General features: G+C 38.2%; 1 protein-coding gene across 1 annotated transcript; it reads right to left on the reverse strand.

The window, feature by feature from the left end:
- Positions 1 to 1340: 1340 nt before the first annotated feature.
- ENPP1 (ectonucleotide pyrophosphatase/phosphodiesterase 1) lies at positions 1341 to 54540 on the reverse strand. Its single transcript, XM_053972230.1, has 25 exons — positions 54355 to 54540; positions 39063 to 39135; positions 37444 to 37560; positions 34394 to 34519; positions 34142 to 34202; positions 29140 to 29237; positions 25462 to 25541; positions 24025 to 24144; positions 22834 to 22943; positions 21615 to 21680; positions 21235 to 21307; positions 19464 to 19572; positions 18188 to 18319; positions 16537 to 16568; positions 14772 to 14899; positions 13661 to 13730; positions 11626 to 11713; positions 10618 to 10793; positions 10058 to 10109; positions 7502 to 7656; positions 6091 to 6226; positions 5211 to 5291; positions 4645 to 4777; positions 3839 to 3995; positions 1341 to 3011 (listed from the first exon to the last, which is right to left on the reverse strand). Exons 1-25 carry the CDS (start codon positions 54538 to 54540, stop codon positions 2844 to 2846), a joined length of 2727 nt encoding a protein of 908 aa, XP_053828205.1. The 3' UTR covers positions 1341 to 2843.
- Positions 54541 to 63101: the final 8561 nt, after the last annotated feature.

Here is a 63101-nt window from a genome sequence, read left to right on the forward strand (position 1 = left end):
TTTTCACTTGCAAGAAAGCCACACACTACACAGCAAAGAAGCAGTTATATTAAGTAATACTGGCAGCCATGTCACATGTCATCTTTCAGCTTTACCTGCTGAAAATGTTTAGTGGAACTCTGTCATGGCTTATGAATGGCATTCCCCAATTTAGTGTTCCCACTGAAACACTCCAAACCATATGCCCGCTCGCTCATTCCCCGATTGCCTCCCCTTTCCCCTCATCCCTGCAGGAGGATGGAGAGGAGAATTAGAGCCACAAAAGGTAAAGATTGCAGGTTGAGATAAGAACAATTTGCTGGAAATAACAAGATAAGAAAACAAACAGTAACAACAACAATATTAGTAACAGACTGCAGAAGACAGGCCAGTGATTTGCAGGTGAGTGCTCCCCATCACCAGCCAGCAGGAAGGAACCCAACCTCCCTCCCGCCCCCTGTGTGTGGTGTGAGGTGCTATGGAATAACCTCGTGGTCCTGGCCATGCCTCTCCTGGCTACTGCAAAAATTAACCCTGTCCTGGATGGAAGCAGGACAAGCTCTGATACCATACACCAGCTGAAACAGGAAACTTTTACATCCAGGTAGATGAAGCTGTCAAGTTTTTCTGAACGGAGTTTGCTGGTGACTGTAGGATGCTCCTTGCATCCCATCAGATTTCAAAAAGACAACCTAGTGTCTGTCATCCTGGGGTAGCACTAGCCACAGGACACCAGGACTAGCACCAGCATTTATTCATATGCTCTGACACCACCATTACAAATGTCTTTAAAAATCAAAGAAGAAATTAAATCAGCAGAAATATTTACATTAACATTAAATGAGAATAACTTTCTGCATTGTCAATTTGACTTGTCAGTTTCTGGCAAGGACACATCCCAAACCCCACTTAGCTCCTGCCCTGTCTTGATGACCATAATAGCTTTCACAACTGCTCTCCATTCCAAAATCAAAGGTCAAACCAGAAGTTACATGCTTGAAGACACGCTGGTTCCATTTTTATCCAGGAGCTAGGCTGGCCCTGCCTCTTAATGGAAACTGGCATCACCTTAAGATGTCAACATATCTATTTGTATTCAGGAGACAGTACCAGTTGTAAAAAAAAAAAAAAAAAAAAAACAGTAAAAAGAACAAAAAAAAAAACACCTTAATATCTTGACTACCTTTCTCCCTACCTTCCTCTCCTAATAATAAATGTAAATAACATTACAGATGGAGAAATTATCTTCAATTCATGGAGCAAAAAATGAAGCAACTCCCATCCTCCCCCCGAAAAAGTGAAATTGTGCTCTATAACTGCACCAGTTGGTAGCATTTGGTACAGAAAGGGTCACAAACAGCTTTGTACTTCTGATGGGTTTATTGGTCACAGGCAACATTACAAAGCAGTTACACTGAATAATGCTGTCACAGTCCTATCGTAATGTGAGGTTGCTACAACACATTTAGATTTCACACAGTGAAACTACTTGAGAAAAAAAAATCATGCTTGTAACCTAAGATAAAGAAAATACATTTGGTTAAAAGAAAAAATGGTCCCAGAACTTCAGCCCACTCAACTGAAGTTAATGGAAAAGCTTCCTCTGACTTCAGCAGGCTCTGAACCCAGCCTTCAATGTCCTGGCCAAGCTGTAAGGTCAAATGCCTCTCTGCTCAGTTACAGGCTCTTCATTCTTCTGACATACTTGTGCGTGATGTATTTTCTCCTTTTTAAACGAGAAGACCATAAATGTGAAATTGGCTATGCCAAATTTTATACATAACAGAGCCAAGTTTGGTTCATCAGCTTTAGAGAGTGGGAGAATTACAAAGGTAATAATATGTGTACTGGAAAAGGAGGGAGTTCCTACACTCCTGAGTGCCTGTAGCAGCTCTTTGTGTAGCCTGAAAGCTTCCAAGAAAGGTCATTAAATGCTTCTTCAGAATTTGCATCTCTGACAGCACCTGCATTCAAAAATGGGATTTCAAAACCACAGCTGACAAGTACACCTACCAAACAGAAAAACACATCTTTACTTCAATAAAGCAAAATTTTTCATCAAATCTAAGTTTAGCTTGAAGTAAGATAATTACTTCTGGGAGCTCAGACATATTCCTGACATAATTTTTTCTCATTCACAGGTGACTTGATGCATCCTACACCCACCCGTTCCAAGAATGCATGTACAACATACCAACTGTGCATCTAATTCTCGGTCGGTGTTGGAGCCATCAGAGGGCAGCAATATACCAAGGCTTCCCAGCCCACGGAACTCCTGTAGCCAGGCGTCTCTTCCTTGTGGGGGAAGGTTTAGTTACCAATCCTACTGACCCCAGTATAGCTTCTTGCACCATAGCACTGCATTGTTTTATGACACCCAAAGCTCAGGGTGCAATTCACACTTCAAGGAAAACTGGAGTGAGAAGAGTGTTGTTTAGATTTCAAGGGTCACCAAGAATGTAGTTCTTTCCCAGAACTGTATTTGCTAATTGTCTGCATTTTTAAAGTAGAATACTGGTCATAAACCATATTTTATAAAATTCTCCCTCTCCAGTGCATATCAAAGATAACATTTGTGTTCATGTCTATGACTATGATGACCAAATGATGTTAGCATAATAATGGACATGGTTCCACCACATCCAAGTGAGAATGACAGGTGCTGGCATCCTGTGTCACAAGCATAGTCCATCAGGAGTCCCTGAGATACAAATATGGCACCCACTCTCCTCTCTACTGGCAATTTGGTCAAGAGTTCTCAATAAAAGTTCCAGCTTATTTTTTTTAAAAAAAGGTTTCGTTAATTAAAAAAAGTCTATTTACAAATGAGTTGTGACATGAATAACAACATTCCATAGGAAAAATCAGACTGTCTCAAAAGTTGGTAAATATGTTTTTAACTGTAAAATGTCAGATACTGGCTGTTTTCTGTCATGATAGAAGCTGAGTCCAGTAAGTAATTCTATATCTCTGATCCGAGCCGTATGAAACTTCATTCTCTCTTCAACCCACATGGACTCAGACTTGCCATCCTATTGAGAGAGAGAAGGAAAAAAAAAAAGGGGCTGTAAAACTTTTTTTGCATTTAATCTACTAAAAAAAGACATTTTGATGTTTTATAAAGGCAGAAATCAATAACTGTTGGCAAGCATCTAACAAACAGAATGTGCAAGGATTATACACAGTTAGAATCTTATCTGAATTTAGTTCTTGCTGTTACCTCCTCAAGTATATAAAACCTGCAGCTGCACCAGTTGTGATAATGGGGAATAGCAAGTTAGGTCCAGCATTTATCTACCATCAGTATGATAAAAATATTTCTGAGAGCTGTGTCTGACTCTAATTCCTTGCTGCAGGATTGATCTACACACTGTTCACACTTTTTTTCTGGTGTATATGGAGCGCAGTTATGTGTGTTCTCACCACAATACTGAGGTACCTGAACTAGAAGCAACCAGTGCTCTTCAGGAGCATCTGTGTCTTCTCCTCCTGGGAACGCATTTGGCCTTAGCACTGACCTTTTGTTGTGGGTGACTCCTCTTAGAAGGTCTTCATCCTTCTCAGCTGTTGACTGAATAGTTGCATTACAGAAGTCTCTGTATGAATCACATTGATGCTCCCTGCATACTCTGACCCCACTCTGCTAGCTCTAAGTTTGCTCTCTGAACAGATCTATTTTCCCATTTGATCATATTCACAGACTTTGATATAATTCTGTTTGCAAAAATATTGTCTTCTCTGAAGATGAGCATGTAGACCATACTATTTTCACAGGCTTTAACCAGTTAATCACTGATATCCAACAAAACAAGCTCCAGCCTGACTCGAGATGTTTATGGGGGCCAAACAGACTACTTACTGCACAGCTTTCACTGTTGTCTTCTCTGTGAGGTACAATGAAAGACAAGGCATCTAGAGACCCTTCACACTCTCGAGGAGTTTCAGAAGTATTTTTACAGCTAGTCAGCACAATGAAGAAGTGTGTTGGAACTGGAACTTCTGAATTACCAGGGTATCTGAAATACAAAAGATCTTTCTGTAAATCCACCAAATCATGCTTGCACAAAGATCAAATGAAACATTCAGTTATATTCAATTTTATCAATTCACCTACTTTGTCCAAAGAAAGCTTAGGTCTGGAAGGAAAATTACAGATTACTATTTTTGAACATCAAGTTTGGCTTGTAGGCTAAATAACAAGTTTGATGAGGTATAACAAACTGATTTGCCATAAAAATATGTAAAACTCCAGAGGCGATGAAGAGTTCAGCCTGAGTCCAGGAACCTCTCTGCCTGCTAGCTTGAGCCAATTTTGCTATCTGGTGTAACCCACAACTTGTAGTAGAACACTGCCAGCTCGGGAAGTATTAACCATGCCACCAGAGACAAGCCCTTGCCTTGTCCTCTCCTAGAGGCAATGGCAATGTCCTAAGTTTTCAGGCTGGTAGACATCAATCCACATGCAACAGCTTCTCTTAAACTCCACCTTCAGTTTTAAGATGACACATTTTGAAGGTGCATTTTTCTCTTCATGCTCCTTGCTGCCTTCTGAATTTACTTTTCTGCTTAGGACATATTGCATGTCTTTCTGAAGAAGGATAATAATTACTAACAGATCAGTATTGGAGGAAAGAAACAAAGGATTAGAATGTGAAAGGTTCTCACCTTTTCAACTTTTCTGGGGTATCATAGAGCCCATCAGAGTCATAATCAAACACAGGACCACTGACTACATTGACACCATTCCTGGCTGCAGCATATTCAGGCAGCAGATGTTGATGGAAGTAGTTCCATAACACTGAAACACAGTAATGGAATCAGGAAACAATCTTCCCAGTAGAAGCTGCTAATACAACTCTGCAGAGTATTCAGTGGAGTATAGACAGACATGATAAGATAGGAAAATAAATTCTACAGGTGTTTGCTGTTGATAAAGGCTGCATCCAACTGGGCAGCAGCATTCACTGCACCATGTTCTGACATATCTAACCTATATAATATTTTAAATTACAATTAAGAATTGAACAGTATTCCATTACAAAAAAGGTATCTCTTTTTTTCCAGGAGAAGCACCACAGTTATCCTTCTTTTTAACAAGGAATATTCTTATTTTCTCTCAGCCAACCATCTCATGTTCCCTCTCTCCCAGGAACCAGGGGTCATTTGCATGGTTTGGAAGCCAGCACAATACCAGTAGTCTTCTATTCAACTATGGACATAAAATAAAATACCTTTAAATGCAGGATACATTGGCACAATATTGCTGGTAAGCAAGGCATCATAGTGGGGTTTCTTTGCATCTATCATAAAATCTGAAACAAAAAAAGGGCAATTAATCACATGGATTTGTTACTTTAAACTTGCATTTTCATGCTTTTAGTGATCAGTGTAATAACATTGAGAAGGAGCTGACCTAACTTCATTTTCCAAAACCGATGTGGGTGTAAGTGCTGACTTTCAGTACCTGCCAGATTCCACCTAAAATAAATAATCTTAGTAGCAGCGGCAATTACACTTGTCAGATACACAGTTGGCAAATTTCATGAGATTTAAAAATATCAGGACAAGCTTCTGAATTGTGGGGAGAGAAATAAAATTCATGAGTGCCAGGCCAATTTTCCCTGACTGCAGAATCTAGGCTTAAATATAGAATTCTGTGTAAACTTTGCAAACTATGTTTCATGTGGATGTTTAAATAACCTGCTACTTGATATTCAAATGCAGTAGAGTCAATAAAAATACTTCCATATCAGGTCAGCAACAGCTCACAAACAATTTATCCATGTATACAGAGTGAATTTGCATTTTACCAGCTTGCTGGACTTTACTCAGTGTCTACATGTCCCTCCCAGATTCTTCTGTGAGATGCCACTTTAGAAGCATGATAAGTGTCAAAACTTCTGGGAAGTACTAAGTGATCTTGGACAACTCACCAACTGCTGAAGCATCTAGAATGTTTTCCTTTCCCATATGCTGAAGTGAACTGCAACAATTCAGCAATTACTGCTTCGTATTCTAATTAGGTATCAAAAACACCTACAAAAGACTACACCTGCTGCATTACAAATCATGTAAATTAGACATGCTATACAATGAAGACAAAGAACTTACTTGGAGGAGCAAGAAATCCATAAGTTAGGTGAGGATGATTGTTGTAAAACAAACAGGTCTGGTTATGATTCTGTGAAATACGAACATCTTTGTGTAAACAGCTGGAGGCAGCTCCTGTAGAAGAAAGCCATTTGTCCTATTGAACAAGAAGAAAGTATCCTTGTGAAAGCTGACTTACAATAATTCTCTTGGTATGAGGGACTGCAGAACTCTAAATATTTAGCTGCAACTGCCTTTAAAAGTGTGAAGGGCTTAACTATGATGCAAGAATTGTTCCTCTTATGTCAGTGGAAAACAAGCTCTCCCATCCACTTCATATACCTTGGAAATAAAGTGAACATAACTGCAGCATTTTAGTCAAGTATAACACCTTCTAAAAGAGAATCTAGAGGTCCCCATTAAAGACAACCTGATTTACTGACAGATAGACAGACTCACATAATTGACAGATAGATGTGTGGGCCACTTGTTAGAGTAACTGGTTGCTTCATGCCACTACCCTCAAAACGTTTAGGAACAAGTAAATCTTGCCAAAGTTTAATTAAATTTAACAGTCATTATTTAAAATAAATGAATCCCAGATAATCAAATTTAAAAGTATTCTCTACTATCCTAATTCCTTTTAAGTATGATCTGGCTTCTAAATTTTCTCTGAATGGGAAAGGCCAACTTGAAAAAACTTTCATTCATCAGATCAGTGCTCTACTCTGAACAGGTGTATCTTAAGCATAGGGTTCAGGACCACAATGACCAGCTTTATTTTCACTGATCTCTTTTTTTCCCCAATTAGGATTATATTCTGAGAGAAGGATCATATCAGGGCATGTACAGCTCAAGATTGTCCTGAGATTACTTTTTCAAAATGATCCTGCCACATTACAAACTGCTTTAAGACTATGAAACCCACATTGAGGCCAGTTTTTAAGGGCAGCACTGACAGACTGCTGTAGTAGACCTATGCTGTCAGTGTAGTCTCCTAGGGGTTCTATACCAATGGCGATGGACTCCTCACTTCCTGATGGATCTGCTCAATCTGGAGGCATACTGTTTCACTCTGAGAAATGGAAGAGTCAAAGCTAATCCTTATTTGCATAGCAAACCTCACATAAATTTCCACTTTATATCTTATGTGATTCAACTTGGTTCCCTGGGAGATAACATCACAGACTCATTTCAGCTGGAAAAAGACCTCTAAGATAACTGAGTCCAGTCTTTGACTGATCATCACCTTGTCAACTAGACCATGGCACTAAAGTGCCAAATCCAGTCCTTTCCTGAACACCTCTGCAGATGGTGACTCCACCACCATGGTGACTCTTATCATGAGCAGACATAAGAAGCCTTCAGGAATAACTGACACTCTAGATTTTTACTTTTCAAGGTTGCTTCTAATCTTTCTTTTTATACTTACATCTCTGCCAATAGTGTACGCACTCCACAGAGACATCCTGTAGTCCCTGCTGTACCCGCTCACGTAGCGGTAATGGTAAAGGAGGCAGTAATTATGTTTTTTCTGCAGAACCCTGGGACGTCCGTAGGGTAAATTAAGTTCCTCTGTCTTCTCAACTGCAACAGAAATAGTGCTTATTGCTTTTCAATTAATACTGGATGTTAAGTATCCTCCTCTTTTAGACACCTAAGGCTGCCTTAGTTTTCAATTGCCAAGCAAACAGAAGTCACAGAAATGGGACAAAAAATTTCATTATTATATCAAAGGCATAGTTTCTATACTAGATAATAAATTAGGTGTTGAAGCCAGTAAAAAGAAATTATTTAAACTTATACTAAAAAACATCTACAAATGTAGCTTATGTACAAATGTAGCTTATATTTGAACCAAAACCTTTTGCCTCTAGAAACAGGAGATAAATTTAAGGAGATAAATTTAAAGTCTTTGTTGACTTTGTGCTTCAATTTAAAAATGTGGGATCTGCTTTTATGTAACATTTAGATGGCAGAGAAACCAATTCTGGTGATTTGAAATTACTATTTCAGTAGAAACCACACAGTTGTATGTAAAAATGCATTTAAAAGACTAGGAAATACAGAGCTCTAAATAAACAATACAGTGAAGTATTGGATTGGATTTTCAGCTGTGCAAGGACTCACTGCTTTGCCTTTGAAAATTCAAGTATTTTCAATCATTACATGACTAAAATTATAAAGAAGGTGTCAAAGTATATCTTCCATTAAATAAGTCTTTACCTTCCACAAATAATGATACAGTTTTAAGGCAAATGTATTAAATGAGGAAAGAAATTTAGCAATGAATTTGCAGGGCTTTTTCCACAGTAATTCCACAGCATAAAAGAAAAGTGAAGTTATGACAGTTACTTCTTCACCCATGAGGGAAAAACAATTAATATTTTTTTCATAAAACTCAAGATGCAGTTATAATTTTTTGTCCTTACACACTGTCAAGTTATGACAACCAATGAGAGAACATGCAAACCGAAGTAAGTAATGAACTCTATACAGTCCTAAGGCGCTTCTAGGCCGGTTACTAGAATTCTTTCATCTGTGAAATGCTTTAATATGTAATTAGTTCTTAATCAATACGATTCATTATGAAATTATTACTGTTAAAACAGTGCTATAGGAGGTCTTACTGATAATTCAAGACAAAATCCTGCTGCTTCAAAAATGTAGGTTTAGAGCCTTAAGTTCCTATTTCTACAAAAGAGAACTGAAATATTTTATTGTGTCTGGCCTTGTCAAGTTTCTTCAAAGCCAGGTTAAGCAAAGCCCTCAGGGATATTCAGAGTTTGTTTCAGCAAAACCCCCGGCCCACTTTGGAGAAAACACATCGTATCATTCTAACTGGATTTGATTTTGCTGCTTTCATGAGCATTACAATACTGAAAGACTTTAAAAGGGTTCTGGGACATGTTTTAAAATGATGACCTGTCATTAGTGGAAAAGATTCAAGAAAGCTCTATCCACTCTTTGTTTCAGGACAAACTACAAAAATCAACAGAAGCCTTGAATTAACTCTGGATAAGCAGCAAGTACTGGACCCTGCCAGTAACTGGCATTTATGTCCAGTTCTTAACAATAGTGAGCTATAGCAGGGTGTTGCCAAATGTAGCTTATTTGCATAAAACCCCCAAGGTTTCATGAACACACACACATGGCAAGGTCTCTATCAGCCTATTTCTGACAGCCTAATCTTCTTCATATCATCCATTAAGGCATTAACATCTGGGACTAGGTTCCATTTTGACTTACAGTTTTCATTATTTACTTTACTATTTTTACCTGTTTCATGCTCAAAATAGTTTATTTTGTTTTATGACTCGTGAGCACATCTACAGCCTTGCAAACTGCAGCTTAAACATGGCACATGTATGTCCAATGAATGGAAATAAAGCATAAATAAAAGAAGTAACAACTCAAGACCACATAACAAACATGTGAAATACTCCTCATGCCTCATTAAAAGTATGCTGCCATTATGGGTATCATTATTTGCATTGATTTGTTATCAGGTATGTCCCCATACAACACTCTTGCTTCCCATTCTGGAATGCTCATTACTTCAGTACTAGAGAAGTCAAAAGTAATAGATAACACATATGCCATAAAGACACACGTATAAGGATACACATTTACCTGAGAACAAATGGTTCAAGAGGACTGTATTCAAAAACATGAGAATCACAGAATGGTATGGACTGTAAGAGACCAAAAAGACCATCTAGTTTCAACCACCCTGTCAAGAGCAGAGACATCTTCCACTAGACCAGGTAGTTCAAAGCCCCATCCAACCTGGCCTTTAACACTTCCAGGAGTGAGGCATCCACAAATTCTCCAGGCAGGACTATAGTTCCAGCAAATATTTCAAAGCATTTTCCACATAATTTACTTGAGAGTTGCTCAGAAGTTTAAAAACATAAAATGTCTGATCACTAACAATTTGTTGTTGTTGTTAGCTTTTTAATTTTATATAATTATCTGAAATTCTTACCTTCTGTTTCAGTAAGATTTAAACGCTGATGAAAATCCCTTATTGGCAAGCCCTACAATTATAAAGGAAAAGCAGTGAGATTCTCCAAAGCACCTTATGAGTTGGTACCACACTTAAATGTAACTTCGGTCTTGCAAGTCATACATACACAGAACTCACTGACATGTACTGGAGAGGAACTACAGGTAATTTCCAGTAACAAATTGGTTTTGCCACAAGCAAATCTAAAGGCTTGAAAATCACAGCACAAACACAATATTCACAGAACAGAAATTTCAACATAATTGAGGCAAGCCAAGAACTGAATGCTTTCCCCATCAAGCTTCTGTGGGGTTTTTCCAGGCTCTTCAGAGATTAATGTGACTTAACATAAGCAATCTGCAAAAAATTAATACACAAATACAGGATAGCACTCACAAATACAGGATAGCACTCAACCCCAAGCAAGAGTTGATTTTGAAACCAATAGTAAGGGACTGTAAAACTATCTGGAGAATGCAAAGTTTCACTCTTTAAATACAGCACAGACTTCTGCCTCCACTAACCATTTCAGTGCTTACCCCTGTCCTGCAGGAGCAGCCAAGGCTCACTGAAAAAGCTCTTTCTCCCACCACAGAGCATTCAGAAGGATGACTTGTTTCTTTGGGGTGGTGGGGGGTGTAAACAGGGTGCTTTAATAAATGATTTAGGAGTCCATGAGTTCCATTGTTTGGGGCTGGCTTCACACCAAGCAAATCTATGAAAAAATTCAAGTGATATTATCAGGAGAAGAAAGATTGTAATACACAGCTGTTTACATTGTGCTTACAAGTCTGGATTAGTCAAAGCTTCACTGCTTGCTGCTCATAACGTCCAAAAAGAAAAGCAATGTAACCTCTTTAAAAGGGACCACACAGGTTCTTAGCTAGTGTTCAGTATGGTACTAGTCTTCTTGTAAGGTTGAGCAAGTCGCTTGAATACAGCCACCAATCTCAAGCATTTGCAGTACTCTTAAGCATTTTCTAGATCAAAATCTTTAGTATACTTTTATTCTCACAGAAGCAGTATAGGTTCTAACCAGAGAGGGAAGTAGGCAGGAAACAATGGAAAACAGGTGAGGACCTCAAGGGGAATAAATGAACAGAAAGTGGTAGATCTTGCAACAGACTTTTGGAGAAAACAGGAAATACAGAATGAAGAACAGTCACAGGAATAAGGAGTCACAGTAACATTGTGTTTGAAAGAGGAGGGAAAAGAGGCTTCCCTTCATGATGGTAGAGAGATTGTGAAGTAGCCATTTTTAGTAGTGGTGAGTTAAAGCACCAGCTCTGGAAAAGCCAGAGCTTTTCCAGTGTGACCAGTGAAAAAGAGATATACAAGGTAGCCAGACCAGTAGATCCTAAATTGCTGTTAGTCATTTAGAGGTGGCCCTTTCACAGAAAAACAAACAGCTGATTTGTAAAAGTCAGCAGCAACTCTTAAGGATGAGTTTGTGAGGACACTTAACAATCTGTTATTACAAGATTTACAATGCCCAAAAGACATTATATTTTACTGAACAAAACTGACCCCCCATCCATTGTACTTACCACACATTAAATTATAAACTTCAATGTTTTCAAATGGATCAACTTGAGTACCAAACTTGAATCCTGGTCCAAAACCAATAAAGATAGCCTAGTATTTACAGAGAAAAATACAGTGGAATTCTGTTTAAGAAAAATTGAAATGAAAATTATCTTTATACTCAGAGGGCATTTTCTTCCAAGAACTTAATCTTGGAACCTTAATCTTTTTACCAACACAGTATGTATCAAGTCAAAAGAATGTGTTTTTCTTTTAAAAAAAAAAGTGGATGTATAAGAATAATTTTTAAAAGTAGTAGAAGAGTACTAGGAAACCCAGTTCTGCCTTATTGTTGCTTTTAGCCATTTATGACATCCCTTGCTCTTCTCTGCTTTTGAAGCAATTAAAAGGTATTTTCTTAAAAGCTTTAAAATATTTAATGGAAATGTTGATCCAAAGTAACCATCACATATCACATCCTCTAAACAATTTGGAAGCTTTTAACTTGGGGCTATAAAAACATCTGTTGGTAACTGTGCTTTAAGTGGTTTAAGCAACGGTAGGATTGTAGGCTTTCACGTCTGGTTTGCAGCTGTTCTTCCTTCTTGCACCACTTCCCGAGCGGTACTGGACCTGATCCAGGAATGCTGCCAGCTCAAAAACCTTTCTTTTTTTTTTTTTTCCTGCTAGCTCTTTTCCTTCTGGTTCAATTCCCCAACCTACTTGACACTGCAGCCACACAAATGTTACATCAGCATACTGCAAGGTTTGCTGCATGAACAAAGAGGCAAGGGCAACAAAAGGCTTAAGCTCAACTGCTGCCAAAAACATTGTTTTAAAACTTGTTCTCAGCTTATTTTTAATGAGGATAAACAGATTGCACACATCTGTGGAATCAAGATACTGAATGAGTGATGGATGTTTTACAATGTATAGCACGTCCCTGGATAAGATCTCCAACCTCTTTGCAAACAATGCAATTGTCTCAGAATTCATAGCTGTGTGGCAAAAACAGAGGCTAAAACTCAACTCTTAACTCCTTTTTTTGAGATTAAAGCATAACACAGGGCATTATTTTGCAACTGTTGATACTAGAATCTGCAGGCTAATCATGTACTCAACTAGCCTAATTTGAATCAGATGAGGCAGGGACACGCTACCTCCTTTCTGTTGTTTTTGGTTATGGAGTATGAAATACTGTTATGCTGCTACAATGATAGCCACAGAAAGGATAAATTATATCTGGTTTAAGACTTGTTAGGGGTGCTGTGAACTGACAATGCCAAGTGTGGCGAAAAAGTTTGAGTAGAGTCAATCTACTGAAAAAAATTTACACAGTCAAAATGCAGCAGAGAGAGATGGAATACATTTGGCATCACATGGCTTGCTGATTGCAACCCATTACTAGAAACGCTATCAACAGGTTTTCCATTGTCAAATCAAGGAAGAAATATAAGCCTGGAAGGGTAAATTGATCTAAGATTTAAAAAGTCAGTTTGATGCCAACATTATATAATTCTACAACACATGAAAAAAGAAAAGACTTTTAAGAGAGAAAATTATTGAAAACAAGATTTATGAGAAGACCTACAAAGGCCATGTAATACACAAGATTTCTCTTTATAAAAGTGTTTACACATATTCACTGCAATAGTTCCAAGTACCTCAAAATAGTTTGTGGATTTTAATCCTGAAAATAGCTTTTTGAAATCAGGAATATTTGCTTTCATTTTATTGAGAGCAGAAACTAAGGCAGAGGATAGGTTAAGTGGCTTCCCCAAATTAGACTAAACTGAGGATCTGATTTCATGTTTCCCTATGATCACTTCCCATTTCTCATTAAAGAGAAGTTCAAGACTCTCCTTATTTTTGTGGGTTATCCAGCACATCACAATATCAGTCCTATAAATGTTTTATCTGTTTAACCGCAGATGGAATAATATCACAGATGTTAAATCAATCAAACAAACAAACAAACAAAACCTCAGCAGCCAGCCAACACAGCATTTGGAAATAGAAGGAAGTAAAAATAAGAGCAAACATAAGCTTAAACCTCACCTGCATATTAGGGAAGCGATTATCTGAGCCATGGAATCCACCTTTGCAGCTTTTAATCTCAAGTGGTTTTCTATTAAAAATACACAGTTCATATAACTCACAAATCACATCAGCATAAAGTACATTCAGGGATGATGTATTTACTTCTCTGTTTAAAGATACTTAGAGGATTGTCCATAGGGAATGAGAAGTCTTTAGTGCTTGGGAGGAGAAAGCCTTTAAAATCAGAATGGCAATTTTCTCTGCAAATGTTATCCCTTTGGGATTTTTATGTGTCTGTCAGAGTCATTTAAAGTCAAAGCACATGACAAATGAAAAAAAATTCATTTCAGGGTAACAGATTTTTCAGTTCACTGTCACTTCAGTAAAAACTTTACAGTTCTTTATGTAAGTATATTCTCAATATTTTTTTAAAAAAAACACTTATCTAATTTAGACCATTTAGATGGGAATCTTACAGTCTAATAAAAACAAACATCCAACCTGTCCTAGGTCCATACACACCATGTAAGCACACAGTTGTATTAACCCAAACCTGATTTGCACAACTTGCACATGTCTATCTACATTGTTACACAACCGGACTTACTGAAGAAGTGCACTGAAAAACTCTTCCATGATGAAAGCCCTGAAGTATCACAGAGGTGCTCAAAATTAATACCATTACAACAGATACCACTGTTTTGGGACTTGTAAATTATTTAATCAAAACACAAAGTAATTAACTACCACAGACTCAGTAAGTTCAATGACTGACGAGACTGATTTAACCTAGAAATTATTTACCTGCTCTGCTTTCATGGACTCACTTTGGAAATTCCTACAGCATGGCAAGATGTGCTCATGTATCTGAGAGTGAGTACCTTAGTTTCTAACCTGGCACTTCCTCCATACCCAGCAGGCAGAATACCATTAGCTGCCAATTTAGAATTAACCCTCCCCAGGCCAGCAAAACCTGCAGAAAAAAGCATGCATTGTTCCTTTGCAGTGTTCCTTTGCTATGACAAACAGGAATATCACACTCTAATAGCTATCACTGAACTCTAAGCACTTGGAAGAGAAAACAATAAATTATTTGTTGTACGGTTGGGTACTGAGAACTGAAACTTACCGAGCAAGCTGCCATTGGGAGTCTAAATAAAAGTGCAGCGGTTCGATCCGGTCATTATAGGAATAATGGAAACGCTTGGGGAGCAGCTGTTTCATATAAGCTTTAAAAGGCTGGTTTGGTTTTACGCACTGAAATGTTTAAATTAAAACATAAGGAAATTTTGGTGAAATGCATATTTTATGTCATGCACAGTTCTTACAAAGCACATCAATTGCAAATGGTCTGCAGTAACTTCCACTAAGAACAATGTAACTCCACTGGGTTTGGAGTCATAAGATCTCACACATATGAATGAATACTTAAATCACAAATAATTACTGGATTTGGAGTCATAAGATCTGACACATATGAATGAATACTTAAATCACAAATACTGACTGGATTTGGACTCAATAGTTATTAAAAGATATTTAATATTGCATTATAGAGAAAACTTGCTTTATTTTTTTCCTTACAGCCTACAGTTCTATAGAATCAAATCATTCTGCATAGAATTAATAAAGAATTACACTAAGACATGAACATCATGATACTTTCACAAGTGATAAGAAATTGTCCAGTGCAAAAAGTCTACAGCTCTGTAATAGAGAAGGTAACAGACATTTCAGGATTTTTAGATTGATCACACAGGGACAAATAAACTTTTTTACGAACCAAGATCCATTAATGATTTTAAAAAGGAAAAAAAATACCCGCAAAACAAAATCTCTACTATAATGTTGGAATTTTTGAATACTGAAGTCATCTATACAAACAGCATTGTTATCACCAACAGCAGTGTATGCACAAATGAGAGGCGAACAGATAATGGTGCAGGGATGAGAACAGAAGCCAGGGACAGAGGAAAAAAAGCAAATTCATTACACTGCAACTGATATCCTTCCCCCCCCCAAAAAAAAAAATTCAATATCCTCTCTCAAAGCTGTTTATCAAAAAGGTGTGAGCAAGAAAATCCTGTGTGTGTCCTGGCAATAGAGCTGAGCTTTACACTGACGTGGCCCTCAGCTAGTATGGTCCAGATACACAAGTTCTCCAGTTGGAAGAAAAACACAATACAGTGAAATGAAGACAAAGCTTTAGTTAATGCACAACTCGATAGCTGTATGTCACCTTATTCAAATTTCACCTTCCCCATGTGGAACTACTGTTGTTGTTGTTGTTAACCAAAGGTCACACGTAAAGTCAATTAGGTTGAAAAAGACATCTGAGATCATTGAATACAACTATGACTGAACATCACCTTGTCAACTGGAAAAAATTCTTCCAGATGTGTTGCCCTGTTCTTTTGAGAGTTTTGAAGTTCTTCTAAAAGGTTCTTATACCTTCTGATGTTTACATATTTTTACTGAATTTTTTTACACTGTTTTTGTAAATAATGATTGTTTTACATTCTTCTTTGTGAGTAGACAGAATTGATAGACTATTAGTTTGACCAGTGTACTTGGAGAGGTGGCAATTTTATCCTCCAAACCACTATCACTTTTAATATTTTTTATATAGTAGAGTCAGAAAATAAAATCTTTCTTTCAGTTCTTTTTCTTCCCTCTTTTACATAACATGCATCTGTAAGTTATTTCGTGTCATAGTGTAACACAGGTGTCCAATCTAAACCTCTCCTGGTGCAGTATAAGATTATGTCCCCTGATCCTGTCACTGAATCAAAGTACACATAGTATGTAACTTGCCCAGCAAACAGCTAATGCTATAAAATACCTGTAAATGTCAGCAGAAATTAAGCGAGAGCAACAGATAAGACAACACTTACCGTGAGGTTTCTGACAATGCCTTCATAATTAACTAGAAGAATCATATGTAAGTATTAGTCACCTAAGTTTAAAAAGATCAGATGTAAAATGAAAACATACCCATCACATAATAAAAATTATACGTTTCAATAAATTTCTGGGCATAAGAAATTATTTTTCCAGATTGAAAACCATATAGAGCAATATAATCCCTAAAATGTCAAGCTATTGCTTTTACAAAATTTTAGTTCAGCCTCTTTTCCCCTTGATTACTTATTTACAGATTTAAATTTAAATTATATTAGTTAGACTTTAATTAATTTTATTAGTTAAAAGTTAATTATACTTAGATGTAAACTATATTAACCACAGTTAGAAAAATAATCCAAGAAGCAAGTTTTCAGGAAAAAAAGCAACTAAATACTGTGATAATCAAGGTGAATTTTTCTTTGCTAATAAGTCTTTAAAGAAAAAGACAAAAATGCAACTACCAGGACAGCAGTTTTGCTTAGCAAATATCCTTTCGGAAGAAAGCCAATGACCAGCTGGTTAAATTTCAGATGCTTAGGCTGAAGCCAAAAGGGGCCATTACATCATGTAGTTTGACATTTTGTGTTACACAGGCCCACTACATTTCACAGTTACTCTGTCCTGACTCTGATATACAATACCTGACTCAAGTACCTAAAGGATTACCCTGGCAAGAGAACCATTCATAATTCCTGCACAGATACACGCCGTGCTACAAAGACAGCTATGCTACTTCATTGTAACAGTGCACACATCCAAAGGAGGAGATGCACCACTTCTCTTCCTGAACTTCTCCAGGGAGAGCCTGAAACTGCATTTGACTCCCATGTTCTCCAAGTAAACATTTAAAACAGTTTAGAATAGCATCAAGCAGTGAAGTAAACAGGACTTAAAGTCACTGGGGTTGAGGTCTACAAGTTTTAAAGGGCACAGAGAACAATAATCTTGACAGAAAAAAATGCCAACCCACCCAAAAATACTATGAAACATGAAGAAAGCTCCTGCAGTCAACATTAAAAAGTACCAAAAATTTCAGGGATTAAATACTTGCCTAAAATAAGACTGCTTAACAAATCAGAATATAAAATTTGTAAGTATTCATTGATTTTTACTCAGTTTTATTATTTATGTTTACTTGCAATTTACTCAATTACTGTCAGGGCATTAGTTTTTTATAACTAGGAAACATAATACTCAAAAATATATAAATTATAGTAACAATTTAACATTTCTCTAAGACAGAAATATTGCAAATTTATACAAAACTTAATAAATTAGGAAATGAGGTGAGACATGAAGGGAGGATTTTTGGGCTGTCTTGTGCACAGGCGATGTTATGTGAAGGAATGCCATTCACAAGGCAGAAGGCATTTACAGTTGGTAACTCTGAGGCAGCCCATAAAATGTTTTTCTGTATTTGAATGTGGGATTCAAATATACTTTCAGACTTGGAAATCTGAAAATGGTCTTTAAAAACACAAGTGCACACACTACTCAGTATTTCCTCTTCATCATTGTCCAGGTTGTCCCTAGTTAGCATTCACTCAAGTTTACTAATGCAATACATGGATCCTAAGTTCGTATTTGAAAAGAACAAAAACATATAACCCAATAGCAAAAGTTAGTTTAGCAACTACATACAAGAGAAATACTCATCTGGAACATTATTAGGTCTTAGGCGAGCTGCAGGACCAGGTACAACTATGAAATCTTGAACATTGTCCAGATAGCTGTTCAGATATGCTGTTTTTCTGCAGGTCCCTAATTCCATCCCTGTAAAAGGAAATACATTTTCTTTTAAAGTGGGAATATAAGTGTAGAGTCACCTTGCTAAGGAGACATGTAAGTTTAGTAGTAGAAGTGAGAAATGCAATTTCTCTGGTCTTTTTAACAGCAATCCCAAAGCATCTGACCCAAGAAGACCAAAATACTCATGTATAGAAGATAAAAAACCAATCACAGATAAATACTATCAGCCAATGCCTCATCTGAAAAAGACTCTCCAATTTAATAAATAGACAAAATTTCTTCTTTAAAGGGAAAAGGACTCTTAAGAGCCTAAGAACAGTAGTAATGGTCAGACCAAGTATTAATTCAGCCCAGTCTCCTACCTAATAATGTTCAGTACATATCTAAAGAAATAACCAATAAGCACAGAATTATTGACTGGTCTTTCTCCCAGCGCTCTTTATCAGTTTTCAGATGCCAAAGGGGCTTCAAATTGTTTATTGCTTTTAAACTCCTACTTTAAATAATTCCTGTCAGGTTTACCCTCCATTAATGTCATAATTTTTGTAAGCCTGGACAGATATTTGGCTTGCATCATTCCCTGTGGCAATGAGTTTTGCAAGTCAATTTTGTGCTGCATGAAAGTCTGTTTATAGTTCATTTGTCAAGAAAATAAGTAGAAAAACCTACTTAAATACATAACTTATAGAAATAATTCCAGATATAAAGAAAAGCTAGAAAAACAAATCCAAATTTCATATTCACAGCTCTCTAATAACATATAAGGGAACTGATAATGGAAAGGAAGCTATGGCTTGTATTTTTAGTACCTCAGCAGATTGTAAAATGTTGCTGTGGCGTGTAGTTAAAAGACAGAAGAAAAATAAATATATTTTTCTACAGTTCACATTTTTTATTCTACTTCTTTTATCATCTGGTAATGGTCACAAAAGGAATTAGAAATAAAATATGAAAATTACTTAATTCCTCTCTTGTTCTCCACTTCTTTACCCCTCATAAAATAGTCTGACTCTCACAGTGATTATCTTTCATATCATCTTGATAATATTTTTTATAGGTATTACTTGCTTTGTTAACCTTGCCAGAAACATACAAGTATAAATTGAGACTATTACTTTATAAAGATAGTTCTTCAAAGTTCTGATATATTTTATAAAATCAAATTTACCGTGATCTGATATAAAAATAATGTTCAGGCATTTATGCAAGTTCATTTGCTTTAGACCATCCATCAGCATCCCTACTATTTTGTCCACTCTCTGTAATGCCATAATGACCTGCAGGACAAAAACAGGAATGTAAAGTAAGTATTTAAAAAACTGTTAAATATGTCTAAATAAAAATGAGAGCCTGCAGACTGCATATCACCTGCACTGTTTCGAGTTCCCTCCACTTACAGAAGATTGGCTATATCTACATTATACAGCACTTAGCCCAATTTTTTTTTCTGCATAATGCACCATGGCACAGCTACACATTTTTATCTGTTATTTCAGTTGCAGATGCTTTTAAAAAAGAAAAAAAACCCCAAACAAAAGCAGAAACAAAAAAACACCTTACAGATTATAACCCGTGATGGTGGTTTTAAAGTATGAAATTGAGGATGCTTGTTGCATTGTGCTTGGGCACAACCAAGGACAGCTGGGAATGACAAAGGATGCAGATACTGATGTGCTGGATAGAACAGAGGAAGCCAAGCCTGTAATACCCTTCCTCAAAATGCCCGTTGGGAATTGGAGCAAACAGTCCTTGAAATTGTACTCTGAGACTAATATCCAGTCAAACCACTTTAAAGAAACTGAAAAAGCCAAACAATGAACTAGAGTCCAGCACTGCTTGTGATCAGGGGTCTGGGGCCCTAGCTCACTTGCAGAGATACAGCACTGGAGCTACTTTTGAATACTTGCTAGGTTGAAAAAAGTATTTTCCAATGAAGTACTTCTGTCACCTCACTGAACTACTAGTACAAGCTGTCTTGCTTTGTATCAACAAAGAAGAGATGCTCCTGCAGAGACTATATGCAAATCTGCAGGGTCTTTCTCTCCAGAGCATTCCTGACATACAGAAATTTAGACTCACTCATTGAAGAGAAAAATAACCCATTTAATCAAGTTCCCTATACTGTAGTTCCAATTATGTCTGCTACTTCCTTACATGAATAGCAGCTACTCACAGCTCAAGAGGAATGGGCAAGAGCTTTTCTACTTTTGTCACCACCGAAGCTAAAGACCTACTTATGATGCCTAAACTACCTGACTCTTCAAGATGGGAGAATTTTACAAAGATCCTGAATTTCCAAGAACTTTTTGCTTTGAATTTTTCACTTTGGTAAAAATGCAAAGCTATTCAGTATTTTTTAAGACAGTAGCAGTCCCAAAGACTTCTTATTTTTATAATAAATCACAGACTGTGATGAGGCAAATGTTCATCTTATCTGTCTCTTTCTGAGAAGGCCTAAATTATAAAAGAGAAATAAAGCCAAAATCCACCTAACCTTAGCACAGAGACTGGGGGGAAAAGAATTACAATTGTAGCATGAATACTTAACCACCACAACTTGGACATTGTTATGCAAACCTCTGTTGTTGCTAAATTAAAATTATACAGATTTTCTGTTCCCATTCCCCTCCCCTGCCAAAAATCAACATGAACCATTAGTAAGTAGGAGCAGATAAAAAAACATACAAGACATATCCAAACATGTTGGTAATTTAAAAGTTATTGAAATAAATAAAATAAAAATTAGGCTCACTAAATAGGCCATTATATGCTTTATATCAATGTTAATCATAGATGGACTGTCCATTCACAATTTTTTTTCCTAAAAAGCATACTTCACATGATCTCAATTAACCTAACATAAATTATGGAACTTATAGAGTCAGAGCAAAGCATCAAACTTAAAAAAAAAAAAATTAAGAAACTACAAAACTACTTACTCCGCTGCTTACTGGTCCAAACTTATGGCCCGAGGAATCTGGTTCTTCTAAATACAGAGTGTAAAAGTGTGGTCTATATCAAACAGTACCAAAAATGTAATATTTTACATACATGTTGAGACAGTATGAAGAGATTATATTTCAACAATGGAGATCACATATTGGAAACAATGCTGTCATTCAGAGGAAAAATACATTAAACTGAGAGATGCAACTTAATTTTAAAAGTTTTCAGTCATAGAAACAGGTTTGCACTAAATAACATTTCAACATTGTTAGAATAAAGCATAAGATATTGTTTAAAACATAAAGTGTACTTACAAAGTAATTCATTGCAATACCACTCAAACAGGAACTCACACTGACAAATGTGTACCTACCTTTCATCTTCAGGCAGCTGCAGCCAGCGAAGGACAGTCACCACTCTTTCTTCAAAGGGGATTGAGCTGCATCAAAATAATGCAATATCAACTAACCATGTGTTTCTAAAGAGCTAAATCCTTTAGCCATACATTACCAAAAAATCACTGTACTTTAGCGAAAAAAAAAATCAATAAAGGCTTTTTAGCAGGATACAAATTTGCCTGTGCTAATTGCCTGACTCTACAGGAGTTTATGGCCTGATCCAAATCTCCCTTGAATATTGTTCCCAATATGATTAGAATAATGCTCCCAGTAGTGCTTATGCTTATTATACAAAGCAAATAATTGGCCTTAAGGTGCAAAGTTACTTGCAAGCTTTTATTCCTGTATTACGTTTTGAAAAAGTCCTGGTTTAGGAGTGGGGTTGGGTATTTTAAATTTAAATAGGTTGAATAAAAGTTTCTCATACTATCTTACAAAGTAGATCTCTGCCATCAATTACAGAAGTAGACCAACAATAAGCATGTTGACCTTTAACAACACCAGGCACCCACAAAGTAAGTATTCAGTGTTTAACACAAGTTAAAGTAACAGTGCATCATCAGTTCCTAGGGAAGAAAATATAGGTAGCAAATCTAGAATTGAAAATTCCATCCTGTATGAAGGGTGTAAGAAGAGAAAATGATCCTAAGATAGAAATGAGAAGCTTGATTTCTTGGGCAAGATTTGAGATTATTTCATTAAGCAGAAAATGTTTAATTGCAGTGAAGAGCAATCACTGACTAAAATATGAGTGCCTTAATATTTTCAAAATCTGCAATGAAAATAATTTTAAATTGGAACGGCTTACCACAGTCAACAGTAAAACTTTAGTTTCCATGGACAACATCACATCAAGGCCTGATCCATTCACTCATGAGATGTTTGGATTGAAATATTCTACCCCAGCCACAAAAGGTTTATATAAATAGAAAGAGTAAAGCACTAGAGCTTCAAAGCTCGTTATGCTTAAAGCTGATTTTTACACATCTTACCATTAGAACATTTTTTGAGGAATGAAAACATAATTAAACAAAGGCTCTACATTATACTGAAACAAAGTTAATTGGATCCTAGCCTTTTTTCCCCATTGTACAAAATTATTTAGAAAAGTAGGGAAAAAATATGCTTTCTCTGGCATCTATCCCACTGCAATTGTTAAAGTCAAATATTCCTGAGGCACAGGCATTTACATACCCATTATATATTTCATACAGGTTTGGAAAGGTTCCATTCACTGCTACATCAGACCCAGGCCAGAAGAAGGTCCCTGCTTTCAGCCCTTGGTACATGGCCGTGAGCCAAATCTGCCAGAGAACATTTGCCATCATTAGCGCCCATCACCAAATCAGCTGAGAGCCTGCCAAGCCCACGGCCCCCTCACCAACTCCACACCCTTCAGCGAGATCAGAAACCAATCGTTTCATGGAGCACTCCCGTCCATCTTGCCTGTCATCGCTATCTGCAGCCCAGCAACACCTTGTAGGCTGATTCCTTGTGGCAAACACCCACATCACTGCTGCTGCAATGCCATGGAGAGCCAGGACAGAGGCAGGAACCATTAGCAAAAATGCAATGGTAGAACCATGGCTGAATACCAGGAAGGGGAAATGTCTCAAAAGGGGTGGCAATATTCCAAGGACCTATGTCCCACACACTCTTAACATATGGAAACAGCATTTTGGACAGTTCTTTTCTGCTGCTCACATGGTTTACAGATTTATGCCTTCTGCATGTTTCCTGCCTAACTCATACTTCACTCGATTCTCAGTGGCCTGCAAGTTCTACACCTGTGTATTCTTTCCTCAAGGAAAAAAAAAAAAAAGACAAGTAAACAAAACAAAACAAACAACCAAAAAAACCCCGTCTTCCCCACATCCTAAATACTTATATCTAGTCCCTTGCTATTCTTCAGGCTAGAGCTCACTCAGATTTTTCCATGCCACTTCATTTTCAAGCCAATCTCATCAGTTTTGCCATACGTATATGATTGAGCTGATACAATTTCTTTTAAAACCACATCTTTGGACTTACAAGTAATTTAAGCAGAGCATAAACCTTTATTAGTGCTTCTTATTACTCAAACTTGCAGAAGTTAACTGCAAGCCCATTCATGTTAAAAACAAGTGAAAATCTGGTAGCTATATTAGCTATTTTAGGTCAGCATTGTCCTTAGGGAGAATTCCATTTAAGTTCAACAAAAGCTGTTACATTTTGTTTCATTTGTTATTTTGCAGCTCTAGTACGGCAAGTCCTAGTGGTGCTGAATAACGCTTCTTGGCTGACTTAGAATGACCCTCTGTACCCTTTCAACATCACTATGCATCCAAGCCATATTAAGTAACATAACAGGGTGTTGTACATTCTCAGAAGGGCATTAATACTTACAGGCTGGCCTTGGTACCACTGTGGATTAAACTTCTCCTTGCTTTTAAGGGTGAAGGATGCATTTCTTTTAGGGTCATACATCTTGTTATCAATTATACCATGAGATTCAGGATACAGCCCCTGCAATTGAGAGTATGCCTTGTTGCAATGCTCTAAAGAAAAAGAACCTTCCAGCTACTCAAACATGTCCTTTAGACAAATATATCCATTGAACAGTCACTCTGCTGGTGACTTCTACTCCACTAGTAGCTCAGGAACCAAATTCAGCAGTAGCATCTCTCGCTGCTTCCAAGCCCTACCTTCCAAGCCTTATTTGCTTGTCAGTGAGATTAAAAAAAAAAACTAGGCACTGTCCTTTGGGATCAAACTGAAAGACACTGTTAGAGTTCACATATTTGTTGTCTCTTTAGTACCAAAGATAAAGCAATTAACTATGCTAGACCTCCTTCACATGAGCAAAAGCTCTAGCTCTAGAAAACCACTACATGAGTAGTCAAAGAACCGCAGGCACCAGGTGTTGGGTAGTTTTAGTAGACTTTGTGCTCTGTCTTTAATCAGACTAGCTCCTATTTACATTTATAAGGGATAAGACACCACCACCTTGCTACTTTTCACAAGAATGAGGAGTTGAGATAAAGCTCTGTACTGTACACCTCACATAGCTGCTGGGCATTATTAATGACTCAGTTTCAGATTCAGTCATGGAGATTTGTGAGGATTACACAATTAAGCACCTCATTCCTGAACTTGTGCTCTCATCAAAGGTCTTGACAAACTGGGAAGATAAGAAAGTGCAGATCCTAGTATTTTATTGAATTTTAGTCATGGCATGATGAAACTAAAAAGGAAGTCCTGGATTCCAACTCTGCATTTGTATTGAAAACCTCCATTTTTCTTTTTCCTCCAATATGCAAGAGGTGTCAAATTTACAAGATCGGCTTTGTGACATTTCTGTGCAGGCTTAGGTACAGTCCATCACAGAGACAATATCAGCATGATGCTCAAATCTTTCCTCTCATTTCATACCCTCCTTTGCATCATGCCAGGCCACCTTAATGAAGTGGAATAAGGTAGGCAACTTAAAGCAGTCAGGCTGCTCCCACTCCAAGAGATGAAACTGCAATTTAGTCAAAATACACAAATGAGGAGTTTTGTAAAAAGTGATGTGTTGTTTTGTAAAGTGATGTGAACTTTTGGCTATATGGGATTTTTCACATCTACTCTTGGAAGGACTTGATTTATTTACATTAGATCTGGCCACTTAGCTGTACTGTTATATAATAGCTGTTAACCTAAATTACATAAATATAATACATAATTTTTCCTATTCTGAAGGGAAATCAAATTATTTTAATAATGCATCAAAATATACTATACCCTTGGAGAAAACTTGATAATTAACAGTAGTGGACACATATAACATACAAGAATTCTTACTGTGACAATGGAGTAATGGTTGGGAAAGGTTTTTGAAGGATACACTGGTCTCATACTGGAAGTGTATGTTCCACATTTCTCTAGAGGAAGTAACAAAGAAAGTCAGCAAAATTACTGAAATAAAAATCTTGCAAGCTTCTCTCATGACAATGTATAGCTATTAAAAAGGAAAAAAAAAAAACCCAGAATATATTTCCAGAAGGTTTTAATTCTTCAAAAATGTTGATGTAATACTTAAGTTTTCTTCCCATATTCATTTACAAGCTGACTAAAAGCCTATTAACACAAAATATGCCTACTGGCTGGCTGACTGAAATGGTCACATGAGCAAAACCTACAGCCTTTGTGAAAAGCATGTACAGATAAGAATGAAAAATGAAAGACATCACACCCTCCAAAGTTGCCCTGGTATGCAGTAAAAGCAGTCTGCAGCAGAGACCAGCCAGACACTTAAGCCTGGGTGCTCCCAGAGGCGAGGTGAAGTGGCCACGGGCACAGTGGTGCCTGGCTCTCTAAGCCATCTGTCAAATCATTGCTTATTATGCAGTCTTCCTTTCTTGTTTGTGGGACTTTTAAATTATAAAAAATAAGCTCTTATTCTAGGATGAATGTCAAAGATTTCTTTATCTCAATATACAAATCATATGGCTTTATGGAGATTAGTGTACAGTATTTTCTAGGATGAAGAGGCATTAGCAAGGGCAAAACAACTGGACAAACCTTATTTAAGGGGTCTAAATTTCCATCAGCAAATGTGTGGGTCCCAGTTTTCAGAATGAAAAAAAAATGTTTTCATGACAACTTAAAAAATACCAAAACTGCTCCAACAGATGCTAAAGGACCAAAACTAATGACCCTATAAGAAGAACATCACTGCGTCATCTTCACTGTTAGTCTGAGTAATTATATATAATATAAAGAGAATATAAATTAATGGCTTCATAACATAGGAGGTGTTTCATCAAGGTACTTTGAACTCATTGAATTGGGGCTTCAATTAGATTTCAGTTGAAATAATCAATTTGAGCTAATCAAGATAAAAGAAGCCAGGTGAGAAAAATAAATCCTTTCAAGTCACACAGGCATCCCCTCTCACACTTGTGTTCTGTAAGTAACTAATAATCACTTGTATCTTCTCTTATTACTGGAAAACATCTAGCACATTTCAACTACTTCCAAATCTGTTGTTGAGACTGTTTTCCAAAATCTTAGTTTTTTGGTGTGGGTGGCTGGGGAGGTTGTTTTCTTTTTTTTTTTTTTTTTTTTTGTTTTTTTTTGGTTTTTTTTTTGTTGTTGTTTTTTTTTGTTTGTTTGTTTTGGTTTTTTTTTTTGGTTTTTTTTTTTTTTTTGTTTCCTTTTAAAAGTAATAGAAAAACACACTTTAAAAGTTTTGCCAAAAATCCTAGGCAGTTTTTGCTAGGACTTCCCATCAGAGTTATGATTATTCTTTTTGGCTCATTGGCTTAGCTAAAGATGTTTAAAGACAAAAGGATCATTTATCTAAAACTTAAAATATCACAGCATAATTGTATATGAAAATGTCTTTTCTGAACACCACATGTGCACAGCAAGACTATGCCTGGCTTCACTAAAATCCCTCAGCTCCATGCTGAATTGTCCACCTTCCAAATAGCAGGGAGAGCAAATGTATAACAAAACATGGTAAAAGTGAAATTATTATAGTCTTACAGACATCTTTTCTGACAGATTTCTCCAAGGAGACACCAGAATATCAGGACCAAATAATGGCAATATTTTTATCTATTGGAATTCTGCACTTGTCATAACATGCTTTAAATCCAGACATTTAGCACGGTCCTAATTTAACACAGAACCAGGCAATCCCGTAAGTTTCTGAATGTGAGTAGCTGTTCACTGCTTTGTAAATGCTGTCATTCTTAAACTCTTTTGAAAATTGAATAGTCCTATAAATGGACAGCTATGAACTCTGAAATTATTTAATACAATTTTTCAGCAATAGTCAAGCAATTTACTCACTATTGTTACCTGTCTACACAGAGGAATAGATTTCATTACCCTTTTCTGAATAGTGAGGTCCTGCAGAAGTATTACTCACCCATATAAAAGTTTATTTTTAGAATATGACTGCTTCCACCATTTTTGGACACATGGAACATAAAGCACATAAGAGATTTGAAGCCACAGGCCCTCAGAGTGGATATACACCTCAGTGACACCAAGTTTCATTAATGAGAATATTTTTCTCTTACTAAAGAAAATTTGGTTTATTTGAGCAGTTCACCAATTTGTTACTACAAGGGAAAAGAGAAGAAAACTGAAGATCCTGTAGCACATTGTATAGCAAAGCCCTTCTACCATATTACCAAAAAATTATCCAGAGTACTCTAGAACCATAAGTATAATGCATAATTAATACTTGCTCCCAGACGGGGGCATTATTTTGCTGGATATAAAACATGTATTATTAGGCATTCTGGTATTAGAATCCTTTAAATATATACATTTTGACCATCAAAAACCTCGTAGCTGTGGAGAAGTGAAATGACTTTGATGAAGATACAAATATATTTTTATTTCTCAGTGGTCAGAATTAATCATGGCTTCAGTGCAAAGAGAAGTACAAGTTAATTAAAGAAGTCAATGAGAGAAGTCCCACTGTAGTCTATCCAGACCAAAGAATGAAGAAACACTTTACATGTGTAAGTGTCACAGACTGGAAGCCCTACAGATGCTTTGTGACACTTCTATCCTGTATATCAGGCAGAGCTAGAATAATTTGTACTAGCCAGCCTCTCCTAGAAATGTCCAGAAATCTCCAGTTTAATTTTTTATAATTGCATCTAATAAAAACTTTGCAAATGTCTCATTTTATTCTAGCATGGAACAAAACTAAAAAGAACCCAAAACCTCAAATACATCTGCGAATTGTTATCCTCTGGAACACTTCAAGTTGTAACAACCACTGTGTAAAAAAGCAAGTATTTTTACTGATTTATTTTTAGTCAAACTGAAACCAGGCACCCCAGGTAGTAATTTATGAATGTCAAGAAGATTGGCGTATTTTTCAGACAAGAAATACCATCAGTTCTCTACAGACCACAGCCAAAACAGAAACAGGAAAAGTAACTAAAATTATTTAGACACCACCAAATCAAGTAAGACATTAAAAAAGCTGGGGAATATTTCTTATTTCTTCTGGAAATCTTTGTTAAATTAAGGTTTTCTTGGATTCATTACATTTCTACCAGCCCTTCTATATCATCTCTTCTTAGTCTATTCCTTCTCTGTCTTCTTTCCCAAATATAATCAAATGCTTTTCATTTTCCACAGCCATTCCACCTAAATATAAGATGATACGCATTATAGAGTAAAAAAGGATCTACTTCCATTTTGAAGAAATAAAATAACCTCACAGCAAAAAAAAAAAAAAAATCCACCTCCTAAATATAACAGGGGCTATAACTCATAAGATTTCACTGAAAATCAAAAGGGCCCTTTCCTCAAGCCCTCTTTTTCTCTCTTTCTTGCCCTTCCACTTTCCAATACTAAAGTTCTTTGTGCATTGGTGTCCTTTAGGGCAACAACTTCCATATTCATGGCAGAAGAGTCAGGATTTTAAAGAGTGAGGAGAGCTGCATTTGTGGCTTTTTTTCAGGTAAGACATCATAATAGTTTTTAGACAAAGAAACTACTCACGTAATTTGCTAATAACAGGTAGAAGTCCACCCCAAGTCTGCAAATATTCTGCTCTGAAGCCATCCAATGAAAATAGTAACACTGGAGACTTGGTAAATCTGAACAAACAGAAATTGAATATTAAAAGCAGACTCTGAGAAACAGTTTCCTATCACTAATTTCAAGAAAGTTTCCCCAGACAGTGGGAATGTTCATTATGGGGCTATAAGCCAGGCCAAGGAAATCCTCCTCAGCAGAAGTTTTGCTGGCACAGTGGTGAGCTGTCCAGTCCCTCTGCTCAAGAGGCTGAGGTTTGCAGCAGGGCATGCACAGAAAAGCCATGACCAAGGCCTGATTTCAAACACACCTTTAAGATGAACAAGCCAAGATGCTCAGGTGATCCATCTGATAGGTTTGGTACTCCTTATCTTGAAATCAGTCCCACTGAAGCAACACTCAGCCCCTCCAAACCCGTTCTCCCACCCCAAGCTAAGAGCACGGAAAGAAAGAAGGCAATGCAAAGCCAAATTTTCCTTTATTTACTTTTCTTCTCAACAGCCTGTAACCTAATAAAAAAATGATTTTTTAATGTATATATACAGCGCAAAGACCTGTAAGCAAGTCTAATGCACAGGGTATGTTAAATCAGCAACTAAAACACATACTTTTTTTCTCATCTTCCAAAGATTGTCCAACCAAAAAGAATTTGCTTACCGCTCCAGAAGTCCTACCAATCTCCAAACTCAAAAATGTGGCCCTGCGACTGAAAACACTGTAACAGCATTTCTGGCAGGAACTTGACAGATAAATTCAGATACTGATTTCACTGGAACCAATAAAAACAAAATCTCCCCTTCCAGTCTCCACAGGACCTATGTTTTCCAGTCTTGACTTGTTCCCAGATTCAGTCCTGTTCAAACAATTTCTCCCCAACTGTAAGTACTTAAAACATTGCATCACAGACAGGAATAGTAACTTCTGTAATATCAGTAACTTCTTCCTTGAAGAAAACATACCCTGTGTTTGACCTATAGATATGAGGGCATGTGAGACTGAAAAAAAATCACTGCTGTGCAGCAATAACTATTGAAAATATGGAATTTCATAAAACAATTTAATATTTATAATATTATAATATTAAAATATTGGTTTATTGCCAGCTCATTTTCCCTTTTTATATTTACATTTTTTTAAACTTTGTTATACTTCAGTTTCCAAAAATAAAAGAGTGAGGATAGAAGACAAATATTATTTATAAAGTGTTGACAATTTCTTTACTGATGTATCCCACAAAAAAAAATCTGAAGAGTCAGTTACAAATGAAACATTTATGAGCTGTGTGTCAGTCAAACAAAAGAAACTATATTAAACTAAGAAACAGTCAGGCAATCAAAACATGTCGATCCTAAGAAAATTTTAATCAACAATTTGGACAACAGTTCAGCTAAAAGGATTTCATTAGTCAGAATTATTACATAGCCTACCCTATACCCCATAGAATAAAATCTTTAGATGCATTTCTAAGATGAATGTTTGTAGCCTGCTTTTTAATTTATATGTCAGAGGTGGGAACAGAAATTAATGATTTTCAGGTCAAAATTAAAGCCATATGGCAGAACAGAGTAAGGAAACTGAGCACTACCTTTGCCCATATTACAAGTAATTTTTTGCACCATAGATTCTGATCTCTACAAGTTTTACATGTCCCTTCTCAATAAATTGATTCACTTCAGTGCAGAGGTCTAAAAATCTTCACTGCAAAGTTCTGTGCAATAAAATGTGAACTTTGAGGCAAAGGCTGTTCAATACTACTTACCAACAAGTCTAATTAAAAAAAAAAAAAAACAAAAAAAAAGAAAAAAAAATAAACCAAAACCAGACCAGAAAACCCCACCAAACTTAAAACAAGCACTTAGAAAGGGACTTTATGCAACTGTTTCTGGTTTGGCATTTCCAAGTAAACCAACTGTTAAATACATGTTTCGGTTGTCTGCAAATCTAGCAACTGACCCCTTTGCACATGTAAAATTAAACTTGGCAAAATAGGCCATTGCCACAATGAGGGCAATTGCCCATTTCACTTCTTGTATACTCTACACATGCCAAAACTCATCTATTTTGTGAACTGCCCTAGTGTTCAGGGAAGCAAAGCATGACAGACCATGTTAAACTGCGCTCTCCAGACAAACTGACCCAAGCTCCATTCTTAGGTATATCAGCCACTTCCACGCATTTTTCCTGTCAGTAGCCGAGACTGCACTTGCTACTTAATGAATGGGCTGCCATGAGCAAGCAAGTCTGGGAGGCTCAAGTTTTGGTCCTGTTGTGATTTATGCTCTCTGTGTCCAAACAGTAAGACAAGCGTGTTTCACAGCTCTTGGATAAACAGGCATGCCACAGTCACATCCTGACTCCAAACTGAAGGAAATGCAATAGCAATTATCCCCTCCTATAAACTGGCTTCTATGGAAGCATTATGCAGGCAACACAGGCTTGCTGTGGTCTAGTAGGTTCACCACTCTATATGATCAAGAGGCCAGAACCAAGGAACACATTGCCAAGTTGACCTCCCTCACTGCAGGCAGGTTAGACCATAATTAAGAGAAAGAAAACAAAATAGGAAGGAAAAGAAAGCTCTCTTGAAAAGCCTAATATAATACACAGAAGACTTCTTATCCTACATACATTCATACTGCTTGTATACAGCCATAAAGCACAGGAAGAAAAACTTTCTTTTCCACTAAATGTACAGAAAGCCTCAACAGGAGGCATAAGAGCAATCTCCAGATATAAAGAGAGATCAGCAAAGAGGAAAGTAATCAGATGCTCTTACAGCTCAATGAAGACAGCACAAATAGTAATAGGCCTGAAGTACAGAAAAAGACATGAGGACAAAAAGACAGCAAAAAGTCATCAGCAAAGCCATCTATGTAAGTACTAGGATAAACTGCTTAAGTAGGTTTGAATTGTCTGAGTATCATTCCACTCCTAGAATAGTGGGAATGACAAGATCACTCCTGAGATCTTACAGCCTATTAACTTTATAATGCTATTAAACAATATAGAACCCAGTTTTGGAAAGACTTAGTTGTGTACTTAATTTTAAGTAGTTGATCAGTGAAATCAGTGAGCAGTTGATCCCACTGAAATCAGTGGGATTTCTCAGATTAAGCACCTCATCTTTTGTCTATTCTGCACCACAGGAACAGCTAAAACCCAGCTAAAACTAAAACAGAATAAAACCAGCAATCTGAACCCACATATGCTGTATTAATATGCACGGAATCAGAATGAATATCCTGAAGTCTCAAAATGAGCACTGCAACTAAATTCACCTGCACTAGCACACAGCATAGGTGTGCCTACCACACAGCATAGGAAGAAGTGGATTGTTTACAGAGTTGTTACTTTTGGGAGAGGCTTGTGTGCTAACAGTCCAAGATGAACCTTCAGTCAACACTGTTTGATTCAACTCTGACCACACATCACCCTTTCCTGGGCTGGGTTTTATTGCAACATTTTGGGGTTTACCAGGATTAAAACAATTTTAGAGGAGTAACTATGTATCCCTTTCATGAGCTGAACAGAAAAAAAAACAAACAAAAAACCCTAAAAACAAGTTAACCAACAGGAGCTGCCCTACGGCATATGCGTCATTAACTTTGAGCGTGGATGCGCACAAGTCTCTTCTTTGTTTACCAACCTCTTGGGGGCAACGCTTCCTAACCCTGCGTGAGAGAAATCATCATTCTAGACCCAGCTGCTATCAAGAAGTCCCAAACGGCTCCTGAATTCGGAATAAAATTCAACGACAAAACCTTCAAGAACCACCTGGCTATCACTTTCCTACATAGGGGATTACTGGGGACTTGGACTACAAGCTGGACAGAAGCTACAGTTTCTGTCCTGATTAAGGTTCTGACATGTCAGCAACTGTTAGTGCTCTGAATCAGAGTGAGGGGTACTCAATTGGTATGAAATATTTCAAATGGAAATATTTTATATTTTGTTTGACAGTATTATAACTCCAATGAATAAATATAGCATGATTTAAATATCTTAAGTCAAAAAAGTAATGACATAAAAACAAAATAAAATAGTTTTACTTAGAAATATCCGATTGGACTATAATTTCAAAATCAAAATAAAATAGGTCTGTATTTTTTGATACTTATCAGACAAGAATATAGTTATCGCATAACGTGTCCCATAACATGTCTAGCAAGTATTTACTACTGGAACATAAATCGATCTAGAATTTAAGTCACTCCTATTGATAGCTTAGATTTACAATCATCGTTTATAGTCAACTTTAACTATAAACTTAGTTAGAAGATCCCACAGCAAAAACAGTTCAAGTAATACAAGCTTTTTCTCCTGGCTGGGAGCTTTGCTGTACTATTCAAGCCTGAGTGCTGATGCCATAAACCACATGAGTCATTCCTCACACACTGTATACATAACTTGCAGGAGCAGGCCCAATGCGGAGCTGAGCCAGAGAATACAAGGATCCCATGGCACTTTACACCTTTTAAAGAAAGTAATTCAGACAGCTTGCAAATAGTGCTGTCCCACTCCTAGTGGAGCTGGAACACAGATCTGCCCACAGTTTGCAGTCCTGAGGCTGGAAAATGCAAGGTATTGGAAAGGTCTTTTAAAGAGACAAGGGAGGGAGACAAGAGTCTAAGATTGCGGAATGAGTCCCAAAATATTTGGAATGGTATTGTAGCACATGTAGGTCAATAATATGACTGTGTGCCCAGGGCATACACATCCATGAGAAACACCAGGGCTGAGGAATAGGCATATCTTGCAAGTCAAGCAAGTGCTGAGATAGAGCAACCTGATGCATTTGGTAAGCACCACCAAATGCTGGCTAAACAGGTGTTCATCTCTCTCTGGCAGCTGCTTTCACTGTGTGTGTAAAAGGCAAGCGGGTCCCAGGAAGGCACAGCAGGGAAAACAATCTCAAAAATGAAACACAAGCAAAGAGCAAAGCTATGCAAATATAAAATTTCCTCACCCTTTCGGACACTGAGGTTCAGTAATGTTCTCACACTCTTCTTCAACCCAGCTTGCCTCTCCTTAAAACAAATGAGTGCAATTCATTTTTTAAGACAGTACATTCTTACTGATAGATGCAAGGTTTTTTCACGTTACCAGATGCTTTTAAAGTCATATTATGTTCTTGCTCCTTTTATGGGTACATTTAAAATATATACATACAAATATGGGTATATATGAAAGAGGGTAGTAATTTTTTGATGATATTTACCTTTACAAACAGCTTGATAATTAACACAGCAATCGTTGTTTTCCACACAATCATCTGAACAGGAACAACGATATTCTAGTCGCCTCTTTTCTCCACACCTGAATTTATTGCAGGTCCATATGTGGGCTAAAAAACAGGTGACAGAGAAGGACAACAAAATGATTGATACTACTGTAGGTACAGAACTAATAAAGCAAGTGTTAAGTTCAGTCTCAAATCTCTACTCACTGAGAAATAGAGATAATGTGTTATAGATGTGTAATAGAGATAATGAGTTATCTCATACACGTATAGTATGGCAAATTTTGGCACTTCAGAAAATTGGAACACCCAGGACTAAATATCCACGAGCATAGTCATCTGAATACAATTATGCAGCATATGGGTATAAATACCACAGATCAGAAAGAATCCATTTTACAGATCTCCTGAAATATGGTAATTTATGTGGGTTTAATTTGGTATGCTCATACTATAAAAAAGTTCCCAAAAACTCCCCCAGAAAAAAAAAATAGTCTGAATTTGGAATGCCTAGAAAACACTGAGCAGCATTAATTTATTTATTTATTGCATTTGAAGTCACAGTGGATTTTATCAGTCATCATCAGGCACTCCAGCCTCTTTCAGCACCTCAGCATCACTGCCACTATTTAAGACTCTATACATAAGCTCAAATTTCAGCTCCACCGCTGATTTTATTAGAGAACAATGTTGGTTTCTCTGAATGGCATATTGCAGTACATTGTATCATTTGAAGACCTAGATGTCCTGGTTGAATATGAGTTAGCAATGCCCTGCTAGTCAGGAGGGCCTGTGTCCTGGGGGGCATCAGGCACAGCATCATCAGCCAGGCAAGGGAAGGGATTGTCCTGCTCTGCTCTGCATGGGGGTGGGCTCACCTCAAGTGCTGGGGGCAGTTCTGGGTGCCACAATATAAGAAAAGGACTAAACTATTACAGAGTGCCCAAAGGAGGGCCATGAGGATGGTGAAGGGTCTGGAGGGGAAACCTTATCGGGAGCAGCTGAGGTCTCTTGGTTTGTTCAGCTGGGAGGAGACTGAGGAAAAGCTCCATTATAGTCTTCAACATTCCCATGAGGGGAAACAGAGGTACCAAGCTCTTCACTCTCGTGATCAGTAACAGGGCTCAAGGAAAGAGCATGAAGTTGAGTCAAGTGAGCTTTAGGTTAAGTAACAGGAAAAGATTTTTCACCCAGAAAGTGGATGGGCACTGGAAAAAGCTCCTCAGGAAAGTGGTGACAGCACCAAGCCTCACAGAATTCAAAAAGCATTTGGAAAACGCTCTCAGGCACAGGGTGTGACTGTCCATGTGCATGTCCTGTGCAGGGCCAGGAGCTGGACTTCATGATCCTGATGGGTCCCTTCCAACTCAGCATATTCTGTGATTCTATGATTTGTCATAAACATAAATAAATCCTTTACATTCAGTTAGGATAAAAACCAGTGAATTTACCAGCTGAGTGAATACTAAGTGAATACTTAAGACTGAATACTTATTACTTAAGTGAAGATCTTAACAGAGACATGGAAGCCAAATCTAAATGTTTGAGCAGAAGATGCTCAATGATTTTCATACATTACTAGCAATTAAAAATCCCTAAAAGCATTGTCAAGAGGTTAATCTCATTTTCAGGTTACTGTACTTCAGTAATTCCACTAATTACTGTACTTCAGCAATTCCACTAGTACCAAATAGATCTCTACTTCCATGAGAGAGAAAAGTATCTATTATGGTTCTAGTTACATGATACTATTGGGAAATTAGAATTTGATTCTCCACTGATGTTAGGGATAATTAAAAAAAAAAAAAAAAAACAAAAACAAACCAGCACCAATGAATTCATTCATATTCCTAGTGCTAAGTCAGACTCTCCAGTTTGTTTTTAAAGAACCTTTATACTCTGGGAGAGTGATGTAATAAAACAGAGTAAAACCCATATGACTATATACCCGGATATATCAACTATATATGTGTAACTTGACCTTTCAATAGCAGTCAATTGAAGCAGGGATCTGAGCTCAGTTTATTTATTTGGTTTTCAAAGTCCACATTGGAATTTTAAATGTATCGGTGTGGTCTCACCCAGGAATGAATCAAATGTATATAAAGAGGAGTAAGAAGAAAAGTTATCTGAAAGGAATGCTGCTTTTGAAGCATAAAGGCAAAACAAAAGTAGAGAAGTCAAGTGCTGTCCTTGTTGTTCTACACACACTTACATCTTTCCCTGTAAAATTTCTCCAAGGTATTTTTCACGCGTTTGTCTATTTGACCTTTGCCTTCTGGCAAATCATGGCAGCTGCTTCTGATTTCACAATTCTTCCCCAGTGCAATCTGTTTTGTCATCCTGCCTTGATTCATGCTCATGACCCTTGCTTCACACTCAGGCTGGGGAGTAGCAAGGCCGAGGGCCTGAGCAACTGGGTAAGGAGAGATGGCAGCTTTCACAGAGCTGCTCTGTCCTTCCCCTTTTTCACTCAGGCGATGACAGACAAATGCAATATGCAGAATGCACTTCTATTCCAGGCTTGCCCAAGAACGTAGGAGTTATCCCTGATGCCAGGGACAATGCGGGTCACTGTTGTCTCACCACCAGCAAACAAAAAGCTGGCTAAGACCTCGAGTTGCCATTGTTCCTCCTCCTTCCAAGGGGGAGGGCAGCACCACAGTCTGTTGCAGCCTCTCTTCTCACAGGAGAGCTATGGGAAAGCCAGCCTACTGGCTTTGTCAGCTCCTAAGTAGTCCAGCTGGGTGAAATAGAAGCTTTGTGTGAAACAGCAGCTGTGCCAGAGCCCTGATGTTTCCACAGGAGCACCCAGTACCAGCATTATCACTGCAACTCTATCCAGGAATGCAACACAGCATAAAAAGGGGGAGATGAGTGGCATCATAACACCTCTGCTGCTCAGTAGCCCCACTTTGCACTCAAAGCCCATCTGAAATAAGCCCTGACCACAGCAGTACTTATATATGCTGAACTGGACCCTGTCAAAGAACAAGAGAGATTGCTCCCTCAGTTTCTTCCATCCTTACCTGGTTGTATACATGTTTCCTGGTAATCTAAGCAGCAGTTTCCAAGCTTGACACAATCTTTATCGCAACGGCAGCTTCCAAAGGTCCTTTCAAAGCAACGACCTTTGCAGGTTTTCACTGTAATATTGGATAGTGTTAGATATCAGTGACTGAGCTCAAATCAGTCAACAGGCAAAAGAAACTAATACGCCCAGCGTATGAAATGACACAGCTGGTGATTCCACAATGTACAGGATGGCTGCAAAAACAGTGACAGCCAAAGGAAAGTCTTGATCCAACCAAATGCTTATTTCCTCTTACTGAACAAAAATAATTTTTCATCGTATTGATCAAAGGGTTCTCTTCTCTTTTAGCAAAAACATGGTGTTTCAGTATTGGCAGAAACCAATGAAAAAAAAGCTAGATGTGACTGTCCTTGCCTTTCTGTGTCACAGGAAGATATGAGTACAGTCCCTCAGAATATGTAAGACCTCAAGACGTAAGGATGGCTGTTCCAAAGCAGACACAAGAGATACAAACTTGAGTATACTGCCTACTGGTTTATTTTTTGTTCAATTTAAATATCAAAAAAAAAGACATAGCATTCTTCCACTACATTGAGGTTGCTGAGGGCAGGGGAATGATCATAATAAAAACCAAAACAAACAAACAAACAAACAAACAAACAAAACAAAACAAAACAAAACAAAAAAAAAAAAAAAAAAAAACAAAAAAAAAAAAAAAAAAAAAAAACCACCACCACCACCCAACCAGAAACTGGTGATGTGAAGGATTAACAGAACTTAAGAATTTGGTCACACTGTCTAATCCTGAGCAATCACTAGAAGAAAGTGAAAGAAATCCTCCCTAATATGGCTCCTCTTCTGAAGAATCTTGAGATGTGTGATATTAGGAAAATGAGATATTAAGGAACCAATACTGCAGAGCTGTAATAAAATGAGAAGAAACCCATATATATTGTAACAGAAATTTTATAAACTGAACTTCTGTTGAAAATCATTTTATGTTCAGCTTTGAAATTATTCTTCATATTTGTTCCCGAAATAAGCCTAATCTCTTTAAAAAAAAAAAAAAATCTTTCATAACCTTCCACCTGAAGAAACTTCACCACTGAAAAAACCGCATATTTTTCAGAACAGAAAACAGACAGAGGAATTCCACCAGGAATGTTTTGAGGCTACAATTCCAACCAGTAAAAAAAATAATTTTTTTTTTTTCCTCCATAATTGACTGGAAAAAATGAAAAACAAATGTTCCAGGACAACATGAAATAGAAGTTGTTGTGTTTTGTTGTTTCATTTTGGTTTTTTTAATGGTGAACTGAAAAAAGCCAGCCATTCACCACAGTGACAGCTGGGATACATGGAAGCTGCCAGATCAGACACTTACTACCAGGATCACTTTACCTCTCAAGTGAGTACACACAATTATTGAGTACACCTGAGTTTTATTTTCTGGTATTTTTATTCCACTCTTACTGATACTACTTCAAGCAACGCACACAATCCTCTTGCTGCAGCAAGAAGGGTAGCATACTAATAATATGAAAACAAATTCACAAAAATAAAAAAAAAAGGAATTGTTTAGGAATATTACTAAATAAAAGACATATTATTTACCATCTTTTGAACAGCTAGGCTTCAGGCCAAATATACATCCTAGGATTGTCGTTAACATGCAGACACAGAGTACCTGTTGGACAGAGAAGAAAAGAAATAATATTAAATTACCATTGAATGATTTTGAAAGCACTCATTTTCTCTGTAATGCTATACAATTGTACTGAAATTCATAAACATGCTGATGTCACTGTTTTCATCAGTAGTTTTCACTTCCACAAGTAGTTATGTTGTTTGGAATTAATTAGCAGTGTATGAACATGTTTGTCACAACTGGGCCTATGTATATAATTTCTCCTCAAGTCCTTTAGCTTAGACATATATCATCATGTTTTTCTTGATTTCTTTTATATCATTCTTTCATGATGATATATTTCTATTTCTTCTATTTCTTTCATTTTATAGAAAACTTTTTTACTCCACTCCTTCCTTCCTCATATGTTGTTATAAGAAGGCAAAGTTTTGCCATTAACCACAGACAACAAACAGAAGGCATAGCCCTTAAGTGATACCTATAATTTTCTTAGGCAGGAAAACTTTTTCCCACTTCCTAGTATCCAGTTCATACTAGATCTGGGTCCACACCATGGTAAGCAACTGTGGGATGTCACATTAAGGCTGACCACAGCGTCTTGCACTGACCGGAAACCATGGCTGTGTTCGTAATGGATTCTAGATGCACTGAAGTTATAGAACAAGCACTGTATTATCCTTGTTCAGCATGTTACAGCAGGATTTAATGCCTACTCAAATGCAGAGACAGGTTTCTTTTAACCTCATTAAGTATTGGATTTATTCCATAAACTCTTTAGAAAAAGTATACATGCTATCAGCACTTATACAGTAATTAAAGAGAAGCCAAGAATGCAGTTACAACAGCTATTCTATTTAAGTGTAGAATGTAATAAAGTACTTTGCCAGAAGTCCTGAAACAGAAGATACTGCAATAATGCAGGCTTTCTTATACAAAAGGATTTGGGGAGCTCTGGGTAGGGAAAATGTGTACATACCACCTTTCTAGTCACTGTTTTCTGCAGAAAAATCGCATTGAAGCAATACTTCAATAACTTCACATACATGGCTACACAATTCTGTCCCTTAATTTCTCCTTTCCCATCAGAAAAATCTGCTGAGTCAGCCTTGTGTAGGATGCCTGAATCATATCGTGATGTGGCAAAAATTCCTTCCATTTTAAAATGCACCTAATTATTTCTCAAGTTTATTCTTTTTAAGTACTATGAGCACTTCAGTAACTAAAAACTATTTGCATTGTTTTTAACAACTCTACAGTTTACTATGCAATTTTGTTCACTAAGCAGTTAATAAAGACAGTAAGAAAGCAATTAGTGGAATATATAGTATTGGAATTCAGATATTACTCTGAATCTTTGAACTAAAAATTATGAAAAGCCAAATCAATAGAAAAAATATTTCATATATACCATTTATTTTAAAATTGAACTATAGGCTGGACCTGATGAAGCTGTACCTTAGAATTCTGAACCAGGCAAGTCACTGGAATCTTATTCAACATCACGTGTAGCAAAGAAATAAGCATTTTTTCAGTTCAGTTTCAGTCTTTGAACTGACAGGGAAAGAAGGAATATATTAAAACATTGAAGGGGGGAAAATCTAGCATCATCTATTCACCTGGATATGAAAAAAGTTACAGAAAGATGCAAGTCTCCATTAAACCTAACTATCAAGAATGAACACAAGTACAGAACTTTGTACTTTTCTCTTTCTTTGTTTTTATTTTTTGGGGTTTTTTGGGATTTTTTTTGTTTTTAAATCAGAATACTACTACTAACACGTGCAGCATCAACACTTTCTGTTACATCACTATCAACAATATTATCTTCAATGTAAATTGTTCTGGACCATTGAAATCCCTCATATAAAATATCACCTAGATAGGAGCTTGTGCACAGGGAGGTAGGTGACACTTCAAATGCAAGATGTCAAAGCCCAGTAAAATCAGTGGAGAGGGCGAGACCTGTTATTGTCCTTTTAACATTATTATTACTGTTATAATTATCATTATTATTAAATTACAAATGGATTAATTTCTTCTTTAAAAGCCAGGTTGAGAACATTTTATTTCAGGGTGAAGATTTACTGCTTCTCTGCTCCCACCAGGCCCTGCTACTAAGATCAAGGAGTAGAATGTCCTCTGAGATGTAAACACAAACATGCTTTAAAACAAGCAAACCCCACAGCTACTCTATTTGCAACAGCTTTATTCCCATATCTTCAAATAGCTACCTAGACCTATGACCTATGGGACTTTGGCCACCGAAGGCATCCCTGTACAGAAAACACATTGCAGTGCCACTAAATGGACTGTTAATATTCTCTTACGGAGCTCCAGTGTAGGTAATACAGGAATTTAATCATGACACCAAATTAATGCAAAAATAAAATCTACATAAAACCCACTCAAAAGCGACAGCATTATAAAACTTCTCAATGTAAACCTGGTAAAACTTTGCTAAAATTCTCACAAATAATTTCTGGGATTTTGGCAGCAAATGTAATAAAATCAGAGTTTTTTCTTATATTCCAGGTTGTCAGTTTTACACTTCTATGAACATAATTCCAATAAGCAAAAACAACAGGATTATGTTCACTGAGGCACATGAGTATTCTTTTGGGTACAAAATACTACAGAATGCAATATTAAATGCAATTATATACTAAGATCTTGAAACTCTCAACTCACTACATTTAATCCTTTGTTTTCTTAACCTTAGTCCCACTAGCTTAAACTTTTTCTTAAAAATATTTTACCGCAAAACACTAAAGCTTCCCCCTCCTTTTTATTTTCCTCCTTCTTTCCTTCTTTAACACTTAATAAAGATTTTTTACAAAAACAGTAAGTTTACACATTAAACATTTGACAGTGTTCTGGGACAGCCAAATCTAACCCAGTGGAACCTCATGCAATTGCAACTCAGTGTTTAAGGCTTTGAATTGAAGCTTTATCTTGAGCCTGAATGACTTCAGTCACATGGATATTATCCACACAAATGGCAAAATGTTCTGCTGGAACAATAAGGAGCAGCTAATACTGGCCAGCAGCAGCAGTCCTGACTAGGCACAGCAAGAGTTATTACAACAGTAGTTGACCTATTGTCAGTGGAAAGGCCCTAAGATTATCAACTCTGTAGATGATGAAGAATATTCAAACTATTATTAAAGATCCAGATACTCACTGCATCTCACTGCTGCACCAATTTACTTTGCTTCTTTCTATATTGCAACATATCTCTACTATCCAGAGATGTTTTAGACATCTTGGAAGTGTTCCAGGCCAAGTTGGACAGGGCTTTGAGTGACCTAGTAGAAGGTGTCCCTGTCCATGGCAGGGTGGTTGGAACTAGATGATGTTCAAGGTCCCTTCCAACCCAAACCATTCTGTGATTCTATAAGAAAACCTCACCACAGCAAGTAGGTTACTAATTTTACCTGACCTGCTTTCCATACAGGTAGGTCAGGTTGGAGATGCTGCTGCTACATAAAGATTATATATTTTTTAATCCATACAAAGACAAGTAGCTGCATGCATGCTTGTTTACTAACAAGGACCTTGTTTAGCATCCTGCAGAAGCACCAAATTCAAATCTCTAGCTACTACCACACTGTCAACATAACACCTGCCTTGAAGGTTTAATTTGCCTTTTTAAACCATAGGAAGAAACCTTACCTGTTCTCTCTCACCTGCATTCTTCCACTCAAAAGAAAAAGCAAGAATTGAGAACAAGGTGCCATTAAGAAAGAATATGGGAATCCAACGTTTAATAGGAAGACAAGTAATATTAAAGAACCTGGCCTTGTAATACACAAAAGTAGAAAATTAACATTTTATGACCTGTATCTTATGAGGCTACTAGCACAAACTGTCAGATTCAGTTCTAACATAGCATCTGACAAAAGGTTTTTAAAACAACACAGTAACAACTGCAGAGAAGAAAGTGTCCTTTTTTGGTTTAAAAATAATTTTTAGAATGTTTGTTTTGGAATCACAAAAACATTGTCATCTAGAGATGAATCTCTGTCCCATCACTGCTTCCTTTACGTAGGAGGAAGCAATAAAAGCTTTGCTTTGTAAACAATTATAATGGTTGGGAATAGGTGGTTGAAAGTCTGGAAAACTGCAATCCTGAGAACATTTCAAAAGCCTTTTATTTCAAAAGCCTTTCATTTTGAGCTGGGTAAATGAAAATATGATAGCATGGTTAGAGAAGAGAATAATTTCCCTCACTCATTTCTAGAGCTGCAGTTGAAGAGAATTTCTCAGCCGTAATTTTGGGAGCTGCTGGAAGGGCTGGAGTCAGCAAAGCATGCAGGCTGCACACACCTGATCCCAAAGAGACTCCTCAGCTATATAGGTCCTACTGCCACACAAAGAAATCTCTCACTGGCCTTAGCTACTGCCACCTTTCCGATCACATTTTAGTCCTCCGTTACACAGTTAATACTACTGTCCCTTTCTCTTCATTCTTCTCTAGCTCTGTCCACCTCTCCAATTCCTCTCCTCTATTCTGTATTTTCATTGGCAAAGAATGCACTGATAATTCTTTTAAGGAATTATCATTCTGAATTACATTTGTTTCTTTGTTCATCTTCCTCATTCTTTGCCTGCCATGTGCCCAGTTGCTTTTGTCTCCCTTCCTTCATCCCTGGTATTCTATGGCCAACAAAATTTTTCACTCCAAGGTTTAAGACACATCCATTAACAACTATGCAATTATCAAGGAAACCATGCAAAATAATGTTTTTCTATCTTAATCTCCACGATTGGTTCTCACAGTTGTGTCATACGTATCCATGAAGAGAGGATGTCTAGACAGGGTCTGTAATGCCAGTATTAAGAAAACCCATGGAATTTTCCAAAACCACTGGCATCTGCAAAAGGCATGCTATGTTTTCACTGTTTTGTGCACCTAGAATAGATGATTACTGACCTGAACCTTAACACTAAACTATCTTTGAGAAAGAATTTCACCTGCAAAAATGTAAAGAACACAACAATAAATAATGAATTACAATCAAGAATATTGTCACCTTCTGACTCTAAAAGGGCACTGTTAAAAATTCAAAAATTCAGACAGCATACTGTATAAAGAAAAAAAAAAAACCTACAGTTATCTACACTTGCCAGGGGCAGAGGAACACTTACTCATGCTTGTAAAAATTATTTTTAAACAAGCATAATCCCTTGCCAACAGCTCAGTTTTATTCAAAAGCAGGGATTACTTAATAAAATTTAATAAACTGAAAGGAGGTTGATACTTCACTCACACCAGCACAGCTACTTAAGTAACACTTTAGTAAATCACCTAAAAAAAAAAGTAAATCAGCACTGAACCAAGTGCACCACCTCCTTCTTGCACCAGGCATCTCTTCTTTCCACATTTGTAAATATTTTTATGGTCTACAAAGACTTGCTTCTGTTGATCTACATTCCACTCGTGGAGGCCAGCAGGAGGAGAATCGCTGGGGCTCTCAGGTCCTGGCTGTTGTAAAACACTGGAGGTGACTAAATAATTCTGAAGTCAGTGGATGAAAATGCTGGAAATAACACCCAAAACTTTTCCAGAGCTAAAAGGATTTACTAGGAAAATGCATCGGCATTATTGTTTTTCTTCTCAAAGAGGCACACAGGAGGTCTATTCTCATTCTTTCTATTGAATGTTCTTAGGACTGTTGTTATGTGCTATTGCTACAAAGGCCATTCAAAGGACAAGAATGTTTTAAAGGTAGATTGAGCCGCTGTAAAGTATTATAAAAGCCTTCACAGAGCTCACCAAAGAGTGGTAACTCTTCACTCAGCAGAGAATTATCAGCAGAAGACATCTTCATACTATAGTTCTCTAAATACCTTCCAAAACTATTCAAGCATCTGTTTTTAACAAAAAGATACCAAAAGACAGAAGAGTTAGCATCTGTCACCTAGTCAGCTGGAATCTAAAATATTTTTCTTATTTGTTGCTTGCCCAACTGTGTAGGTACATACTCTCCTGGAAGTCATAAGCACTTGAGCTGTTGTTATCAAAGCTTTACCCCAGCTGTTACCTTTTTCACTGCACTTAAGATCATGGGAGAATTTAGAGAAAAATTAAAGTGCAACAATATGCTAGCCAAAAGGAAAGGGAAATAAAACTTCTTGTTCAATTGACAAAAAGCAGATAGCAGCTGACTCTGCTATTTAATCAGCAAGTAGATTTTTGTGAAAACCTAAGGAAAACAGGATTGAAAACTCATGTTATGAGAAAAAAGTAAACATTGTACTTTCAAACACAATTCTTTTATTCAACACAGCAGACTAAGAACACAGAACAAAGCCCACCGCACGTCATCTGCTTTAGTGGCAACCACATATGAATGCATGACTGCCTAGAAAGGAAAGAAACTGTCAGTAATTATGCCAACTAAAATTCGTTTTCCAAACAAGTTGCACTTGAGTCATAAATAAAAGCAAAATTGAATCTGAAAATATGGCCTTGAGCCATCTTCATGCTCTTCCTATTCCAGAAGTCCCTTTTCAAGAATAAAGCCAAAGCTGTTCCAGTTTAGATTACTGTCATGAGAGTTGCGACAAGAACAGAGTGCAGAGGGGGTGGCTTCTACAGGGTACTGATTATACCACAAAATATGCCAAGTAAACCTATATTCACATCCATTTTTCTTTGGCAGATACTGTTACAACTGCCACCATGACAGCAATATTAACTTCCACAGGAAGACAAAATGACCTTAAAGAATAAGTGAAGAAATCCTGTAAAACATCAAGATTATAAGGAGTGTCAAAAAATTGCAAAACCACAAGCAGTATGAGAAGAATGTAGGACAAATCAGGTTTCATACAATCATTTAGGCTGGAAAAGACCTTTAAGATCAAGTCAAACAATTTCAGCTATTCATTATAAGTCTTTACCAAGTACATTGATATCGATCACAGACTCATCTTCAGCCCTTTGGCCTTTTCCCAAAACAAAGACCAGGGCTGATAAACAGGCCATTATTTACCTCAGCACCTCTTGAATATAGCCCCTCAAAAAACAAAAGGCAGACTATCAAATTTTGATACCTCACAACATGGAAACATATTTGAGCCAGAAGAAGGTTCTAGAACTGGCCCATTTACCAGCATTAAACTGTGAAATGAAATATACATGGTCAGGCTTATGGATTTTTTTGAAGTAACTATAACAACACTATACTTTTTGTTATTCTAGGAACAAAAGCAACCAGTGCTCAACACAAACTTGTATCCACATACACATATTAGAAAGCATTTATATAGGTTGATTTGCCTATATGCCATTACACAGCAGAACTGGGATAAGGCTATGCTCACTGAGTTTCTTCAGAAGTGCAAATACTATATAATTACTTATTACTTCCTTTTCTCCTTAGCTAACTTATTGTATTAAACAATTAAACATTATTTCATTTGTGAAAAATCCTTATTTATACTACTTTTCTTTATCCTGCACCACACCCCATTTACCACAAAAGCCACTGCTGCCTTATAAACACACTTACAGGAAACTTTTTATACAGGTGACTTGTGCAACACCTACGCAGAAAAGTACTTTTTGCTTTTCAGTGCAGAAAGTGTTTTTTTGAAAAGGTGTCAGGAAATATATCAAAACAATGTAAAAATATCACTCCAATATTGAACATTATAAAATAGCTTCTCTTAAAATCACATCTACTACTGTTTCATTCAAATGGGACACTGTTATGATGCAGCACATTGACAAATTTTATCTTAGCATAGGGTCATGCTGATACTTGCTAATATATTCATTTCTATTATCAGCTCCAAGGTGAGAAACTCTTCATACCTTTCATGTTTTCAAAGCCTTTATTTACTCTGCTCCTCCTTTCAGCCAGAAGCAACAATAACATAGCTTCCACTGCAAGTCAAATCAGAAGAATTCCCTCTGTGTAATTCCAGTGATACTTAATAAAAAAATGCAAAGGAAAATTTTTGAAGAGCAGGAGTTGGAAGGAAGATTTACACAGTTTTTGCATCTTTGGCCTTGACTGAAATCCAAGTCTTAGCATAGTAACTAAGTCACTTGTTCTGATTTCAAGATAAAGTTATTACTACAGAAAGCCTATCCACTTAAAACCGTTAATGTATTCTTTATTATTTTAGTATCCAAGAGTTTTGCAGAATTAAATTAAGGTGTTCAGAACAAAAGCTGCCTCCCTCCTCCCAGGAGTTTGGCTGCCTGTGCTTGGGGCCAGTTCTCCAGTATTGGTTCAGTTATTGATAGCACTATTGGGAGATCTTGACCAGTCTTGAAGATAGCTCTTCAAGAAAAAGCTAGAGAAAGCCTCAGAAGAGTCACTCTCCCCTTGTTTTAGTCACCCTTGCCTCTGTGCCCTGTCTGGAATATGGTACAGCCACACTGCAGTCAAGTTCATCCTGGCCATTTATTCTGTTGACCCAAACTCACAGGCCTGCCTTCCCTTACCTTGGACCTCTCTTACTATTATATACTCACCTGGCAATTTAGACTATTGGCTGAACCTGCTTTGGGTGTCCCCAAATCCTCTGTACTCACTTTGCTCACACACAGTGAGACTGTCCCTTTCCAATAAGGGCACAGCCCATGTCTGCCTTGTTGCCATGACTGGATGCAGTTTTAGCTTCTCTTCCAGCATGACCTGCCTTCACATGGTGCCTGACAGGTAGATGACGATTTACTGCAAACATTACTGCAAAATTAAAGAAATGTAATGGAAACCCTAAGGCAAAGATTGAGTTGGAACTCTGAATGCTGGAGCAGTAAGTCTGAGCACACAGCACCAATCACAACCTCATTCACTCATTCTGCCTGAACGGACAAAAGGGCTGAGCCATGCACAGTGTGGTCTAATCTACACTCCCATTCTCCACTCCCTAATTCTACACTCTCATTCCTAGGCCAATGTGGCTGTTTTCAGGCAGGCAACCAGCCAGGAGCATTGACAGATGCACCAGTCACACAGCTGGGGTGTGCTTCAGCCTGTCTCAAGATTTGCACTCCAGCTGGAGTCCAGGCAGCCAGAAACATCCATACACACTGCACTCCATGGGGTAACTGAAACCTCCTGCATGGCTTAAATCCTCCAATTCAGCTGCAGAAGAGAGTATTTGGTAGCCTAAACTCCATGCTGTTTTATTGATGCTAAAAGCCACACCTAAAATACCCAGCTGAAAGCAAGCTGAAGTTTGCTTGGCCAATTCACAATCACCCCTTTGACTGTGTATCCAAATTCAACCTAGCTGGGCAATAAAATTTAAACTCAGTTCTGATTACAATCTTTAACAAATATGGTCTCTACTCTCCCTTTGTGAAGATTTTTATAAAAGTGGAATTGGGGGAGCTGTTTTTCTCTGTTGTTTTGGTTTTGCTGTTGCTCAGTTGGTGTTGGGTTTTGTTTGTCTGTGTCCACTGTTGTTTGATTTGGGTTTTTTTTTTTTTTCCTATACTTCAAAATCCCCAACCAAATGGAAAGACTCACTTCCTGCAAGTGTTTCTTTGGCCAATATTTTTTTACTTCATATCATTTTTTTTACTTCATACCTTTTAGGATAGGTTATGCCAACTAGCTCTATGAAGTGTAAATAAAGCAAGAATACAAATTAACCCTGGAAACCCTTTAGAGCTAAAATATCCAATTTATTTTTTTTTTTTTGTATGAGAGCAAGATTATTATTTTTGTCTTCAACACCCGGCATGAAAATCCCCACTTGAAGGGAAATAAAGAAATTTTGGATTTACATTTCCCTGAGTATAATGAGAATTATTTGCCAAGTCTTCCCTAAAAAATGAGTAGACTGAAGAGAAACATTTAGCTATAATGATTTTTAAATTCAAACCCCATGATGGCTTAAATTGGATAAAAACGTCTTTATTTTTTGTATGTATAGTTACATTTTTATTCTAATTAATGCATTTAAGCAATATCAACAGCAAGCTCAATTAAAAAAATGTTTTGTCAAACACCATGTGTTTAGATTTAAAACCAAGTCAACATGGAAGCTGGAGAGCTGTATCATTGGCAGAACCCAGCTGTAAAGCATTCTTGTTTCCCAACACTGGAAGAGATTTTCCTACAAATTATTAAGATATTGGAGATTGGCCAAGAACTCTTTTAATATTTCTAAACTGAAAGTGCTTCAAAGTCTATTAAAAATACGGCAATCTTGTCACCATCATTCTTTACTTCATATTTCACCAAGGAAGTTTAATGCCAAAAAATTTAAATCACCCAACAGTCACTCTAATATTACTGTTGAGCTGTGTGGTGTTTCTTGGTTCTCAGAAGTCCCATCTAAGCTCAGTCCAGCACTGTCATGGAAGCAAGTAATTTCAGCAAGAACCACTTTTCCCTACTGAAAAATAAAGAAAAAATTACAAGGCACATAAAGCAAAATAATACAAAAAAACAAAAAGGCTGAAATGGAATGGTTTGCTGAGGGCCAAAAAAAGATTAAAGACTGAACATGGCACCCAGGCTTCTCCAATTCAGACAACAGCATCCTTCAATCCAGTGCTTGAGAACTGACTGATGCCCATAAAAATACCCACACTGAAGTCAGCTGAAGTCACTAACCATGGTCCAAATCACAAGGTTTGGGTAATTAAACACATATTCTGCCTTTTTATGGAAAAATAGAAAATAGCTATGCATTATTAATTTTGTTTTAAAGTACTAATCTACACAAATGTTTGGGTACCTTCAAGCCTCTTTAGGAGGAAAACCATCAGCCTGAAAACAACCAAACAGGAATACAATCTTCCCAACAACTTTGTAAGAGGAGATTGTTCCCACATCTTCATCTATGTGGAGGGAAAAAAAGAACCAAACAACAAAACCAGACAAACCTACTGTTGTCTCCAAAATCCTGACATAGCACACCCATGTTTCCCTGCCTGAGCACAAAGTCAGCAGCTATGGGTTATTTTCAAATGAAGTGGTGAAAACCTTTCAGGACTCTTATAGAATATCTTGACATCCAATAGATCTTTTTTCTACAGTTAGACTCTCTGCTGACTGCAGCAATGGCAAATATGAAATGGCAACAGAAATTCTCCCTTGGGCAGAGATTGTCTAATTTATTTATGATAAATGGGGGTTTATGATTCATAAAAGCTTAACATAGCAACCAATGGATGACTGAAACCAGATTTATAGAATCATGGAGCAGATGTTCCTGAAAACTATTCTAAGGCACATGGAAAATAAGAAGGTGATAGGTGATAGCTATTGTGGCTTCACTAAGGGCCAGTTGTGTCTGACAAATTTGGTGGCCTTCCAAAATGAGATTACAGCAGTGGTGGAGGAGGGAATAGAAACTGAAATCATCTACCTGGACTTGTGCAAAGCATTTGGTACATTATGCATGACATCCTGGTCTCTACACTGGAGAGACATGGATTTGACAGAGGGACCACTTAGTGGACATGGAATTGGCTGGATGGTCACACCTGTGAACTATGCTTAGGGACTTGATGTGCCAGTGGAAACCAGTGAGGAGTGCCTTCCTCAGGGTCAGCATAGGGACCAGCACTGTTTGACATTTTGTCAGTGACACAGGCAGCAAGCTCAAGGCACCCTAAATTTGCCAATGACACCAAGCTGTGTGGTGAAGTCAACAGGCTGGAGGGAAGGGATGCCATCCAGAGGGGCCTGGGCAAGCTTGAGAAGTGGGACCATGAGAACCTAATGAAGTTCAACAAGTGCAAGGTGCTACACGTGGGTAAGGGCAATCCCTGAGGTGAGTGCAGACTGGGAGAAGGACTCATTAAGAACAGCCTTGCATAGAAGGACTTGGGGGTGCTGGTAGATGAAAAGCAGGGCACAGGCTGTCAATGTGCACTCGCAGACCAGAAGGCCAACTACATCCTGGGCTGTATCCACAGAAGTGTGACCAGCAGGTCAAAGGAAGGGATTCTGCCCCTCTACTCTGCCCTTGTGAGACCCCACCTGGAGTACTACACCCAGCTCTGGCGCCTTCAGCATAAGAAGGATTCTTAAGGCTTCCTGAAGCAAGTCTAGAGGAGGGCCACAACAATAAGCAGAGAGGTAGACCACCTCTTCAGTGAAGACAGGTGGAGAGAGCTGGGGCTCCTTCCACCTGAAGGGGCCAATGAAAAAGCTGGAGAGAGACTAGTGTACAGAGCACGTAGTGATAGGACAAGGGGAAATGGCCATAAACTGAAAGAAGATACGTTTATATTAGACATTAAGATGAAATTATTTATTGTAAGGGCAGCAAGACACTTGAAAAGATTGCCCAGAGAAGCTGTGGATACCCCATCCCTGCAAGTGTCCAAGGCCAGATTAGATGGGCTTTGAGCAACCTGGTCTAGCGAAGGTGTCCCTGCCCATGATAGAGGGGTTGAAACTGGCTGATCTATAGGGATCTCTTCAGACTCAAACCATTCTATGATATGATAAGGCTAGAAGAGACCTGAAGAGGTTTGCAGTTCAATCTCTTGCCCAAAGTTGGAAGTTGGTTAGTTTTTGGGATGTGCCTTAAAAAAACCCCAAACAAAAAAAAAAAAAAAAGACTGGACAGTCTTAATGAAAAAAAGAGACTATAAAAATATTAAGTGTATTTCACAGCATTTTTTTAAACTTCACAATTTATTATCATCATGCACTCTGAAATGCTTGAGTAACTCTTTAGATGAGACTATCACACTTTCAATGTCTCTGTCTGGACCTTACCTGGAATTTTTTTGTGATGTTTTTTTCTACTTAGGACTTCTCAAGCTGCAAAACTCCTTAAGAATTTTTCTAACAAAAGTGTCAGTTTAAATGAGTTTTCCAGTTCTGACAAAAAGTCTGAAGCTGTTGAAAAGAAACATTCTCTTACATTATTTCTTTTATTTCTCTCAATGTTTCAGCTGTTAGACTGGCATGGAAATATTTATTTTAATGGAATGAATGAATCAGACCAAAATGCAATGCCTGAGTTCCTGGCAAGTGGGAAAACCTCAAACATAAGCAAAGGTTATGCTGCTCTTGGGCAGCAGCATACTGCTCACTTACACAACAGCCTGGAGAGACTACAGACAGTTCACTGGGCTTTGAGGGACAGAAGTTTGAACTCAGAAAAGTGGCAAGACAGTAAATAAAAAGGTGGCTTAAGGTGCTTAGCGAAGCACTATGGGTTAGTAAATTCCACCACTTGCAGAATCTCCCTGTGCAGCAGCAACAGCTGCTCTCTGATAGAGTAAGATTGGCTCATGGACAAGAGTTGGGAATGTTGAGGTTATGTTCATAAATTGCACAGACATCTGCAGGTGGCAGGCACTTGTGAAGGAAGAGGAGAATGCAGTCCAGTCTGAGCTTTCCAGAAAAATAAGAAGAGTGATTCAAGTATTCCTTAATCAGCAGAAAAGCATTAATGAAGTTTTAGAAAATTTCAACATAAGCTCACTTGAAAGCAGTTGTTTATGGTTTTTTTTTTTTATCTACATAAATAAAGGAAGCAATAACACATACAGCTAGGATAAATGCAGGCAAATAAGATTTACCTACATCTGGACACTTTAATAGTTTCACATTACAATAAGACTACAAACACCAAGCAGCTAAGTCTACTCACTTTTTTTATTACATTTGGATATCATCAATGCTTTCTAAATACATCGGTTTCTGAGAAAGAACAAACTAGCATTTCCAACTCCAGTTTGCCCCTTTCTGACATGTTTAGGTTAAATACATTCTTGTTTTACTCAATCCAGTATCACCTGCAGTATTTAGAAAGTTTTCCAAGTTCTCACTGAGTATCTTACATTATCTCTGTGTTTGCAGTCACCAAAAAAATAGTGCATGGCCATAAATGTTTAGAATTTTTTATTTTTTCTGTATAGATGACATATTTCCCTCTGACACTTTCATGAGCACAGAAGGAAATTTTTGCCAGTTCTCAATGAATGGCATTTGGAAAATAAGAACTTAATTCAGAAGAATAAGTAACTGCAAACACTAACTTGTGCTCAACTCCGGTCTCTAAGTGGCTGTGCATCTCTAATAATTCTGTTGCATTAGAGCCTAAAAACCTCAGGACAACAATACTAGGTTTTGAAGAGGATAGCAGTATTTCCCACTACAACAAAGTAATGAAACAAGCTACTAACCACAACCTTTATTTACAGGGACATTTCATCAGAAAAGTTGCCAAAAAAGCTTCTGCATGGAAATTACCATAGACCTTTGCACGAATGTGCATATTTTTCTTATAACATTCTGACAAACAGAAACATAATTCACCTCCTGCTATGTCAGAAAGTATGACCAACCTGAAGTCACAATGATATGGGTGGCTGAATCATTTGAAACATTAGCCCGATTACAAAGATATCAGTAAATTTGGATAGGCATCTTGACATTTATGCTTCAATGTATTGAAAGATGACTACTTATGCATATATACATAGTGACTGACATCTGCTGCAGTTCCACTAAAGCTTCCTTCCAAGAACACCACAATTCCTTCACCCTGATAATGATTTTAGCCTCATAATGATTACTCCAGGCAGTTTGGAAGGTCTTATTTTCACATCTTTATGGGGAGGATAATTATAATACAGCAGCGTGGCTAAAACTGGAAAGTGACCTACCTGCTAACAATGGCTTTGGCTGCTGGGGCTTCTGAACAAGGGCCAGAAATGCCTAACAGCAGCACTTGGAGACAAACTTTCAACCCACGGTAGCTCAAATTCAGAGAAAGGCAAGTTTTTACACTTCCTCTGTCCTTTTGGTTTTTGAACTCTTTTTAGCTTTTCTAGCCATATTTTCCTATTTTAACCAGGTTTTGTCTTCTCTGGTGTCCCCCCTACAGCATACAGCTAAAACCACAGGATGGAAGACAAGACAACCACTGACACCACGAAAAATTTTTGGAAGATTCAGCGCTGAGTACCATCAAAGGAGTAAAATAAATCAAGAGTTACGAATCCCTCTCTGAGGCAGGTCGCCGTCTCTACGCAAGTGCCACGCTCCTGCCCGAGGCTGACTCCCGAAGAGGAGCCGTCCCGTAGCACTGCTGCCCCAGGCATCCCGAGGAGCCCGTGCTGCCGAAGGCAGTCTCCCTCTTCCAACCCCGCCGAGAGGCTTCTAAGCTCCCGCCGCGGGCTCGTCTCCCATCTCCCGAAGCTTGGAGACGGGCGAAACACCTGCGCCAGCCGCACCGCTCCCCGCGCTCCCGCCGGCGAGGTGAGACCCCGGTCGGTCCGCCCGCCCGGCCCCACGGCAGCCCGGCCCTTACCAGGGAGAGCACTTTGTAGGTGTTGGGATCCTTGCTCTTGCCGCCCGGAGGCTTCTCCGGCTCCTCAGCCACCTCCATGGCCGGCAGCATGGGCACAGCCGCAGTCTGCAGCCCGCCATCAGCCGCCCCTACCCCGTCCAGGTGGTCCTCATGGCCCTTCCCCGCTTGCTGCCCGTTCCCCTGCATGGTCCCCGCGGCTCTGCCCTCCGCCCGCCCGGACACGGCTATTAATAGCCCGGCGGCCCGGTCCCGCCCCGCCCGGAACGCGGACACCGGCGGCCCCCGCTCCCCGGCGGCAGCGGCGTGGAGGAGGGAGCGGGATGTTCCCGTCCTTCCCTGCCCGCCTCGCTCAGTCACCCCGGCTCGGCCGCCCCCCGCTTCCCCACCCCTCCCTGCAGGTGAGGGCGGTGCACGGCCGCCCTCCCTGCGGGCAGGGAGGCGGTGCGGGGCCGGAGGACACGGCGCTGCTCCGAAATAGCGTCCGGGGGAGGGCGCCGGGCCGTGTTTACGAGGGAGCGCGGAGAAAGTTTCCGCTGCCCGGTCCCCGGGCGGAGGCGGTGGCGCGGCTTTCCCCGAAGCCGCCCGGCGGCGGTGGCACAGGTGTGCGCGGGGGCGGGGGTCCCGCTCCCGGTGCTGCCAGAGGCAGGCAGCCAGCCCCCGGTGCGCGTTTGCACCCAGAGCGCCGCGGGCTGCTGGTCGCCTTCGCAAGGTGCTTCCCTCCCTCCCTCCCTGCAGTTCTTCGCCGCTTCCCGAGGAGGTTTTCCCCTCCCGTCCGTAAGTGGCTGCGGGATGCCCACGGACATCCCCTCAACGCGAGGCGTCAGGCCAGCCGAGTGCCCGCACACCGGGGGCGCAGCGCAGCAGGCGGCTTCGTCGCCCGCCCAGGGGACACTGCGACTCCTTTGGGGTGATTTGGTCTTTTCAGCCAGGAGAAGAGGAGACTGAAGGGAGACATCATCCCATGTTTACAACTTTCTCGTGAGGGGAAGAGGAGAGGCAGGCACTGATCTCTGCGGTGACAGGACTCGAGGAAATGGCCTGGAGTTGTAGCAGGGGAGGTTTAGATTGGATATCAGGAAAAGGTTCTTCACGCAGAGGGTGGTTGGGCACTGGAACAGGCTCCCCAGGGAAGAAGTAATCAAAGCACCAAGCCTGACAGAGCTCAAGAAGCACTTGGACAATGCCCTCAGGCATGCAGCGCGACTGTTGAGGGTGGTCCTGTGCCGGGTCAGCAGTTGGACTTGATAATCCTTGTGGGTCCCTTCTGGCTCAGCATATTCTCATATTCTGTGACTCTGGATTCACTGCCCCCAAGCCAGGCCCTGCTCAGAGGGTTGGTGGTTTTGGGGTGAAATCCATGTTTGATGCCCTTCAGGGCCTTTTTTGGGGACTGGCACTATCTGGCTCCACAATGTCACTTCCCAATCATTCCCACTAAATTCAGCCCTGCTTGTTAGGCAAGAGAGAGGTGTTTGTACACACCCTGACTGTCCATGGGGAAAGGCAGTTCACCCCATGTGTGTAAGTACAGCCCTGATGCTGGGATGGCTCTAAATGTGGGTCATTCCTCCTTTCTGTAGTAGATCTGTGAGTGTTGAGTAGCATCAAGACTTGCAAAGTATGCCTAAGCTTAAAATTACTAAAAGTATCTCATTCTCCATAATTCTTTAAGTTTTTATACTGTATACAGTTATGTATGTTGACATTAAGCTTAGCCTTTCAGTTCTAATGGGATGGTGGATTTGATTTCCTAGGGCTTCAGGAGTCTAGATCACATTTATTTTAACTGTCAATGTACTCAGAAAGGAGTGGCCCCTGCATAGTTTCTGACAAAAATACATATTTTCTAAAAAATAGCTACAGTGAAATGAACACTTCCTTTGGAAGTGATCTTGATCCCAGTTGAAATGTTGTTGCTCTGCTTTCTATTTCAGTTGAGTTGCAAGAACAAGCTGTCAGTACAACTTCCCATTAAAAATAATTGCTGAGATGGAGCATGAACATTACTGCTGGTCTGTAGTGCTGCTGCAGCTCACAGCATGCTGAGAGTCACTGCAGGGCTGCTTCCATGTGCCTGTTGGCATCTAATGGGGTTCCATATGTGCAGTCTTGAGAATTTCTACACTAATGTTTCACTTGGTCACAAAGGAAAGAGAAAGGCAACAGAAACTGTGAGAACTAAGACCTTAAGCCTACATTAAAAATCTCCTTGATTCCATTAATGTGGCATTACAAACAGCTGTCCAGCTGAGCAGACGACTTATTATACGTTCAAGGATTTTGTCATGTGAAAGTTGCAGATTGAATACTGGTTGTGCAGTAATTTTAAAACTCTCATAAAAACTGACAGTCAAATTGTTTAGGTTCTGTTTTTTCTCAGTGAATGTGGCTTTAAAAATTAGCACAAGTGGCAGTAGGACCCTCACTTTTTTTTTTTTCATAAAAATGAAAAGGTACTGCAATCATGTGTGTAAGTTCAAATACTTTCTTTTTCCATTTCCAGTCACACCAGCAAGAAAGTAAATGCTTTCTCTCTACAAACAAAAAAAAAAAAATTAAAAGTTTACAGGTTTTTTTTTACAAATAAGATTTCATTTCTCATTTCCTTGTTTTTTTATGTAGAAAGATATTTTTTGATTAATTTTAAGTCAAATAGAAATCTACATAGTGTCACCCACTCAAATATTTGAATAGCACATATTGTATAATGATGGTTCAATGACAATTATGTATAACTACATTGCAGACAAAAAGGTATCTTTTTTTTCCCATAGAAAGAAAAGCTATTCTGCATCTGGAGCTAACTTCTGAGTTGTCCATTCATTAACCATTAACTATTCATTAACACTTACTCTTCTGTGTACAAATATTCACGAAACATAAATTTTGTAATTTCTTTCTATGACAATACAAGTAGTTAAGGTACTTCAGGCTAGGCATGGAAAATAATTAACCAGCATGGAAAATAATTAACCGACAGTGAAAAGTAAGCTCATTTCAGCTGACTGACAAGGTGTCAAAGTGCTCTAGACAAGAGAGTCTGGAAAACCCAAAAGGAGTAAGTTTTGGTGCTGAATACGTCAAATGTATGTGAATAAATTTATTGAATACTAGGGGAAGAGGCAAAACATCCCAGTATTAAACCTTTAGAAATCCACATCTGCTTGGTCTCTTTGGGGTAAGGTTGTTAAATAGCAGTCAATACCATTTTAACAAATCTGTGACAAAAGACATCATTGTGCAACAAATTAATAGCAGAGATTACTGAGGTTGCAAATCCAAATTCCGAAAGTTGGCTGCAGTCATTTCAACAGAGACCAAGGAAGCTTTTGAGGAAGCGAAAGCAGCTGCCAGCTCCCGCAGTAACTGAATCAAACTGCCCAACCAAATGTTAAGGGAGAATAGCAGTAACACCAGCTTCATGTTTGCAGGCCTTATCTGTGAAGGGAATCATCAGAAATTATCAATTTTAATTTGCTGTTCAGCTTTTAGTGGCTGCAGCAAAGATAAACAAACTCAAATTATGTACTAGGAGAAAAGGTAAACAGGAAGTTTTCCATGCTGCTGCATGTCACAGCTTGTGATGTTTTCTCCTTCCATTTTTCCGCCTCGACACAATCTCCACCAAACATCTGTTTTTGGAAAGACCTGAGCAAACACCAAGTTCTCTCATCTATCCCCTGTGTGTGAGGTGGCTGTGGCCCATTTAGGAGCTGTGGTTAGTGACAGGGGGTTGTGTATTGCACCATGTTACATGATTGGACTATCCACTTGCACCAGCCAGAGTTGGGAGGCCCTTGCTGCTCTCACAGCAGGGGGACAGACTGAGCTTGTGGGCAGAGAAGCATCATCTTGTGAGGTTGGTAGTGATAATCAGCTCCAGGCTGGCTGAGTCTTGATCCTTACATTGGAATAGAAACCAGTGGTCGGTGGTTGTGGCAAGTATTTCCTATTGCATTGCCTCTAATGCACAGCAAAATTCCTGTAACCATGAAAAAGACCAGGAGCCCTAGGAAAGTCTGAAGCTGCTTGTTAAAGACCATTGCTGCTCAGTGTTACACTGGACTCAACCTTATAGGAGCTAATTGAAGCTGTTTCTCAACTCCTGTTCTAAGGACTTCTCTGGCATTGTTGTATGAGTGTTGCATTGTAAACTAGTCTGGAAATAATTGAAAAAAAAAGCAATTATGGTAGCTTCTGAAATATTCTTATGGGTAATTTTATTTAACATTCGAAATGTGTCTAAAACTTTACAAAAATCCAAGAAGTCCTTAATGAAAGGAACAAATGAAACTGGAGGTATATCTCAAAACTGTTTTATTATGTCTGGGAGTAATGCCTAAGATGAAGTCAGAAATCTCATGGCATTTATGGGCATATCAAACTGTGCAGACTGAACAGTTTGCATCAAGGGATGGCACATAACCAAGCAAAGATCCAAGACGCAAGGGCAAGATAGAGTTTCAAGGCACACATTGCAAGTCTCAGGTTCTGAGCTTAGCATCAAGATGCCTCTTTCTCAGGAAAAATTAATTAGTTCTGTATAACTCCTTGTTTCAGAATCTATTGATTTTACACCCCAACACACCCCTTTTAATAAGTGCAGAAAGAAAATAATTTTTGCTAATAATTTCCTATTTTTTGGTTGTTTTGCTGGTCTCCAAAAAAAAAAGTCTATAGATAATAAACTTATAACCTAATATTTCCTGTCTAATTGAAAAATGGCATAATTGTTCCTCCTTTCAATCTTAGTTTGGCATATATTATTGGAAATTTAATAACTGTTAACACCACAGTTGTCAGATTGCTGGCAACAGTAGAATAAAAATGTGAAAAGTCCTTTAGCAATAGGAAATAATTGCTTGACAGTGATTTTCTGTCTCTCTAAGCTATATAAAAAAAGCGTCTATTTTATTTTAGAAAAAATGCCTATACTCCTTTAAACTATAAAATCCTGATGTGATGACAACATATTGGCAGGATTTGTTGGAAAGCAGACTATAAGATGTTTGCATACTTTAATGCTAACCAAGCAGACATTTATTATGCTCTTCTCAGTGTAATCTCTCTAGCAAACAGTTTCAATACCTAATATGCAAACCATATCTAAGTGGTCTGAACAATCAAGCCTATTATCAGGAAGAATACTTTGGTACCTATGGTGGAAAAACTGTAGGATATTCACAAAAAAAAAAAAGGGGGGGGGGGGATGGGGAGGGGGAGAGTACAGTATTAGAGTAAACACCTGAGTGGTTTCTTGAAGATCTGAAAGGTTTATGCAGTGGTGCTTGTAGTAATATTGAAAGCAGTGCTTATCAGTCTGGGAGGAGTCCAGAGCAAAGCAATAGTGTAAGTACTGCAACATCCACTGCAGCTAGAGGGTGATATAAGGAAGATAAAATGTTCTTTCACAAGTTAAATGTTGTCTTACAATTTAATCTAGATATCCCCTTACCTCTCACTGACTTTTGACATCTTGAAGTGAACAAGATTCAACACAAACCAGGATGGGAAGTAAAAAGGCTTTTAAAATAGATGGTCAGTTGGGGGCAGAGATTTGAAAAAGATGCATAAGGAATTTAGCAATGGGCTTCCAGCAGCTCCATACAAATTTATATTCTAAATCATATAAATAGTTTTGAAATCCACGTTTATTTCATCCCTAGAAGTACAAAAACTGCTCTATTTAATTAGGGTAGACAGTGGTCAAAGACCTGCAGCTGAGAAGATTTTTGAGCCAGAGGGAAGGACTCCTGCTAAATACTGTTCAAGATAATTTTTCATCATGTCTAACCACTTTTTGAACACATACATATTTTAGGATCTACCCCATCCTGTAGGATAAAATTTTACATTCTAACATTCGGTGAAGAAATACCTCCTTAAATTTTGGTATATTGTTGTCACCATGTAAAATATGTAGGTCACTGTAATTTGAGGAAGTTCTATGTCCTGTATAGTAGCTTAACCATTCAGATGCTGCATGTCTCCTTTTCAATGCCTTACAGGCATTGGCATTCACTACCTTTTTACTGGAAACAAGTGCATCGAGTGCCAAGTTTGTATTTCACTGCTGGAACAAAACCTATTTCATATGAACCTACTAAAATGTCATCAAAACAAGATTCTGGAAGAAATCTTTACTTCTAAAAAATACCTGGAATGATACTTTAAGTCAGGCTGAACTGAATTAGCATGGAAAACAAAGTGATTTTCACAATGCAAGTTGCTTCTTCCAGTGTTTCAACAAACAACAAATGATCCAGGAACTTGTTGCACATTTAAGGAAACATCTGGAATTTTCAAATACAATATTACTCAATACACAAAATTAAAATACTACATGCAGGGATAATAAGAGAAAAAACATGTGTTCTTAAGGAAAAAAAAAAGAAAATATAAGATGGAAATTTAACATTATTAACATCAATATTAATATTATTAACATTAATGTTGCACTTGAAAATTATAATGTTAAGGCCAGCTGGAAAACTCAAGAGATAAAACTCAAAGATGTCGAAGAGGGAGAGAGGAGTGGATGGACAGAGGGGAGTACCTGGATGGAAAGAAAGGGGGAAGTTTTATCTTTGTTTTTTAGTGCTGTAGGTGCTATTTCTCATCCATCTGAATTTTAGTGCCTCGTGTTTAAGCATTTTAACAGATGATCCAAGTCAATAGAACAAAACACCTAATGAAAAAATTTTGGTTTTGATCAAATTTCCTCTCCATAAAAAGGACATCCATAAAACTTCCAAGTAATTTGAACAGTTGTGGTGTTTCTGTTCTTTAGAACTGTGACAGCAATAAATACTCCATGTTTCTGAAGATTTGACCATCACAACCTTTACTGGACAATTTGCAATTGGTTTTGCAATCCTGAGAGGTCTCTGTGCAAACACTTTTGAAAGCTTAAACACTGTTTAAGAATAACATCTGTAGATAAATTTTAAATAAAATATGAATTTTAGAGCTAAAAATCTCTGAGAAAGCTGACCAAAATCATGCTTTCTCAGGGAGACTAATTTTTCCAATGGAATTATCAAACATTCAAGTTTTACATGTAGTTAACTGTCAGAAATAAACGCTTGTCCTTGGACTTCCAAGTCAGTCTATGCCTGAGCTGCTTGCTGGCACACACCTCTTGCTCAGCCCTTCTGCTTCTGTGCTTCTTCTGACTTGATGCACATGCAGAAAAATCCGCCAAATAGGTGAACATGGTCTTGTGACAGGAAATGTTCACACTCCCATCTCCAAACAGTGTGAGTGGGTGTGACCAGCACCTGAGCTCACAGTACTCCCTCAAAACCTGGAGTCTTCAACTCTGCTTTGTCACCCAGCTAACCTGTGCTTCTTCCTCTTGGGATCTCATGACAAAAAAATACCCAGGGAAATTCCAGGAGAATATTTTACTATTATTCTTTTGGGCTTCATTATTTGCTCCCTCTGTGTTTACAAAGCAGATACTAGAAATATTTATTAAAGTACAAAAGGATGAAAAATTGTTTCTGGCAAAGCTACTCCAGAGTCTTAAAATGAAACCAATTTCTGGGACTTGTCCCAGGCAAGAAGCCCACCAAGGGAAACAATGCAGGCTTAAATAAATATTTTTGGAGAATCTGCATGAAGTCTCTATCAGGGTGCCTACTGCTGAATCCCTGCTACTTTATGGCCTGGGCATATCATGCCTGACCCATGCATAATTAAAAGACTGTCTAGAGATTCACTGGAGCTAGGTGTCAGGAATTACAGCTATTTCCGACTCCGGAGAATACCAGGAAGTGCATTCTTCCAAGTTTGATGTAAGGTCTATGCAATGTACCCCAGACATGATCTTCAGAAGGAGAGAAGTTCACAAGGGGTAGGGAAACCGATTCCTTAAGATGAAATAAAAATATGCTTTAACTGAGAGTCAGAAGTCATTGCCCATATTCTTCTTGCCATTGAAACTCAACCCATTGCTTTGCTTTCAGAGCAGAATTTGAGTCTGTTTTTAAGAGTCACAATATTGCTGGTGGACAAAGAGAACTGAAGTCTACAGGTGGTGCTGACAGACCTCATCTAGGGAACCTGTGCTAAACCAGTCCTGAACGGACACATAGTCAATACTGACGCCACAATTCGTATAAAGGAATACTAAAAACATTCCAGTCTCTACTATTCTCCCTTCATACCTTCCTGTAGCCCATGGGAGAAGTGGAAGGCAATACTCTGCATCTATTGAGGATGCAGAATAACAAAAACCAGGTGATTAATAAACACAGCAGCCAATCCTCTGCTGACCTGAAGATAGAACTAGCTGTTTCAGGCAGCAGGCTCTTGAGCCCATTCACTACTCAGTTTACTCTTTGTTTCAGCTTAATTTGCAAATGAATCTTCTGAGGACTAGAATTAAGCATCCCTTATAAAACTCCTAAATCATTTATGTGAAGTGTGTTAACAAACTTTTTTGCAGATGTCTACATTAAACTAAATCAGTAATTCCCCTCTGTACACATGCCACAGCCAGATTTTGAGATGTCAGACAAAGATTTGCTTGTTCCATATTTGCTTCCCTTGGTGAAACTTGTTTGTCCCCAGTTTCTCAATATTCCATCACTTATGAGAGAGCAAATCTTGGCTAAGAATCACTCACTGTAGGATACGTACTGTAGGTAATGCAGACATAGTGTTGCCTTCTCGTGTGAGTTCTTCCTGCTAGGATTAGAAGCTGGAAAAAAGGAAAAATATCTCAAAAGGCAGATATATGA

This window comes from Vidua macroura, chromosome 3, assembly GCF_024509145.1.
Source record: "Vidua macroura isolate BioBank_ID:100142 chromosome 3, ASM2450914v1, whole genome shotgun sequence".
Classification (NCBI taxonomy): domain Eukaryota; kingdom Metazoa; phylum Chordata; class Aves; order Passeriformes; family Viduidae; genus Vidua; species Vidua macroura.

Coding starts and splice junctions, on each gene's coding strand:
- ENPP1 (XM_053972230.1), bottom strand. CDS start 54,540: ATGCAGGGGAACGGGCAGCAAGCGGGGAAGGGCCATGAGGACCACCTG. Junction 21,681..22,833: donor CTGTATGAAATATATAATGG/GTATGTAAATGC, acceptor ATTTTGATGCAG/CTCAATCCCCTTTGAAGAAA. Junction 16,569..18,187: donor TCCAGATGAGTATTTCTCTT/GTATGTAGTTGC, acceptor TGATTCTTCTAG/TTAATTATGAAGGCATTGTC.